The sequence below is a fragment of the Vigna angularis genome, chromosome 10, assembly GCF_016808095.1.
Source record: "Vigna angularis cultivar LongXiaoDou No.4 chromosome 10, ASM1680809v1, whole genome shotgun sequence".
Taxonomy (NCBI): Eukaryota; Viridiplantae; Streptophyta; class Magnoliopsida; order Fabales; family Fabaceae; genus Vigna; species Vigna angularis.
Window position 1 is genome coordinate 18,474,114 of NC_068979.1, and position 72,089 is coordinate 18,546,202.

At 35.7% G+C, this 72,089-nt stretch overlaps 3 protein-coding genes across 4 annotated transcripts; 1 reads left to right on the top strand and 2 right to left on the bottom strand.

Annotated features, from left to right (window-relative positions):
• Positions 1-1,582: 1,582 nt before the first annotated feature.
• On the bottom strand, positions 1,583-3,683 carry LOC108323135 (uncharacterized). The gene is made up of 5 exons (XM_017555497.1): positions 3,248-3,683; positions 2,865-3,202; positions 2,611-2,777; positions 2,207-2,464; positions 1,583-2,123 (listed from the first exon to the last, which is right to left on the bottom strand). Exons 1-5 carry the CDS (start codon positions 3,681-3,683, stop codon positions 1,583-1,585), a joined length of 1,740 nt encoding a protein of 579 aa, XP_017410986.1.
• Positions 3,684-26,335: 22,652 nt separating this feature from the next.
• Positions 26,336-27,330, bottom strand: LOC108323136 (uncharacterized). The gene is made up of 3 exons (XM_017555499.1): positions 27,241-27,330; positions 26,824-27,199; positions 26,336-26,628 (listed from the first exon to the last, which is right to left on the bottom strand). Exons 1-3 carry the CDS (start codon positions 27,328-27,330, stop codon positions 26,336-26,338), a joined length of 759 nt encoding a protein of 252 aa, XP_017410988.1.
• Positions 27,331-43,660: 16,330 nt separating this feature from the next.
• On the top strand, positions 43,661-51,111 carry LOC108323138 (xyloglucan O-acetyltransferase 1). Of its 2 annotated transcripts, XR_008245517.1 has the most exons (3): positions 43,661-44,118; positions 44,295-45,369; positions 49,697-51,111. XR_008245517.1 is itself a non-coding variant. In XM_017555502.2 (2 exons), exons 1-2 carry the CDS (start codon positions 43,890-43,892, stop codon positions 45,176-45,178), a joined length of 1,113 nt encoding a protein of 370 aa, XP_017410991.1. In that variant the 5' UTR covers positions 43,661-43,889; the 3' UTR covers positions 45,179-45,482. The 2 variants fall into 2 exon arrangements, 1 of the variants encoding a protein (XP_017410991.1); XM_017555502.2 differs by lacking the exon at positions 49,697-51,111 and having other exon boundaries at positions 44,295-45,482.
• Positions 51,112-72,089: the final 20,978 nt, after the last annotated feature.

The window sequence follows — 72,089 nt, forward strand, 5'->3', positions numbered from 1 at the left end:
CATGTTTGTTATGGGTTTCCATCCATAACTTTTTCTAAGATTATACTTCTTGTTAGAAAAATGTTATTATCTTCATTTGAGACCAAATACTCGATGAATTGTGTTGTTAGTAATAGGTCATCATTTATTGATTATCATTTAATCATTGGGCTTAAATTAAGTTGTTTTGTTGAATTACACAAGAGATTAGGGCTTATAAAAGGACTTTAGATTCTTTTCATCTAAGAAATTAAGGTTTAGTTTTAAACCCTTTAGTTGTCCCTATTTATGTGAGGTTTTCCCATTTTGATCCCCTTCTTATTAGAATCCCCAATTGAGTCCTTATAAGTGGTAATTTGCATCAAATAAGCCCTTGCCGTTAAATTTCGTTAACGGGGTTAAGTTTTTGCACAAGTGGGATGATTACGTGTTTTTTTCTTGAAACGTGGCATGTTTAGAGTTTAAACATGGCATTTTGGAAGTTATTAAATTGAAATAATGTGATTTGTGAAATATATAGGATTTAGGGTTCTTTACCTTGCGCGAAGTCATTTGGGTTCTTCCTTTTTGAAGATTGGAAGCACTTGAAGTTTCGACAGTGGGGAGTGCGAAAGCAGAAGACGCAACAATGTCGATGGGTCATTCATGTTCCTCTTCCACTTGCAATGAGTGTGGAAGAAAGCATTTGCAGTCTGTGAGCTCTCGTGGAGATGAAGGTTGGAGCAGGAATGATGCTTCGCTGATCTGCCATTGTGGAGAGAAGTCTGTGTTGAGGATTGGGAAAACCAGTAAGAATCGCAGCAAACAATTCTGGGGTTGCCCTAGGTATAAGGTTGGAAGTGAAAATGGTAGATGCAACCACTTCAGGTGGTTTAGTGATTGTGAAATTGAAAAAAGTGTTAGCTGTAAGGTGCTGGAAGCAAATGATGAGAGGTTGGTGAAGAGCTTTGAAAATGAAAGTGATAAGAAGATAGTTGGTGTGCAGAAAGTTGTGATGGGTCTTCAAAGCTGGATGAAATTTTTGGTTGGGGTTGTTAGTGTTCTATGTGTGATGAACATCATTATAATTCCAATGTTGATGGGAAGAGCTTGATAATTTAGGTATGTTTTGGTATTAGTTGTAGGGTTGATAATTTAGTTCTGTTTAATGTAGAGGTTGCAATGTATTTATGTTTTCTGCTATGAAGATGTATCAGTTTCAGATCTTTAATGAAATGATAATTTGGGAAAAATCAGTTGAATTGTTTACCCTTTAGTTTTGGTTTCATTTTGTTGTCAGCAGTTGCCCTATGTATAACATAACATGTGCATACAACCTGTAAAACAGTTCTCAATAAAACATACAAAATACTGTATTTCTCTTGGGGCCTAAGTAAACAGAACTTTAAGAGGAATTCAACTAAGGGCAAAATGATGATAAATAATAAGAGTAGCAATTGTATATTAATACCATTGAATAGTCATCCATTGTTCACACAAGTAGCAATATGTAGGATATTTTAGGCTATTACATCAAACTTTCCCTATTACATGCATGTAAGATGATAAACACATGTCTGTAAGATGATAAACATCAAACTTTGCCCTATTACATTTGCTACTACTAAAACAGAGAATAATCTTCAACTCTGAAGTGGTTCTTCTCCATCTGCTTCACCCTCCGGTAATGAACTAGGTTATTGTCCCTCTTCCTGCACCTGGTTTCTCTTCGGTAGTTTTTTCTGTTGTGCCCCACTTCTCTACAAATGCCACATCTCTTCAGTAATCCCCCTTTTGACATTTTGGTGCTACTTTTCTTCAACTTCCATTGCTCTAACCTCCTTTTCTTCTTAGGACGACCAGACATCTGTCTTGTTGATGGAGGCATGACATTTGAACTTTGGGTTACCTTCCAGAGGTTGTTTCCATTAATGGGATATATAATGGAGGAATAAATTTCTTCATAGGTTGACTTTTGATAGCATACAGGTATGTAGTCCTCTGGATGTATGCTGAGAAACCTCATTGCTGCCAGTGCATGTACACAAGGTATTCCACTAATGCTCCATTTCCTGCACGAGCATGAATATTGATCTATATCCACCACAAACTTTTCCCCACTTTGGGACACATGTCTGACTTCAAATAGCCTTTGTGCAGACCAGCTGTCAATCAATAGGTAACATTAGTTTTTTACTATATAGGATAACATAAGCAAAGATATACATATGTCATAAATGTTAGATACCTGGGAATCCAATTCATTGTTTGTAGTCCTTCCTTTTGTAGTCTACTCAGTATTTTTGGACAAATTGATGACTTAAATGACATTGCCCTTGACCTATTAGTGGCCCATCTCTTCATCATGTATAGTCTGATTTCCTCCAACATTGTAAAAATTGGTTTTGTCCTCGTATTTACCAGCACACTATTAAAGGCTTCTAACATGTTATTAGTTAAAGTATCACATTGAGTTGCGGTTGTGAACCTTGATCTGGACCAAAACCTTCAATAAAGATGTATGTCACACAAGAAATATGTTCAGTAATCAGAAAGTAAAAGTTAAGTAAAACTTATGTAAATCGAGAGTGTCAAACCTTGGAGGAATAGATAACAAGTGTCGAAAAACATCTTGGTTGACCTCTTTGATACATCTCATCTCGCTCTCCCATTTTTGTGGGTGGGTTGCTATAGCTGCCCTCCACATAAGCTTTTTCAGGTTCTTTCCAAGGAATTTCTTCTTGAAGTTGGCATATAAATGCCTTACACAAAATCTTTACAACTCCAAGAATAACATCTTGTACAGCTTGTAACAAACCCTGTGAATGAGTCATAAAAATGGTTAGATGGTATTGATTTCAATACATTTGTATAAGATAAAAGTCAATAATTATAATGGAAGATACCTTCTGTTGATCTGATATGATTGTAAGTGAAGAACACACCTCAGGTCCACCTAGGTATTCAATTAATAGCTCCATAAACCAAGTCCAAGTCTCTTTGTTCTCAACTTCTATGATCGCATACGCCAGTGGCAACATTTGGTCGTTTGCATCACGAGCCACAACAGTTAATAGCTCACCACGATGTCTGCCTTTCAAAAAGGCTCCATCAAGGCCAATGATTGGCCTGCATGAGACAAAGCTATCTTTGCATGCCTTTAGGCATGCGTAAAACCTCTTGAAGATTGATTTCCCATCATATGACTCAACTTTCACCTTGATTGTGGACCCAGGATTTCTTCCTAATAGCTCATGAGCATAATCATAAATTCTACTATACTACTTACTGAAGGACCCAGCCACTTCGTCTGATGCATAGGCTTTGGCCCCGTAAGCCATGTTCTTAGATATTGCTATGTTCCATTTCCTAGTAATTTTATCTCTAATATCAACTCCCTTTACATTAGGATTCTCTCTCAATGTTTTTTCCAATTTTCTATTACACCATTTTGCATTGAATAGTCGCAACTTGTGTTCCCTACTACATGTATGCCTGTCAACCACAGTCCTTAGTTTCCATGACTTTACTACATCCATGAAACCAAAATATGCCCTCCACGGACATTCTCCTTTTGATCCCAAACATTTAACCCTAATTCTTTTTTTATCATTTTCAACAAGTTTCAAAATTTTCCCATTCTCTATTACATAACTTTTGATGGCATCAAGGATGTCTTGTTTATCCACGAAATATGTTCCCACTTCCCACTTGAAATCAATCATTTTTTTGGCATAGTAAACGTACAAAAATGCCCATACCCTTCTTCATCCTCACTGTCCTCATCACTTATATTAGAAGAAGTTAAGTCCTCAGATTGTCATTCGTCATTGAACCAACTAGAATCATTAATATCATCTTCTTCCATATCTGACTCAAACCCAAGTAAAACAGGTTCAACCTCAACCTCCAAATTACCAGAACTGTAACTTACATCACACTGCACATTTATGTCTACTAACCCATCCTCACTATTCATCTAACCATCATCATCATCACGTGAGTACTCCAATCACAGACTTCTACTTCTATATCCTCCAAGTCCTGTACTTCTATTCTGTAAGCCTCACCATCTAACATATGACCCTCACCATGTTATGCTTCTATCCTCTCAGCCTCAACATCAGCTTCCTCAACCTCTATCATTTCTTCATGCACTTCATATGTTGTTGTCCTCTCAGCATCACCTTCCTGTGCTTCTATCCTCTCAACCTCAACATTAGCTTCCTCAACCTCTATCATTTCTTCATGCACTTCATCTGTTGTTGTCCTATCAGCATCACCTTCCTCAACTTCTATCCTCTCAGCCTCAACTTCTACTTCATCTGCTTCTGTCCTCTCAGCCTCAACATCAGCTTGTTGTCCCTCTATCCTCTCTTCCTGCACTTCATCTGTTGTTGTCCTCTCACCATCATCTTCCTCAATTTATGTCCTCTCACCTTCAACATAAGTTTCCTCAACCTCTATCCTTTCTTCCTACACTACATCTGCTTTTGTCCTCTCAACATCTCCTTGATCAACCTCTATCCTCTCACCCTCATCTTCAGCTACTTGTGTCATCTCACCCTGACCAACATCTTCTGCTTCTATCGTCTCACCATCACCACTTACCCCCTCATCCAACTGTTGCCTCAAACCATCATCTATACCCTCAACAAATTGTGCCCCTCACCACCCTCATTCACCTGAGCTGCAACTTCCTCACCTCCCTCATCAATGTTGTATTCAATCATGTCAATCACATCAGGTTGAGAGATAGTGTGCACAACATATAAATGAACGTGTCCATTTAAGTGAGCTAAATTGACCATATGCATGGCACCTACGTCATCACACAATGCTTCTAGCCTATTATCTAATACAGGACCACATCCAACAGAAAACCACATATCCTTAAAACCATCGTACCCAAGACTTTTCACTACACTAACTACAACAAAATAACTCCATAAGTCAGGATCAAAATACATTGTCTCACTTTTTCCTTCATACTTTAGGCACCTGTCATTCATGAACTTCCCCCATTGTGAATAACAACCTCTATATCGCCCATCACACACAACACAATCAACAATATTCTAGACCTACAAATAAGCCTAAAACGACAAAAAATACCGCTTGTTAAAGTGATAATGACAGAACAAACAAAGGGTTTAAAGATGGGGGACATGGGGGACCACAACCGCAATATGTAAACACCACATTTTCAAACAACCCCAACCTCACATTCGAAAAAACATCCCCAGATAACAACATAAACAATCGAATATTAAATTCATATCTATGTAAAGTACACATACTAACCTTCTAGTAAATTCCACTCCAACCACTTCACGCACACCTACAACGACTTCGCCTTTGACGTCCAAACTCCAATCACGAACCTCCAAAGCCCTAATGAAGTATGTATCCTCTCCACTAAAGACTTCGCTTAAGCTTCCGATGCACTCTCCTCTCAGATTTGTAATCCCAATTTCAATTTGTTTGAACCCTAAATCCCATTTCAGATTTTCCTAATTTTATATTATTACGTTCTACATAATTCCACGCATAATGACACGTTTAAACTCTAAACATGCCACGTTTCAAGAAAAAAACACGTAATTATCCCACTTGTGCAAAAACTTAACCCCGTTAACGAAATTTAACGGTAGGGGCTTATTTGATGCAAATTACCACTCTTAAGGACTCAATTGGGGATTCTAATAAGAAGGGGATCAAAATGGGAAAACCTCACATAAATAGGGACAACTAAAGGGTTTAAACCTAAGGTTTAAGATAAATTTGATTATTGATATTAATGTTTAAAGTAAAAATATTTGTTTGAGTATAACATTAGAAGAGAGAGGTGCTTAATTAAGTTTAACCTTAATATCTTTATTCTTTTGTACATATTCAATTAACTAGTTCATAATTTTGTGAGCCTTCAAATATTCATAATTATTTTTAGGCTTAATACCCCTAATGGTCTCTATTTTCGTCAAGTGTGTTCGATGTGGTCTCGGTTTTTTTTTCTATTCAATGTTGTCCTAAAGAATGTAATTTTTGTTCAATTTAGTCCTTTTTGCAAACGGTGTTTAAATCGTTAACGGCCATTGCTCCTATTGTGCAATCTTGTTCTAAGATGGCATTTAACTTCTGCCACGTTACCATCTTCTTCAACCTTCGGCCCAGAAACCAAAACCCTACTTTCTCTCTAACCTTAGCGCCGCCACCGAACCCTAACGCCACCGCCGTCGCAGAAATTAATTATTAGCTGCTCTTAATTTTGAATTTATAGTAGACATATTTTGTTACTTTTCGTTCCAATGATTGCTGAAACCCGACGAAGAAGAATCATCGATTCAATCACAACTTTGATGATTCTGACACGTCTTCGGCGACTTGCTCCGTCTCACTAGGTCAGTGTCACCTCCTTTGTCCTTGATTTGGATTATCGAAAATCCAAAACGACTGAGCCAACCAATGGAATCACCCAACGCTAGTGACGATAATAGGTTTTCAAATCCAAAAGCTAACGCGACGACCTCAACCTCAGGTTTCACATTCAGTAGCACCTCTTTCGTTTCAGGCCTGTCCCGAAACAGATTCGTTATGTTTCGGAAGCCCAACCACGCCTCTACTTTCAATCCATTTCGCTACGGTGCTGCCGCCAATCGGCGATCGATTCCGGAATCTCAGGTGAAGGTTTAGACGCCGTACTCCACGGTGAGTTCGTGTTCGCTACTAATACTTCTTCGCGTGTTGACGAAAACTCGGTCTCTGAACATATGAACAAGTTGAAGATTATAAATGAAGGTGGAACAGGTTTTAGCAAATCGGACCTACAGAATGACCTAAGGAAGAAATTGAACATTAAGAAAGGAAGAGGTAATAATGCTGCTACTAAGAACTCAACTCATGAAGTTTTATGTCAGTTAAAGAATCTGAATGTTAATGAATCTGTTGGTAGTAATATTTGCAAGAGTAAAGTTGATGCTAAACCTAGTTTCGAGAATGTGACTACATTTGGAAAATGTGAAATGAGAGTGGATTTGATGGAGAAATTGGAGAAGTTAAACCTAGTTAAGAAGAAGGAGGGATTTGTGTTTACTGGTAAGCAAGATAGTTCGGGCTTGTCTTTTGTTGAGTTTGAAACACCTGTACCAAAAGTTGGCAAAGAGGGAAAACTTAAGCAAAAGAGTAGCAAAATAAGGATGAGTTCAAGCAGAGAAAATCTAAAGCATTATAGCACAACCCAGCGATGGCATGGAGAGGGTTTTGTTTCGAAGGAAAGTGTTTCCCAAGACCAACTACAGGGTTCACCGATGGATGTGTCACAGAAGGTTGAAGAAGATTGCATGTTCAACTACAATGAAGGTTGAAGAAGATGGTGACGTGGCAGAAGTTAAATGTCATCTCAGAAGAAGATTGAACAGCTGAAGCAATGGCCATTAACGATTTAAACGTCGTTTGCAAAAAGGACTAAATTGAACAAAAATTACATTCTTTAAGACAACATTGAACAGAAAAAAAAAACTAGGACCAAATCGAACACACTCAACGAAAATAGGGACCATCAGGGGTATTAAGCCTTATTTTTACAACAAAATTTCATAAGCTAATATATGTAGCTACTACCACCTTTGTCATTGTTATTATCACCACTATTTTCATCATCGTTGTTGTTGTCGTTTTCCCATCTTATATGTATAACCTCTATCATCATCTTTTGATAGACTTCTTAAGTCAAGAAGTCAATCAACCCTCTCTTTCTCTCAAGAACACACAAAACATAACTGAATAATATGTATTTTATTAATGTATGAATGAATTCAGTGTACAAAGAATCACCCTCTCAAGGAAGCCTCTCTTCCTCCACTGGAACAATTATCCAGTCTATACCAAAATGTACAAATGACTAACTCCTCCCTTTATAATACAGCTCCTATTTATAGTATTTACCCCAATTCACACTAACTAACTACTGACAACAGCCTTTCCCACTCTCTACTCTCCTTACCTTGCACTCATTTCTTCTTCTTTCTCTCATATACTTTTAATACTTTAACATTACTCTTCTCCCCGAGATCAACCTTGTCCTCAAGGTTGAATTTAGGGAATTTTTGTCTGATATTAATCTCATCTTCCCATGTAGCTCCCTTCAGTCCTCCTTCTTGCCATTAAACCAACACCTAAGGTATCACCTCTCCTTTTTGCTGCTTGTTTCTTCTTTGCAACACCTTCAATGGTCTAAGAAGGGCCTCTCTACCTGTAATTCCACATGTAATTCTCCCTCAACCTCTGATGTGCTCCAATAACTATCTTCAATTGAGAAACATGGAATACTAGATATATTCTAGCCATTTTTGGCAGCTGAAATCAGAAAGCTACCGGTCCCACTTGTTTTTCCACCAAAAAGGGTTTGTAATGTCGTGCAGAGAGCTTAGGATGTAGCCTTATAGGCATAGAAACTTTCCTATGCGGTCTGATTTTGAGGAAAACCCAATCCCCCTCCTTGATCTTAGATGGTTTTCTCTTTTTGTTAGCATAGTGGGTCATCTGAACTTAGGCCCCAGCTAAATGATACTTCAACTGTTTCAAAGCTTCATCTTTCGTTTACAGATCCAGAGCCACTACCTCAACCATTGTTTCCCTAGGTATGAACCTTGTTAAGGTAGGTGGTAATCTCGCATAGACTATCTCGAAAGGGGTACATTTGGAAGCTCCCTATTAGCTGGTATTATACCAGTATTCTGCCCATGGCAACACCATACTCCCCACCTTCAGTTGTTTTAAGTTGAAGCAACACAAATAGGTCTCAACACCCTATTTAATAGTTTCGTTTGTCCATCTGTTTTTGGGTGGTAGGCTGTGCTCATTCGAAGCTGAGTTCCCTACATTATGAATACCTCTTTCCAAAAATTTGGATATGCTTTCACTTCTTCCATAATCTTCTTCAAGCCTGCATCACGCTCCACCTCCTCCACTACTTCTTGAAACTCTGGCCAATAAGGTTTGGTAATCATCTGCAAGACCTTGTCTTCTTCCTCGAATTCCTCTCCTTTTCTCGATAGACCATCAGCTACATGATTGGACACCCTTTTCCTATAAACAATGTCAAACTCATACTCTAGTAGCTTGGCCAACCAATTTTGCTACTTTTGAGTTGTGATACGTTGCTCTAACAGATAGTTCAGACTCCTCTAGTCAGTATAGACTACAAATCTTTGGCCTAAGAGATAAGGGCTCCAATGTTGGATGGCTAACACAAGAGACATCAACTCTTTCTCATAGACTGATTTGGTGAGTATGCTTCTGAGAATGCCTTGCTATAGTAGGCAATCGACCTCTTGTTCTAAGATAGAGCAACTCCTATACCATTTCTTGATGCGTCATATTTCACATGAAATGTTTGAAAGAAGTCTGGTAATGTCAGAATTAGGGTTGTGGTTATTGCCTTCTTGAGAGCCTACATTGCTTCAACCCTTGTTTGAGACCATTCAAACTTCCCTTTCTTCAATAGATCTGTAAGGGGTCTCACAATCTTCCCATAGTCCTTGATGAATCGCTGATAGTATCCTGTGAGCCCTAGGAAACCCCTCAATTCCTTAATTCTACTAGGCTCAGGCCACCCCATCACGGCAGAGACCTTTTCCCCATCCATTTCAACCCTTGTCTCAGATACAATGTGTCTGAGATATCTAATTTGCCTTCTTCTGAACTCACATTTCTTTTTATTTGCAAACAACTTATGTTAAGCTAACACCTCCAATACCAGCCTGAGATGTTGTTCATGTTCTCCCCATGTCTTTCTATACATCAATATATCATCAAAGAATACTAGCACGAAACTTCTCAAGAGAGGTCTTAGGATTGAATTCATCATATCTTGGGAGGTAGCAGGGGCATTAGTCAGCCCGAAGGGCATCACTAGGAACTCATAGTGTCCCTGATGAGTCCTAAAGGCAGTCTTTTGGAATGTCTTCTTCCTTCATTCTGATCTGATGATACCTAGCTTTCAGATCAACCTTAGAGAAATACGATGCCCTTGTAACTCGTCCAACAGTTCCTCAATAACAGAATTAGGTATTTATAAAGAATGGTGACCCGATTTAGTGCCCTGTAATCCACACAAAACCTCCAACTTCCATCTTTCTTCTTCACTAGGATCATTGGGAATGAATAGGGGTTGTTGTTGGGTCCAATGATACTCAAGCCTAACATCTCCTCTACTTGTTTCTTTATTTCTGTTTTCATCAAGTGTGGGTAGTGATACAAAATTTGATCGAAGTCGTACCCGAATCAAATTAATATGCAATTAAAGTGCAGTATATATTAGGAAGTGACTCCTAGGTCGTCTCTCAAGGACCAACATTTGGTTCAGTCATTATATCAAACTTGTGGTGGGGGTGGTTTTTGGACAGAATTGCAAATTGCAATAAACTAATTTAAGCATAAATTCAAACACTAGTTAAAGACGGTTGGTCACTTTTTCGATTGCAATGTTTCAATCACAGATTAACAACGATTAAACGCTACTCTCACACCTAATCCAACATGAATTAACCAACTAAACAAAGGCTAATATGGTCTCCAAAAACGTGAATTAAGCAAACACATTGCACGTGATCGATCAATTTTGCACACACAGTTTAATTAACTAAGTGAAAATTAAACACCAATTAGATCACTAAGTGTGTACCTAATTGAAACACATAACAGATTAAACATAATGCAAGACAAGAGCAACAAAATAGCAGTTCATAGTGCAAGAATCTCATGGAAACAATGTAATCTCCATAGTGCCCAACCCAAATAGTTTCAAACTCCCATTAAAATGAAATTGAAGTAGTAAAACAAAATTGAAAACATTGGAGTAGAGGCAATGCAGAATTGGAAATGAATTTGCAGAGCTAGAACGAACTTGCAAAGTTGGAACGAAATGCAAATTGAAAATCTAGAACGAAATGCAATGCTAATGCAAAAATGAAATTGTTAAACGAGATATAAACAGCAACAAGAACAATAAACAAAAATTCAATTAAAAACAAAATTGATTCATTACAAGGAAAGGGAAAACAAAAGCACACCTAAACCCCCAAAAAGGGAGATGAAAAACGCACCAAAACCTAAAACGAAAATCAAGAGAAGAGAGTTTTTCCCAAATCTGATTTCGGTATATATAAACCCTAGGATGAAAATGTTCTCCAAATGGGCTTCTCCTAATTTACCAAAAATGGGCCCAAAGTCATAAAGTTTGACCCAATTATATTGAAAACGAATTTAAAATGAAATTCAAATATAATGTTGACGTGGATAATGGAAAATGATGTGACAACACTCTTATTGTCCGAAAATATGATTCCAAAACTGTCCTGGGTAAATAATAGTTGGAATAATTAGGCTTAAATAATTCAAATTAATTAAAATAAGAATTACTAGTCAAATTAAGTTCAAATAGTGAAAATGAGACAATAATGGAGAATTAAACACAATTCACTAATTAAATTCGGTGCGAAAAGCTAAGTGAACAGTACAAAATACCAATTCATCAGGCCTCGCATTGACTAGTTTGGTGCCTTCTTTGATTGGTATTTGGTGATCTATCCTCCTAGTAGGCGGAAGCCCCTAAGGTTCTTGAAACACCCCTTCAAAGTCCACCAAAGTCTGCTCGAACCCTACCTCTTGTCTAGGTGTTAACCTTATCTCCCCCAGATCCTCCTCTATCACCTTTGCTTGGCTTAGACTCCAAACCAGTGTCATGGTCTCAATCTCTGTTTCTTTTAGAAGCGCCTCTTGAGTAACCATCATGCGCGTTAGTGTAGTATCTCCCTTGATCATTACATCTTTCTTCTGTAGCCCGAACCTCATAGTCAGTTTCCTTCAACCCACCTTGATTTCTCCCAAAGTCGCCAACAATGCCACCCCTAAGATGATGTCCACCCCTCCTAATTTGAAGAGATAGGATTTCTCCCTTATTTCAGCTTCTTCCAGTGTCAAAGGAATTCGTGCACAACATCCCCGGGTTGCCTTTTTTATCCTTCCCTCAAACACACCTTGTAAGGTGGTGTTGATAACAGTTGAAAAATTGTTATTTTTATACTTAAAATTGACCTTAAAGACAACCTTTATGACTTAGAAACTAGCTTGGAATCATGCTTTTGTTTATGTTTTTGAAATAAGAGAGTTGAATGGGTTTTATGCTTGGTTTTCCTTGTTTTTGGAGGTTTTAAGATGAATTGGATGAAAGAAGTGAAGTAGGAAGAAGTTGGAATCAGAAAAGGAAGTGAAAAGTGCACAAAAAGAGAAGACACGAGTACTGCTCAGCAGAAATTATCGCTGAGTGGTGTTCTTGAGGTCCCGTAGTCACCGCTGAGGGGCAGAAATGCAGCTGAGCGTTAAATAGAAGAACGCGCACTTACCGCTGAGCACCATTTTTATGGGCCTTGGGCCACTTTTCTTAAATTTTTAGAATATTATATAAGGTTTTAGTCGACCTAGGTCAATCATCTTTGGCTGGAACGAAGCAGAATACACTTTCTTCACCCCTTGGAGGAGGATTTTGGATGATCAAGCTCCACTCTTCAAATTCTAGGGTTCTATCTTTCATTGTTTTTCATCTAGTTCCACCATGATTATGGTGAACTAAACCTTCATTGTTGTTGGGGAACCATTGTAATCCTTTGAAGCTCTCATGTATTGAATTGATTCTTTATAATATATGCTTTCTTTCATTAATTGTTACGGTTTTTCTTCTATACTCTATGCATGCTTTGTTTAACTCATCCAATTGCATGATCATTGATGTTATTTGTATGGACACGTATAGATATATCTAGACATGAAGAAAATCTCCCAATAGTAGTATAAACCTAGACATAGGAATATGATGGTTGGTTGCCTTTAAGCTTTTGTGCAAATGTAATGCATGAATAATTGCTAGGGAGACAAGACATTGTAAACTAGTGATTAGGAGTAGGCTTTCTTCACCAAGACATTGGGTTTAAGGTAATTTAGAAAGTGGCATTAACATTAATGAAGAAAGATGAATTCTTGAATACATGAGAGTGGATAGGATGAATTGGTAAACCCCAACAACATAATCATTCATATTATTCATCAACCGTTTTTGCATTGTTCAAGTCTATTGACAAAACCTTGCATTCATGTTTATTTTTCATAGTTCAACAACAATATTTTCAGTTACAAGTCTAAGATAATCAACAAATCACATAATTGTTTAGGCCGTGAGTCCTTTTGGGAAACAATACTTGGTCTTACCATTTATTATTACTTGATACGATTCGGCTACACTTGCCGAGGGTTAACAGGTATCTCCTTTTTTTTCTAAACCTAGTTCCTCCACCAACCAGGATGAGATGAAATTATGGCTCGTCTCGCTGTCAATCAACACTAGTATCATTCTTCCCTGCACCCAGCCTTGAAGCTTAATGGTATTAGATTGAGTAAACCATCCTCCAGAAAACACCAACAACTTCATGCACCTGTGTTCCACCTCCTTCTTTCTCTCTGCCTCCTCTTCTTCATCTCCTTTTGCCATGATCATCACTCTCATACTCCTTTCCACACACTTGTGCCCTAGGCTATAAGGCCCTCCGCAATGAAAACAACGCCCTTCCTCCCTCCTTTTTATGTACTCTAGTTAAGGTAATGTCCTTAACCTCTACCTTATGTGTCAACGCTCGTGTTATTTCCCACATTGGAACGCATGGTGCTAGAAACTTTTTCCTTCTTCATCTATTTCCTCCACTGGTGTTTCTTGATCCCTCTTTTGTCCCCTTGTATGTTTCGATCCTCGCGATCGTACCCAAACTGGCCTAGTACCTTCCCTATGTTTGTCCCCACTTACTCATCGTTCCGTCATTCACCCATGGAAGAATTCCCACCTGCTCCACATCGTACACCCTCTTCATCGCTATCAGTAGGTCTCGCGGATCATGAGGCTTAATTAGGTTTCGAAGCTCCTCTCCTTTTCCGACACGATTTGGAGATAAATGAACTTCTTGGCATTCGCGATCCAACCTATGGGATTTGTGCCTTCGAAAGTCGGTAATTCCACTCGTTTCATCCAACTTCCCCATGATCGTCCTTCATTTTGTCCTCCGAACTGTCTTTTCATCTCTCTCGACCTTCGTTAATCAAGTCTCGGCTTCCCTCCGAACTCCTTTCCTAGTTCCTCGTTCTCCTCCCATGAACACACCCAAGTTCTTGGGTTATCCCCCTCATTTCCGCCTTGAACTCCTCTATCGTCATCTCTATCGCATCAAATCTTCCCTCTACTTTCCCCTCTAGCACGTTTAATTTTCCCTCCGTTCATCTCCTCTCCCTTGATGATCCGACAAGTCGGACCAAACTTGATAGACTTCTTTAGTCAAGAAGTCGATCAACCCTCTCTTTCTCTCAAGAACACACAAAACAGAATTGAATAGTATATATTTTATTGATGTATGAATGGATTCAGTGTACAAAGAGTTACCCCATCACTACAGGAAATGCGCGTTTTTTCGGTGGCCTTTTACCGACGGCTTATAAGCCCTCGGTAATGCAATGGTGAATTCATTTACAGACGGTTTAGAGGTCTATCATTCGTCGTATTCTTCGTCGCCCAAAACCCTTCCCTCCAACCCTTCCCATTTGCTCCTTCAACGATACGAAAGCCATAATCTTCCTCTCCTCTGCCTAAATTTCAGAAATTCCCCCTCTCCTCTGCCAAATTTTAGAAATTCCTCCAGCGATACCAAAGCCCTAGTCCGTTTTTGGTCACCCTAAGGCGTTCTCCCGCGGAGCTGTGGTCGTTGGTGGTCTGATGTTTCCGGTAGGGTGGTGGGTCGTGCTAGTCGGCGTATTGCGGTAGTGGTGGTGGGTCATCGAGGTTGGCTTGACGGCAGCGAGGTGATGTGGGCTTATTAAGTTCGTGGTCGTGGTCTGTAGAGGCTGGCATCTTCGTTCATTTTGCTTTCGAGGTAAGTTTTTTTTCAAAATTGAATTTTTGTCGAGAAGAAATTGTACTTGAATGATGCTTGCTTTCTTTCTTTTTTTTTGTTTTCATGTTGTTTTGTCTCTGTCATTGTGTGTGTGGTAGAAATTGTGTTCTTTTTGTGTGGCCTTAGAGTTTTTGAAGGTGCCAACATTCTTTAGATATTGGTCGTTGAGGATATTTGAATGAATAGATTCTTGGATGCTTAACTGGAAACTGTGATTAAATTAAACTGCTTCCTTCTTTAGGCACCACTAGTGTGAGTAACTAACTAGTATATTCATTGTTTACTGTAGTGCTAAGAGCTTTTATTGCTCTGTGTATAATGTTAGTATTGACTTTCAATAACTGGAAAATTGCAATTATTAATTATAAGTCTTCCCATTGTTAGCTTGGTAATTGGATCATTGAAACTGGAGCCTTTTAGCCCCTATGTTGGACATGAGCTATTTGCTCTCTGTATGAAACACACTAAGTTTTCTTATAGCTTTTCCATAATGACGTAGATGATCTAGCTATTGTGTTGTGTTCTTACCTTATTATTTAACTAAATTTCCTTGTAGGAAAGTATAATATGTGAACATTGATCTTCTATCCACTAGTGAACCTGTATAGCCTGCATTGGTGTGTTAATAATCATGGGAGAACCACACCATAAAAAGTTAGTTGTTGTAGTTGGAAAGCTCAACAAGGTCTAGCTAACCCAGCTTTAAAATCCTTTACGTTTGTGGGACTCAAGTCCTATACCAACTGGGTTCTAACATCCCATCACACTCCATTATAATCATGTTGGTTTGTTATGCACTTTTCCTTTGACTACCCTGGTGAGTAGTGTAATACCTATTTAGCTTGTTTGTTGTTGACAAACATTTTTTACACTCTTGTACTAATTAATAAGAACCTTTGGTGAATCATACCACAAAATCTAGCTACTGTAGTTGAAGAGCCATTGAACCTGACAGTCCATACTAGAGTCCTTACTTGAAATATGGGACGGAACTCCCATACTTTGCAATTGGATCCTAACATCACTTTTTCACTATTCTTGAATAAGACTATTTTTGGGGTTCCCTTATGAAGTGCTTAAAACTCTATCTTCCTCTACTAAACAATTATCTAGTTTGTACCAAAATGTACAAAATGACTAACTCCTCCCTTTACAATACACCTCCTATTTATAGTATTTACCCCCTTCACACTAACTAACTAATGACAACAGTCTTTCCCACTCTCTACTCACTTCTTCTTTCTCTCATATACCTTTAGGAAAATGTTCTTTTAACAATTTTTTTTGACAACTTTTTTACAACAGCTTAGGTGGTAGCTTGTGATTGGTCCGTTTCAAATATATGGACTAATAAAATAGTGACACATAGCCTATTGTCAAAAAATTGTTAAAAAAAGTTGTTAACATATCATGATCCATACCTTTAATACTCTAACATCTTCGTTATTATCCGAACAATAACCATTGCATTATCAGGACCATGCCTTCAAGATTATCATGACAACCACCACCATTTCTATCACTCTTATCAATATTTTTGTTCATATTTTCACTTTTGTCAGGATCACTGTTGTTGTTTAATAAAACCACATTACCATTATTTTGTAATTATTATTGTCATGTTATTATTTCTTCCTCTACTAAGTATACTTAATTTTAATTTTGCATATAATAATTTAATTACTAGACCAAAAAATCCTTTTCAATCATTTCAAACTGGTACCCCTTATTTTCACCTTTTATTTTGTTTATTTATTTAGAAAACCCCATTGGCTAGTCTATGTTAAAAGGTTGAGTTTGATCCTACTTTTGTAAAAAAAATCAATGATGTACTTTTCGTCTAAATCAACCTGCTGACAAAAAGAATATGCTGAAATTATGTTGGAATCAAACGTACGTTTTTATGCTGGAATCAGCTTGATTTGGACAGAGGAACTAACGTTGGTTTATTAAGACATTAGGCACTAAATTAAATCTTTTAAAAATAAGGAGATAAAAATAACTTTTTAATGTAATAAAATATGATTTCCTAGGCTTTCCCTTGAACATAGGGGCACCAAGATGGTTAAAAGAACCTTGCTGAAAACCAAGCATTCTACTTATAATGTCAATGCTGCTTCTGCTGAATTTTGTACTGATATAGAACTTTGATTTTGAACTACTCAAAAATTTATTAGAAATACTAACATAACTCTGCAAAAGATCATTATGTAAGCTACATATAAAGTGTGACGGAAATTAAAAGCCTTGAAACGATAAATTTGTCTTTTTTTATATACTGTTTGTCAAATTCATTCTTATTAAATCCTAACACCAACATCGTTCCATGATCTGCAAGTTTGGTTATACTTCTACTAAGAACTTCTGCAACAGGACAGAAGGGGGCAAAGTTCTCTCTGTCTCACTCCTCTTGAACAAGTGAAAAAAACATTTGGCCTACCATTAATCAACACAGAAAGTTTTTACCAGATTTCAACATTGCATAAAGGATTATTTTATCAGGATATTGAGACTGATGTATTTGACAAAGTTTGAAGTTTCAAAAATGCATGTTTAAATTGTTTTCAATGAAAGGTTCAACTACCAAATGTTTAGTTTGATTCCTAAATAATGTGAAATTACTGAGCGTAGGTAATAGAGCATGAAATTTTCTATGATTTTATTTTTAAAAGACTTTCACAAAATAAAAAAAGAAAGAGTATTTAAATCGTTTTAAATTTCGATTTTTAGATGATGTATAACTAATGAATGTGGTGGGAAGAAGAAATAAAAATGATTTTTAATATATAGGTAAATATTACAAGTTGGTTTATAATATTAAATTAGATTTAAGGTTTAATGATTTCGTAGGTCTTTTTTTGGGTCAGATTCTCAAATTGAATCCCTACTTATTCATTTTCTCAATAGAGTTCTTAATTTTGAAAAATTGAAACAAATAGAGTTATGTCGTTAAATTGAACTAACGAACGTTAGAATTATGTTCACGTGGATGTTGATGTTAATTTTTTAAATGATGTGGAAAATTGTTAGATAATTTTATCTGACGTGGATTTTTGTTTTTCTAAAATTAAAAAGAATTAAGAAAAGTTAATTGAACGGAATTGTTTTTGAAAATTAGGGTTTTCACCAACCACCATCCTCCTCCCTTAATCCTTTTGTGCACCAGTCACCATTAACATCGTTCAACGACCATCTTCATCACTCTCACAACGATAGCTGCATTGTTTCTAAAAATTGGGGATTTTGTTAGAGAGTTTAGGATTCACTAAACATTCATCAATGATGAAAGAGGAAGTTGATGGTCGTCGTGCCTCAAACATGAGTTGTCGTGGGGACACCACCACTGCGTCTCAACTTACACGCGCCACCACAACCACCAGCCATGGCCACCATGCGCAAACTACAAAGACGCGATAGACTCCTAATTGTGAAAGCAAGTTCGAGAATCATCATCTTCTTCGATCACCATTGCTCCGACCCTAAATCCAAATCACGAGCCACCCAAAGTCAGCAACCATGGCGAGCCTAAGTTTCGCGCATCCTCCATTGACGCATCAACCCTACCACTTTTGCGAAACCTAAAGTGTCCCACTTCAATCGTGCAACCTCCATGGTTGTCGCGACAAAGATAGTGATCCAACCTACAAAGAGAGATTAGAATCACGGAACCAGAAACAGTAGCAACCTATTCGAACAACGTCGTTCAATCCTTGAAGACATATGTACAATGTTGATTTATGGCATAGTTACCAATATTCACCATGTATACCAAAAACTATTCTTTTCTCGTGTGATTCATTATCAACCAAGAGAAGAATTGCCATCTTCAATTGACCATTTAACAAATCTAAAGTACTTGTATCTTTCTTCGGTGAAATCAAAATTCTTGTAGAATCCTTATGTAAATTATGGAATTTACATATATTCAAGTTAGACGGGTGTTTTCAACTCCAAAAGTAGCCTACAGCTTGAGTTTGATAAACTTTAAAATAATATAGGTTTATAGGTTGTTTTTTCTAAAGTATTTAACTTTCTCTTTCCTTATAACAGAAAATATTCAACAATTATCAAAATCCTTTCTAATGTTAAAAGATAATATTCCAAAACAGGTAGGTTAAAGAGACAAAACACTAATCTTGCAGTTCACTTAGTAAGGAATTTAAAAGAAGAAAAAATGAGCAATTTCAATAACAAGAATCTATAACTCATTTCTACAATCATCCTTGTAAATGGATCTTTCTAATCTCCTTTGCTCTTTGAATAAAAGACATTCATCACTAATTTATACTAAGTTAGTTAATTTAGTCATCTATTATCATTACTTTTGTGTTTAACGATCATATATTTTTAAAGGGTTAATAATTCCATAGGTCCTTTTTTTTTGTCAGACTCTCAAATATTACCCCTACTTATTGGTTTTGTCAATTGAATCATTGATTTTGAAATTTGGAAACAAATAAAGTTATATTGTTAAATAATGTAACATCCATAAATATAGCCATAAACCATATTATAGTAGTCACAAAATAATACGATTGAACAATTATAGACTGGTAAATAAAGTATTATCTTTACAGTCATCCAAAATAATCATCAAATTTAAAACTTTATAGACAAGGAGTTATCAAAACTATACATAAAGCTAATATAAAATCCAACTATGTTGTAGCGTCCTCGTCATCCAGAGCCTGCTCCAAAGACACCTTATCTCCCTCTGCTCACACCTACAAGATGATCATTGGAAAAGAAGAACACCAAACATACAAAACACAATCACAAACAGAAGGGTAAGCTAGATATAAAAGAATTCATACAATTATATCACACATAACATACACATTGTTATTCAAGCAAAATAAACTATTTCAAACATCATATCATGTTATGACCTAGACTTGATTGTCCAGACTTATAATGATTACCGAGCTATGACGAGTTGTGCACTTGTGGTGGCCTCTACTGCTTTGCAAAGCCATTGCCAACGGGTTTCAACCTACCACACTCACAAGGTTAGTTTGTTCCGGGCCCTGAGGCATACTGGAAGACCCCAAGACTAAGACCTCCTACTACTCCTCACGACATGGATCAATCATCTCTGTATGAGAATGAAAGACCATTGGAGTTTCAGGATAACCCCCAAGACTGAGCTTTTGCATTCATTCTAAACAAACTTGAATCTCACCAAAAGACTCCACATTGAAACTTACTTTCACAACTTAGAATTCCTATACCTTAACTTGGAAACATACTCATGACAATAATAAATTATATACTGTAACACACACTCAAACAAACTTCATAATACACTCAACAATTCATTTAGATCAACTTAAGACAAAGAAGAAAAGAATGAACTAAAACCCGGACCATTCGCTCAGCGCACACTCTCGCATAGCGAATCCAGAGGTTTCTCGCACAGCGACCTAATCTCACTATGCGAATAAACTTCCAGAAGTACCAGACCTCAACTCTTCGCATAGCGCCCCAATTCGCTATGCAAAAGCCTATACAGTGGTCCAGACCCCTCAAACACTCGCAGAGCGCACCCCCTCGCTATTCTAATAAATCTGGCAGTGACCCCAGACCACAACTAGGCGCTCAGCGTACTGATTCGCTGCACGAATCATCAAACAGAGAGCAAACCCCATAACCATTCGCACAACGCATCTTCTCGCTGTGCGAATTGCTCAAACAGAGAGCAACTTGCCATGACCACTCGCTGTGCGAATTTGTTCGCTCAGCGAGTCTGCATAATTCTGCAGCACGAATTCTACAGAATTATGCCACTCAATCAAATTTTACCAATTCTAACTATTTTTCCCAACTTCTAACCATCCTAATTTGTGTTATATACCTAATTGGACTTGATCAAATGTTTCTAAACCTTCTTACCATCAATCTAAAGTGTTTGTGGACCAATTCCTACTTCAAAACTTCTAAAATCACAACCTATAGACCCAAAATCCAATCTACCACTTTTAACACATTTTTGACCAATTTAAGGGCTCAAGCAAGCCGCATTTGACTTACCAAAGCTGCTCCAACAGACCTATTGAGCATCTAACCTCTATTTCTCATTTTCGCTACCCCACTTCCTTAAATTACCTTAAAACTTGACATTTTAGACTTTCTTCACAACCTATCAACCTATAATCTATTTCTAACTTTCCATACATCTCATAACATAATTCATTCACAAAACCTAATTTAGTTCAAACATTTTCAATAAACATAGAATTCATCACACTTACATGTCAACCAACTAATTAAAACAGTAATCTAACTTCCCTTACCTCAATCAATTAGCACGGCTCATAAAAACCCCAAATGAAGCTTGCGTCGCAAGGAAACTCTACAAAAACCTACAACTCATCAATCGGTGATAGGAAACGACTCTTAGAACCTAAATTGAGCTAGGAATTGAAGAAAAAATCTACTAAATACATGCAAATAGAAATTGGTCGCATGATCATGGTTCAAGAGCGTACGAAAAAAGAGGGGAAAGAACTTACTGGTTCAAAACAGGAAATTGATCGGTATGAATTGTAGCCCTCAATGCCAGGATCGTCTAGGCACTCCCTGATCGTCGAACAGATATCCCAAACGTGAAAAAATGTAGAGAGAAGTCAGAGAAATGGAAGAGAATAATGTTTTAGAGAGATAGAAGGTATTTAGATAATGAGACGAGTTTTATAAATTTCTATTTATATTATATGATTATTTTAAAATAAAATACTTTGTCTCATTATTTTAATACACCTATCTACTCTAATACTTTATTTTCTAGGTTCTTACAAATTGAACAAAGGAATGTTAGAATTATGTTGACGTGGATGCTAATTTTATTTTTTAAATGATGTGACAAATTGTTAGATAATTTTAGCTGAGTCTAACGTGGATTTTTGTTTTCTTAAAATTAAAAAAAATTAAGAAAAGTTAATTGAACTGAATTGTTTTTGAAAATTAGGGTTTTCACTAGCCATCATACTCCTCCCTCGATCCTTTTGTGCACTAGCCACCATTAACACCATTCAACCACCATCTTCATCACTCTCACAACCATAACTACATTGTTTCTGAAAATTAGGGATTTTGTTCGAGAGTTTAGGGTTCACTAAACGTCCATCAATGGTGAAAGAGGAAGTTGATGGTCGTCGCACCTCAACTGTGAGCCGTCGTGAGGACATCACCATTGTGTCTCAACTTACACGCGCCACCACAACCACCAACCATGGCCACCATGCGCAAACCACAAAGATGCGAGAGACTCCTAATTGTGAAACCTAGTTCGAGAATCATCATCTTCTTCGTTCATCACCATATTTCCACCATGAATCCAAATCACGAGTCATCCAAAGTCAGCAACCATGGTGAACCAAAGTTTCATGCATCCTCTATTGACACATCAACACTAGCACCTTCACAAAACCTAAATCACATCCCAATTCAATCGTGCAACCTCCGTGGCCGCCGCGACAAAGATAGCGATCCAACCTGCAAAGAGAAATCAGACTCACAAAACCAGAAACAGCAACAACCCATTCGAACAACGTCGTTCAATCTCCTTCGTGAGGGGATCCTTCGAACCTCCATCTACCGCGAGAGAGCCATGAGTCGAAGAACCTAACATCTTCGTCCCAAATCTCTTCAAACATCAACCCTACGGAGGAACCCTAATTTGAAGAAGAACCCAATCTTCCCCAATTTTTTTCACAAATCTTAATTCGAACAAAGGTTCTTTGTGTAATTAAAATTTCCTCAATTTTTTAATTAAAAAATATGAATTTATATGTCACAATCACCTTATTACCATATAAACTATGTCATATCTTTAACAAAAAAAAATCACCATGTCACGTACACCCAACTCAAAAGACGTTAGTCCAATTTAGCGGCAGACTCCATTTGTTTCAATTTTTAAAAATTAAGAACCCAAATGAAAAAATTAGTAAGTAGGGATCCTATTTGAGAGTCTCGCAAAAAGTAGGACCTATTGAATCATTAAACCTATTTTTAAATTACCCTTAAATAGTTAATGTATATAAAATGAATAGCTATATAATTTTTTCTTTTTAAAACAAAAATCTTTACTTCTTCCATCTTTATGAAAAAATTACAATTAAGGATACTTTAGTAAAAAAAATTAATTCAAAATCTTGCAAAAAGCATAAAGAAATTTAAAACAATGAGTAATTATTTAGGGATAAATAGCCTTCACATAAATGAATTTATCATTTTTGTAAGAACCTAGAAAATAGAGTGTTATAGAGCAGATAGGTGTATTAAAATAATGAGACATATTATTTTAAAGTAAAATAATATGTCTCATTATTTTAATACACCTATATGCTCTATAACACTCTATTTTCCAGGTCCTTACATTCTCCCCAACAACAAAAATTTTCGCCCTCGAAAATTAAACTTACCAGAGAACAGGTGAGGATAGGATTCTCTCATAACTCCCTCTAACTCCCAAGTGGAATCACCTGTTCTACTATCCTAGACAACTTTGACTAGACTGATGGTCTTTCCTCTAAGTTGCTTGGTCTGGCTCTCCACAATCCTGAAGGGATGCACTTCCACAGACAGATCTTCTCTGACTTGCACGTTTTCAGCTTCTAACACGTGGGAAGGATCAGGCACAAACTTCCTAAGTTGTGATATGTGAAACACTGAATGAAGATTCGCTAGTTGAGGTGGCATGGCTATCTTATACGCCACTGGCCCTACACGCCTCAGGATCTGATAAGGACCCAATGAACCTAGGAGATAACTTCCTTGCACGAATGACTCTTCCTATACCAGTAGGAGGAGGCACTCTGAGGAATACATGATCCCCAACAGCAAATTCCGATGGTCTCTGTCTCTGATCAGCATAGGACTTTTGTCTACTCTAAGACGCCCGCATCCATTCCTGAATCAACTTCACCTTATCGGTTGTTTGCTGAATCAACTCCGGCCCAATCAATATTGATTCTCCATCCTAAAACCAACAAAGAGGTGTTCTACATCTTCTCCCATACAATGCCTCAAACGGTGCCATACCAATGTTGGCCTGATAATTATTGTTGTAGGTGAACTCCATCAACGACAACACCTCATCCCAGACTCCCAAATGATCCAAGACACACGTCCTCAACAAATCCTCAAGTGACTAGATCGTCCTCTCTGACTGGCCATCAGTCTGTGGATGATAAGCTGAACTCATCTGAAGTCTGCTGCCCAACTCACTCTGAAGAGTCTGCCAAAAACGAGAGGTAAACCTTAGATCTCTATCTGATACTATGCTGGAAAGCACTCCATGCAGTCTCACCACTTCTCTGATATACAACTGAGCAACTTAGCCATAGACATTCTCAAATTGATTGCCAGGAAATGAGCGTTCTTGGTCAACTTGTCTACAATCACCCAGATAGCATCATGACCTTTTACCGTTCGTGGCAAATGGGTAACAAATTCCATAGCTATGCTATCCCATTTCCACTCAGGAATCTTCAACTGCTGCAACAAATCCCCAGATCGTTGATGCTCCACTTTAACCTTCTGACAGGTCAAACAAGAAGCCACAAACCGTGCAACGTCACCCTTCATTCCAGACCACCAGAAAGAGTCCTTGAGGTCTTGATACATTTTAGTCATGCCAGGATGCATGCTAAAATGACTTTGGTGACCCTCCTCAAGTATCAATCTCCTTAGGTCATAATCCTTAGGAACACAAACCCGGCCTCTAAATCGTAGAATACCATCAGTCCCCATAATGAAGTCTTTACCCTGCTCGGTACCAATCAACCCTTCTCATCTCTAAAGCTCGGCGTCTGACAACTGTTTATCTCTGATTCGATCCAACAACCCACTAGATACCACAAGACTGCTGCATCTGATAAAATCTGACTCTAACTCCACCTGCAATCTCAAGTCCCTGAAACTCTCCACCAACTCCAATTCTTTACCCATCAAAGCTGATACATGAACCGTCTTCCTACTCAACGCATCAGCAACCACATTTGCTTTCCCCAGATGGTAGAGAAGATCAAACTCAAAATCTTTCAAAAACTTCATCCATCTCCTCTGCCTCATGTTCAGCTCCTTCTTATCAAAGAGATACTTCAAACTCTTATGATCACTGAAAACCTCAAACTGTGCACCATACAAATAGTACCTCCAGATCTTCAAGGCAAACACAACTGCTGCCAACTCCAAGTCATGAGTGGGATAATTCTTCTCATGAACCTTAAGTTACCTTGAAGCATAGGCAACCACCTTCCTCTCTTGCATCAACACACAACCCAGTCCTTGATAAGAAGCATCACAGAAAACCTCAAAAGGTTTACCTGTGTCAGGGATTACCAAAATCGGAGCACTGGTCAACCTCTGCTTTAACTCTTGAAAACTAGACTCATACAGGTCCGTCCAAGCAAAAGGTTGATCTTTCCTCGCTAACTGAGTCAATGTCGCTACCATTCTAGAAAAACCTTCTATGAAATGACGATAGTAGCCCGCTAAACCAACAAAACTCCTGATCTCAGTGGCAGACTTTGGTCTATCCCACTAAAGCACTGCTTGAACCTTAGCTGGATCCACAGCAATTCCACCCGCTGAGATAACATGCCCCAGAAATTGCACCTCTTCTAACCAGAACTAACACTTAGACAGTTTAGCGTATAACTTCTTCTTTCTCAAAATCCCAAGCACTGTCCTAAGGTGATGATCATGCTCCTCCCGAGTCTTAGAATAAATAAGTATGTCATCTATAAAGACAACAACAAACTTATCTAAGAACAGCCTGAAGATTTTGTTCATATAGTCCATGAATATGGCTGGAGCATTAGTCACACCAAAAGGCATAACTACATACTCGTAGTGACCATATCTAGACCTAAAGGCGGTCTTCTGCACATCACCTGCCTTGACCAGAATCTGATGATAACTTGACCTTAGGTCTATCTTGGAGAAAACAATAGCTCCATGTAGCTGATCCATCAAGTCATCAATCCTGGGCAACGAGTACTTGTTCTTGATGGTAACTTGTTCAACTACCTGTAATCAATACACAACCTGGAGCTATCATCCTTCTTCTTCACAAGCAACACAGGCGCACCCCACGGAGAAACACTCGGTCTTATGAACTGTTTCTCAAGCAAATCTTCAATTTGCTTCTTCAGCTCAGCTAACTCAGTTGGAGCCATTCTATACGGCGATATTGATATTGGTCCTGCTCCAGGCACCAAATCAATAGAGAACTCGACTTCCCTCTAAGGAGGCAACCCCGACACTTCCTCAGGAAACACATCCAAGAAATCACTCACAACTGAGTGATCTAAACCATGCCCACTCTGCTCAACCGCCAGATGCGACAACACAAGAAAGCAATAAGCTCCTTCCACCAACTCTTACTTCAGTTGTCCCGAAGACAACAACACTGCCACTTCTTCTTCAGGAAATACTAACTTCTTCTCACCACAGTCTATGAGAATGCGATTAGCAGATATCCAATCCATCCCCAAGATCACATCTAAACCTTGCAAAGGTAAACAAATGAGGTTTACCTTGAACCGACTCCCTTCTACAACCACAGAACATCTAGCACACAAAGTAGATGTCTTGACCAACCCCGAAGTGGGAGTAGCTACAGCCAAATCATATTGTAACTCTCTCACAACTAATCCCAAATCAGCAACACAATCTTCAGACACAAAGGAGTGTGTCACTCCAGAATCAAATAACACACAGCACTCTCTACCATTCAACACACAACGCCCAACAATAAGAGTACCTGAGCTGGTTGCCTTTGACCCCGATAAAGCATACACCTTGCCTGAAGCCTACGATCTGGCACCGTCCCTCAGATGAGCTCTCCTAGCCTTATGAGTCTGCTGACCTGTCCTCCTGACAATAGGACAATCCTTGGCATAATGCCCATCAACACGGCATATATTACACCTCTTGAAACCCTCCATCTGAGGACAGACTGACTGAAGATGGGGACCTCCACAAGAATAGCATCTCACTCCCACAGAATTGCTGGAAGGTCTAGACGACACAAAAGCCTGAGAAGAAGACCCTATAGGCACATGAGAAGGAGACCTAGAATAGGGAGTCCTCCTAGAACTAGAACCACCTCTGGACATCACTGGACCTCCCACTCTCAACGGCTGGCTCTTTTGGCTATCAACTTCCAACTTAGTCTTCTCTAAGACTCTTGCCATCTCCACTAAAGCAGGGAATTCCTTGATAGAATTCCTTGATAGAAAGCCCTATCAAATTTTCGACATTGCCACTCTTCACTCATAGTCACCGACATCGCACTAATCACTGATTCCATCATTCTCATCATATCAAGTGCATCAGGATTTGTGGGTGGAGGAGCAGGAGGCTTAGGTGCCATCTTCTACTTACACGGAGAGAAAGAACATCAGTCCAACTCAAAGACACAAGGATTACTACTAAACATGACTAAGAGTACACAAGCACAAGCAAGGCACACTCAAAACCTACAGGATTCCTAAGGAAAGAACTGCTCTAATATTATTAATATAACATCCCAAAATATATAGTATAAACTATATTAATGAGAAGCCACATGCATAATAAAATAATACAGTTATCCATCTAAAGTATAAAGTGATATCTTTACAATCATCCAAAAACAACTATAAATTTAAACTTTATACACATATTATAGGAGACTCAAAACTATACACAAGGTCCCTACTAACTAAGCCAACTACTCAGCAGCATCACCCCCATCCAATGCTTGCTCCAGAGACACCTCTTCTTCCGCTGCTCACATCCAAAGGATGATCATTGTAGAAGAAGAACATCAGAACATACAAAATACAAGCACACAACAGGGTAAGCTAGTTTAAACAAAGATTAATCATACATAAATTTATTTAACTTCATACAATCATATTATTCAGTCACATTACATAAACTCTTCACATATAACACCACACTGACTTTGACTGTCCGGACTTAGAATGATTGCCGAGTTATGACGGGTCGTGCACTCGTGGTGGCTTATACTGCTTTGCAAAGCCGTTGCCAATGGGTTTCACCCTACCACAGTCACGAGGTTAGTCCGTTATCACTCACCTTGGGCCATACTGGAAGCACCCAAGACTAGGACCTCCTGCTACTCCTCACGACATGGATCAATCCTCTCTACTTGAGAATGAAAGACCATTAGAGTTTCAGGATAACCCCCAAGACTAAGATCCTGCATCCATTCTAAACTTACTTGAATCTCAACTAGAGATTTCACTTTAAATCACAACATAGGGCACCACCATGTCTCCTCTCCTTGAGGATCATGGAATTACGTCCATTAATCATACTTGAACTTTACACTTTGAAATACAACATACAACAATAACCACAGATATTACATGATACAACTTTAACTTACTTCATACAACACTCAATGTTTCATTTAAAACAACTTAAGATCACAAGAGAATTGAACTAGAACTGAACCCTTCGCACAGCGCACACCTTCGCATAGCGAAACCATAAGCTTCTCGCACAGCGACCTAACTCGTCTTGCGAAATCCTTAGACAGAGACCAACTCCTCTTAACCACTCGCATAACGACTAAACTCGCTATGCGAATAAACTGTGAAATGTATCAGACCCCAAACCCCTCGCATGGCGTTCCAACTCACTATGCGAGAACCTCAGACAGAGACTTAGACTTCCTGACTACTCGCAGAGCGAGACCCACTCGCTGCTCGAATAAAATGAATAATAGTTCCAGACCCCAACCAGTTGCATAGCGATTTGATTCGCTATGCGGATTGACAAACAAAGAGCAACCCTCTCAATCCACTCGCACAACACATCCATCGCTATGCGAATGCCTTGGCAGAGAGCACCTCGCCAAGGTGACTCGCTATGCGAATCTATTCGCACAACGAGTCTGCATAATCTGCAGAACGAAATTCTGTAGAATTATGCAACTCAACCACTCCTTACCAATTCCACTCAACTTTCCCAACTCCTAACACTCCTAATTCGTTGTATATGCTTAATTAGACTTAACTAAGTGATTCTAGACCTTCCTAACCTTAACTTAAAGTGTTTATGCATCACATCCTACTCTAAAACCTAAACTTCATCAACTTAGATACCCAAATTCTAATTTACCACTTTGAACCTGATTTTAACCAATTTGATGACTCAAACAAGTCACATATGACTTATCTAAACTACCCCAGCAAACCATAACAGCATTGACCCCTAATGCTCAATTCACTACCTCACTTCCTCTAAATTACACTAAACAAGCTCAATTCACTTCACATTTTACTTGATCACCACTATAACAGATTTCTCACATGGATATATTCAATTACAGCAGCACACAACATCCAATTCAGTTCATAATCATCATTCCACAGTTTTCACAATTTAACATTCAAAGAACATACACTCACAATCTGAATTTTTAACCAAACAACACTATAACACAGAATTTATCACTCAAAGAATAAACTAATAACTGAAGTACAACCTAGCTTCCCTTACCTTAGAGATAATAGTCCAACTCATAGATTCGCTCCGACCGTACCTTGCACTGCAAGGGAACTCAACAGAAACCTACAACTCACCAATTGGTGATAAAGAACAACTCTTAGAGCTTGAATTTAACTAGAAAATGAAGGAGGAAACTGCTAACCACATGCAAAGCGAAAACGATGCATGTTCACAGTCCATAGAAAACGTATAACGGTGGAAACCACTTACCAGTTGAAGAACACGAAATTGATCAGTCCAAAACGAAGCCCTCAACGCTAGGATCGCCTAGGCACCTCCTGGTCGTCGAACAGAAAACTCAGCAGAGAGAGATTGTAGAGAGAAGTCAGAGAACTCTGAGGAATAGAGTTCTAGAGAGATGAAGTGTTCTTAGAATAATGAGAAGTGTTTATAACATTCTATTTATATTATAAGATTATTTTAAAGTAAAATAATTTGTCTCATTATTTTAATACACCTATGTGACACTTGGGCACTGACAAGGGCGGGGAGTGATCGCCGGTGCAAAAGGCACGAAGTGCAAGAGGCACAAACAAAGAGCGGCTCCTAGCAGGCTTCTAGTGGGAGGGATACATGGAAGAATTGAACATACACCGAAACGAGAGGGATCTAGAGACTGTATAGGTATGGGACAATATAGTTGAAGGATAGCTTAAAGGAATTGATTTGGCTATTCATATCACCAAAATGAATTTGTTTTCGGTAGCCTAACCCATAAGAACTCCATGGTTAAGCGTGTTTAGCCTGGAGTAATTTAGGGATAGGTGACCTTTTGGAAAGTTTTCTCGGAAAGTGTACTAGTGAAAAGCCTCGTTTTGATGTATATACATATTTTTTTATGATTTATAAAACCTTAAAATAAAAAAAATAACGGCTAAATTTAAAAAAAAAACTTAAAAAGTAAAATTGATAAAAAAGAATATTTATTTAAAAAATAAAATTAAAAAAGGAATGTGACACCAAAATGAGAAATTCCCTTTATATAGGTAATAATCATAAAATTAAAATAATTTTTATAAAAATGTAGTTTTTACTTATTTTATTTTGTAAGTAACTTTATTTGTAGTAATCATAAAGTAAGATAATTTTAAAACATTATTACTTAAAAGTTAAATTAATAAAATAAGTATTTTAATTTAAAAAAATAATTTAATGAATAAAATCGGAAAACAAATGTGAATAAATAAACGAAATCTCATATAAAGTATAAATATATATATATATATATATATATATATATATATATATATATATATATATATATATATATATATATATATATATATATATATATATATATATATATAATATTTATGTAGTTATTCGATTCTAAAATTCATGATCTTTTCAATTTTCTATTTTCTAAGAACTCTTTCTAGTAGCTTCATAAAATTTTCTTTTTCAATTTGAAATTGTATGTTAATAATTGATGTGAATTTTAACTATCTTTCAAGTATATGATAATGCTATATTTTATTTAAAACTTTAAAACAATATATTTATGATTTTTTTTATTTTGTTCATTTTTCATATTTTTATTGATTTTTATTTAATGTAATATTGTAAATGTATCGAGACCGAGTATTTTATTATAAAATAATCTTATAATATAAATATAATTTATTAAAACCCGTATGATTATCTAAAATATTATTTATCTCTCAAAACTATTTTCTCTTCCCTTCCTTTCACTTCTCTCTAACCTTTCTCACTCTTGGATCATTTGTTCGACGATTAGGAGGTGTCTAGGCGATCCTGGCGTCAAGGGCTACCTTTCTAACCGATCAATTTCTTTATTAGAGTCAGTAAGTTTTTTTCCCCTTTTCTTAGTGATTTCTTGACTCTTGATCATGCAATGGATTCTTCCGTATGTGTCAAGTAGTATTTCCTTTCAATTCTTGACTCGATTTAAGTTCTAAAGTTTGTCTCTAATCACCAATCGGTGATTTGTAGGTTTTTCTAGAGTTCCTTGCGGTGTAAGTCACGGTCGGGTTTATAGAGTTATGCTGATTTTATTGAGGTAAGGGAAGCTAGAAAATTCTTTAATTTTAGTAATTATTGGTGTATGGTTGTTGATGGACATGATTCTTGAATTGTGTGACCTCAAGTAATCTTTTAGAGTAGATGGATGTGGTGTAATGTGATTGTTTTGAGTGAAAATTGATGAACTGTTATTATGAAATGTATGGAATGATGTTTGAACTATATTTGGATGTGTAAAATGTTAGAAATTTGTGTGAGCATGGGTTGGTTATGAGTATATGTAAATTGTCTTGGTTTAGAGCTAGTCTAGAGGAAGTGAGGTAGTGAAAACTTGATTTAGGGGTTAGGTTGTAAGTATGAATATAGGAAGCTTAGTCTTGGAGTTCATCTTGACATTTTAATGGTCACCTATTCTCAAGTAGAAAGGGCTGAGGCATGTCATGGGAATAGTAGGAGGTCCTAGCCTAAGGGCTTTACCTTAGCCTAAGGTGAGTGATAACAGACTAACCTTGTGTGGTAGCTTGGGGTGGGCCGACTGTTTCACCACAACAAGTGCACGAACTGCCATAGCTACATATTCATACTAATCCGGATGGTCAAGTCAAGGGGTCATACATAAAGTTTATTTTTATTTCATATGTTGTGTGTGGATTTTTACATAAATGTTTAATATGTATTCATATATCATTATTTGTTTTCTTCTAGCCTATCCTTCTATTTGTGTTTTGTTGTATGTTTGTTTTGTTTTCTCTCTTCGCTATGATCTTCATGTGGGTGTGAACAGAGGGAGATGAGGTGTCTCTAGAGCAGGTTCTTGATGGAGGCAATGTTGTAGTGTAGTTTCTACATATCATAATTTGTAAATAGTTTTGGTTTAGGATGTTTGTATATAAAGTCTAAAGTTCATAGTTATTTTGGATGACTGTAAGTATTTACTATATATGTTAGTTAATAATTGTTCTACCATATCATATATGTGATGACTCTTTTATATAGTATTATACTATATTTTTGGGATGTTATAAAATTTATATTAAATTCATGTCAATCACATTAAATTCAATATGAGATCATCTTAATTGATCTAATGTAGAATCAATCCAATTCAGTTTAATATAATCCTAAATAAATATAAACTTAAAATATTGACAGAACAACTTGACTTTACTCAATTTAAGTTTAGATTAACTTAACTCGACTTAGGATTGGACTTACTTGGTTTACTTGGATTTGTTTTCTTTAGGATATGCTCGACCTTGTCTTGATTGGATGAGCTCAAACTTTGTCTTAATTGGGTAATGGCAACCCTGGTCTTAATGGGGACAAAGATCAAGTGGGATCTAAGTTCAAACCAAATGAATTTGGATTCGTTCGATTCAAGTGAATGTAGAATTATCCAAATTAACTCAATGTGAATCCAAATTAAATTAACTTACTTGAATCTAGCTTTATTTAAATATAGATTGATTAACTCTACTTGATTCCAAGTTAACTTTATTCAACATAGACTCAAATTGACTTATTTGACTTTGATCTAAATAAATTTGTTTTGATCTTACATGAACTTAACATGATTCTACCTACTCGAGTTTGATCTCACCTAATATTTTATAATTTAAAATGACATAATTACGTCTTAATTTTAGATTTTCAAAATCTAAAAACTATACTCAATCTACGTAGAATCCAAATCTAATTAAATAAATTAAATTCAAAATTTAAAAATATAAATTTGTTTTAAATTAATTTATAATTATGAATTAGATTTAATAATTTATTTTGTTTTTCTCGCACTAGAAAGTATATACAAGTGTTTCGTGTGATAGATTGAATAAAAGGAAATGCAAATATTTTTTATTTTTTAGTGATTCCAAAATTGTACACTTCAACCACCATGTGTTTCACTGTATGTTGGAAGTTTCTAGGTTTTAAATTGGTTAGAGATTTGGATTTTGATTAGGGATTTAAAAAGTCTGGATTTTGATTAGGGATTCCAAAATTGTACACTTCAACCACCGGTAAGGTAACACCTTTTGAATTTCATCCTTTTGTAATCACTGTTTTTCATTCACTCCTTTTCTTTACCAATTATTCCTACTGAAATTGTAGTATCATTGCTAGTTCAAAATGTGGAATACATTCATTGAAATTGTATCAAATTTTCCATAGGCTGTGTAAAAGTTTTGAACTCTTTGCCAGCTTAGTTATTCACTTTTGCAATTACATAGAACTTATCATTGTTTATAATAAATGGAATTTGGAGAATAATTATACCTCATTACTTGACATAATCTATAACTACTTTTGGGTATTCTATTTTGTTTTTCCAATTTTATCTTTTTAATTATTATTTTGTTAATTTAAATAATTATTCATAATAAAACATTATTTTTCAGTCTTATCATTTTAGTAACTTTTATTTTAATTAAAATAATGATTCATTATGAAAAAATTATTTATTTTTTTATCATTTTAATAACTATCTCTTAAAATTTAAATAATTACTCTTAATATTACTTATAATATTTTTTTATTTCAATAATTATATTTTATTAGCTATATATCTACAATTATATATACTTTTTTAATTTTATTATTTTAATTTTATCATTTTAATTACTATTTTAAAAATATATATAATTTATAGATATTTAAAAAATACATACACATACGTTATCGCAGCTTGTATTTATTCAATGACGATTATAAATTATTTTTAGAAAAATAATTATGTTTAGCGTAACTCAAAAAAATATAGGCAAAAATTCATAAAAATCATATATATAGTTTACCTTCAGATTTTAGCTTCTAATTAATTTATGTTAACGGGTAAGTAAAATTTAAGGCTAACTGTAAAATATATTCTTTTAAGAATATATTTACTTTAAAATTGTAGAAAAATTAAAGTAGAAAGAATCAAAATAAAAACGTCATTTAACTCTAAGTTTTATTTTTAATTATTTTATCGTCATTTGTTTCTTTTATTTTGTTATTTTTAAAGTTAAACGTATTTTTAATTCTCAAATTTTAAGAAAAAAATGAAATTTTTTGAAACAATACAATTTGATTTTTAAATTTAAAATATATTTAATAAATAGAAAAAGTTGTTGTGTTCAGAGAAATTCAGAAGAAGAAAAGAGAGAAAGAAAAAGTTAACGTCGTTTGTTTGTATTTAACGAAAGAACGAGGTTCACGCAAAATTTACTAAATGAGTATCAATTTCACATACCTTTAAAACCATGGATTGAATTGACATTGTAAAACTACAAAATAGATTATTAAACCTAAAATTTACAACAGATACAACATGATTTATAATATATTTTATAGTGTAATTTTATTTTAAATTCGAATTTATATTTTAAATAAGCATGTATTATCTTTTCTGAGTCGTGTCTTTACTCTACTGGAATATATTAAACAAATATGCAGTTACATAATTAGACAATAATGTTCTGTTGCAAGTTAGGAACTTTTGAGAAGCAGTGGAGCACATGAAAAGGGTTACCTAAAATCCTAGCAACTGGCCCACGAATTCAAACTCTGGGACACTGTGCGCTATACTAGGGTACCAATTTTGATTTAGAAGGGACAGTGTCCTTCAAACTCATAAAGTCTGGGCAACCAGAGAATGATCTCTTAAGACTCTCGTCCCTAATCCCAACCGACAGCCAAAGAACCAACTTAAGAGACAACCAATATGCCAAATACTAATATTTCCTCCCTAATTTATACTTCATCTTTTAGTTTTCTAAAACTCTTTTAAATTATGCTTCTTTGCAGAGGAGAAAGAAAATATGAAAGTGACAATATGGATGAAAAATAAATTTGTATAGTGGACATTGGTCAATTTTTTTTTTAATGTCGATAAAAAATGTTTCGATTAATCGGTCATTAATATCAATATTTTACTTTTTTAAAAAAATTATGGGCATGGATGAATATATGTATATGAATATTTGTGATTCTTTATTTTTAATTGCTTCTACTTTATTTGATATGATTTTAAAAAATTATTTAATTATATTTTTTATTTTTTTTATTATATGAAAAATAATATATGAACTTAAATGCTAATAATATACAATTTTTAAAATTTTTAATAAATATTTAAGGGAGAGAAATTTGATATATGTTTAATGTTATAGAAGAAAACAACAACATACAAAATCAAATAAAGAATAAAATGGATGAGAATTCAGTTTGTAAAATGGATGAGAATTCAGTTTGTAAAGATGTAGAAAATGGTTTAAGAACAGTAATGATTTTCAAAATGATATTTCTTTATTTTATTCCTAAAAGTTTAATTATAAATACATTGTATTTCATTTTATATAAAAAAAATATCTCTCTATAAACTTCTTTTTAATGTTTTCTTTATCTTTTATTTAATTTTGGGAGCCTATTCTCATCTCTTTGTGATCATATGTCACTTAGTGGACTCATAATGGAAAGGTCTATATTTTTTATTTAAAATATAGTAAGTTTACTTTTTTTTATTTTTGAATTAGTTTAGTATTTTGAGGGACAAGTAGGTTTTAGAGTCACGTATATGACTCAACATAATTCAAATTGAATCTTCGATTAATCGTAATCATTTGATATGTTATCTTATGTTTGTGTAAGTAGTTAAAGTATCATATGAGAACTAGAGCTTAGGAGAAACCTTGAGTTACGAGTTTTTTCTACATTAGGTAAGGAAAGCTAGTTTAAATTTAAATATTATTGATGTGTGATGCGATTCAGCTGAGCAATTATGAAATAAGATGTTTCTTTGTGATGAAATCTTATTTAAGTTGATTGATTAAGTTGTATAAGTATGTGTTTTAAAATACTTTAGCACTTATGGTAATTTTGATTGGTTATGTGTCCTAACATTCATTTCAAGCATTGGTAGATTCATAATTTGTGTGTTTTCATCTAAAAATTGAGTGGAATGCCTAAAGAGATTAGTTAGAAGCACGACTTATCAGATTATGGTTAGTTGAGCAAGAATGCAAAATCTGCATTCTAGATAGCTCTAGACCCTTTACTTGTTGGACTACCTACAACTCGTTGGGCGAGCTCATTAAGAGCGATATTAGGCGATTTCCTTGTTGGGCGAAGTAAGGGAATGACTGGGTGAAAATAAAAATGGAAAAAATCCAAGAGTGATAAGTTATTTTTGATGCGATTAAATTAATACAATCAAACTATAGCAATCTCAATATTGCTAAGATAGTAGCCATTAAAATAGAAAGGTAAAGTCAACCCTAAATCGTCTCCCAATGGACACGAAATTAATTCTTAACAAATTAGTTCTTATAATAATTATACAAAAAAATTAGTCTGACAAAATAAATATAATAACCAAAATAAAAAAAAATAAAAGAGTAAATAATAAAATAATAATAATAGAAAGAAATCAATTGAAAAAGAGAAGAGATAAAAATAATAATAATTAAAATAGGTTGATTCTATTACTTTTTCAAAATAAGATTATTCATTGGCTATATAAGGATTGTTGTTCAATTAATTATTGTCTTAGATTTTTAAATTAATTAAAGTAAATTCGCAATTAATTTGTTGAAGTTCTAATTATTAACTAAAGTACATTCTCAATTAAAAAGCAAAACTTTCTAGATTAATCATATTAAATTTAACCAAAGTATATTCTTAATTAAATATTACTATGCTTAACCATTTGTATTCTTTTACCTCTTATACCAAGTAAAAAACTAATTAACCAAAATACATTCTTAATTAATTTTTGTTAAATTTTTTACCTTTAATTAAAAAAGTACATTTTTAATTATTGACAAAAACTCATTAAATCACATCAAAGTTTCTAGTTTTGATTAAAGTAAATTCTCAATTAAAATTAAAAAATCATTAGACTTTATAATTGATATATTATGTAGATTTAACATCATGCTACCAGAAAACAATACAAGATAATACATAATAACGCACCCACACATATGATTCAAATTATCAAAACAATCCATTACAAACCATGAATCTCAACCACAATAATGAAAACACAAAGTCGTATTATCGTCACTCTTGTAATCCTAAAACAGTTATGTCATTCTCTTGTAACCTACCATCACACAACATGTTTACCAAAATAGGGAGGTACGAGTTATCTTGTTATCTTAGTAAGGGCTTGTCTTCCCTACTCTTTAAGGACTTAAAAGTAAAAATTTTGATGCATCACACACTGAGCATTATACTCAACAAGTTGGAAACCTACGGGAAAAACATCATTTCCTTACCCATTACCTCACATAGGCGAGAAGGTGCATCACTCAAACCTCTCATTTTCCCCGGCTTACGAAATCCTTAGGCGAAAAGCAACAAAATCGAGCTTTAAAAGTTAAAAAAAAAACATAGCAACCAAACTCGTCTGCCAATATCAATTAAGAAGAACGAGACAACAAACATACTTGTATCTGAATACCAATTGAGACTAACAAAACAACACACAAACTCATCTCTCAATACCAATTGAGACGGACGAGCCACATCACACCAACCAACACAACCAATTAGTTCACAACACAACATGTCCAAACAGATCATCAACAATCATCCACACAGTTCGGCCCATCAAAAAATAAGCATGACAACACACCCAAACAACATAGTAACAATCTAGAAACACACCCGAACAACATAACATCAGTTTGGAAACACACCCAAACAATATAGCAAGAGTTCATAAACACGCCCAAACAACATAGCAATAATCTGAAAACACATAAACAACATAGCAACAATGTGACAAACCCAAACAATGTAGGAATGGATAGGCCTTATTTCCCAACCAAGAAGGGGGTGAATTGGTTTGTTTTAAAAAATATGTTATTGTTAAAACCTTTGAAAATCTTTTGCACTTTCTTAAAACATGAGCAAATAAAGATTGTAATGCAATAAAAGAGATAAGGGATAGAAAGACAAACACCAAGATTTTTATACTGGTTCGGCCTCAATGCCTACACAAGTCCCTTTCAATCAACTTGAGATTGAAAGTCACTTCACTATAAAGATTGAGTTATACAGCAAGACTTACAGAGACCCTCTCTCAATGTAATCTCCTCTCCAACTCAAAATCTAATATAGAAGAATACAACACATAAAGAACAATCCTCTTTCTGTAGAAACCCTTTGACACACCTCTCAAAGAAACCAGAACCTCACGTTCACTTCCTGGCCACCAGCTACAGGGAAACCACAATCCTAAGATTGCAAAAACAACAATATTGATCTTGGTTCGAACACCTCAGAGTGCGGATGATGATCAACCAATGAATCACACAGTAATTCCTTCAAAAGTCCTTTGAATATGCCAAACTAACGCTTCTTTATTCTTGGAGAATGAGCACACTTGCAATTTCTTTTCTCAACCCACTTTTGTCAAATATTAAAGTTCAAATGTTCAAAAGTTATCAATGTAAACCGTTATGCATTAATATATAGTTTTTCTCAAGTCTGATGCATATTAATCGATTATAATATTAATGTAATCGGTTAAGCAATTAACACTGCTATACCAGAATTACATTAAAACAAATTTAACAGATTACACATTTAATGTAATCGATTGCACACAATTATCATAAGTCAAAACAATTCAAAATATGACCATTATGTTAGTTAAGACTTATCATGAAAATAGTTTTCAGTGTGCACGAGATTTAATTGATTAAGAAAATCGTGTAATCGGTTAAGTATATCACTTAAGCAATTTTGAAAACATTTTCATTTGAAAACTCATCACAACACTCAACAACTAGGTGTAAGTAAATGCACGAGTTTTAATCGATTAAACATATAATATAATCGGTTAAAACTTGCAGTTTTTCACAGTTAAGCATTTGCTTATATCTGATGAATCTAACTGATTACATAAACACTATAATCGATTACTTCATACATATATGTTTTATGCAAATAGTTTTGTCATTCAAAACCATGAATATGCATACCAATAATATAGACTACTGTATAACCATAATAAGTATGAAACACAAGCAGTTCAAGCACAAACAAGCATATAATCACAGTTAAACATTTCAGTTGTTGTGCAAGGAACTATTAAAACATTTATGTTGTTATCATCATAAAACACACACAAGAGTTTGAGTTTAGTTTTCACATAGCTCACCTATCAACAAACAACATAACAACAATCCTAAAACACTCTTGAACAATATGGTCTCATATAAAATAACACGACAATAAATAGAACACCACAACTTCATATAAAAACACCACGATAACATGCATCACCACCACAACTTCATATGAAAATAACTCAGTAACATGCATCAACACCACAACTTTATATAATAACAACGCAACAACATACCTCTACACTACAACTTCATATAAAAATAACACGACAAGAATAATAACAATATGTAAAATACTACAATTCCACAAATATAAATGTTAAAATATTTATATAAATGTTAAAATATTTACTACAACGTTATATATATATATATATATATATATATATATATATATATATATATATACTAATTTCATATTGTAATAATTACTTTATTTTAATACCTCTACATTTTCTCTCAAGATTTAGCACAATAAAATTATAAATTTAAATATTATATTATTTTTAATATATAAAATTATACTACCAAAATTTCCTCAAAACTATAAATATTTATTATATTAATATGCATATGCATAAAGTCCACAAAACTTTTGATAACTGCTATTGTGATTTCATAGAAAAGAAATTAACATACAAATTAACAAACTAAACCAATATATACTATAATAACACCAAGATGTAACCTTTTATAAAAAACAAAACCACAAATTTTTTTTAAAACCAAAATATAATGATAAAATCCAAATTCAACTATGATGATAAAACCAATGTCACAGTTTTGATAATACACCCAAAACAATTCATTATAGTTAAAAAATCACCAAAAACTTAAACCATATTTATATATTTTATATATTGTTACTATTGCATACCAATTATGAATCCATACAAAATAATAATTTTTCATAACATAATATCAATATGCTATTGAGAGAAATTTTTACTTAAAGTGTAATATTTTAATCAAAATTTCAATTCAAAAAAGCTAAACTATGAAAAAAAAAGTAATGTAGCTTTTTTATTTTAAAGGATAAAAGTATATACATTTTTTAAAGAGAACAAATTAAATAATAAAGTGATTTTTCGACTACCTTTAGTTACAAATTGTTTATGTAAAGTAAATTTGTTAACATTTATAGTAGTTTTGCAATTGAATAATAACGTGTTTTAGAAAATTATTGTAGGAATCATATAATATAATTTACATTTATATATCATTGAAAAGAATTATAACTTCATCATCTAATCAATTCAGTTATAACCATACATTAACTTAATCATCTGTATTTGATTTTATAAATATCTTATCTTTGTATGCTATTTTTTGTTAAAATATGTGAGAGTCTATTATATTTTGTTTGAAGACAAAGTTAAAACAAATGAAAGAAAAACTAAATGATTTTATATATTTTATTGCATCCAAGAATATATATATATATATATATATATATATATATATATATATATATAGAGAGAGAGAGAGAGAGAGAGAGAGAGAGAGAGAGAGAGAGAGACATTATAATTGTTTATTTATTTAGAAAAGAAAAATAGTTAAAAGTTTAATTATATATTACAAGAATTGTTTTTTAAATTTATTTATTGATTTTTATGTTATTTTAGTGTTACTTTTTAATAATGAAATTTTATTATTATTTTTTAAATTTATGATATATATTATTACATATTTTTATATCTTAATTAGGTTGACACTTTAAATTATAATATCATTTATCACTATGAAATGTTAAAAAAAAAATACAAAAACATATTTCTAACAAAAAGAAGTTAACTTTAAGCACTCTTACTATAAAAAAAATTAAATAATTAATTAATTTTAGAAAAAAAATCGATCCCCATAATAACCAATTTATATATCAATTTATAAATTATAAATTATTAGTATCTAAAATAGTTTCCATTATGGATAAAAAATTATAATTTGTTAATTACTAAGATTTTAGCTACTAAAACAATTAATGTTTAAATTGTGTACTAATTAATTAAAGACTATTAGTATCTAAATTTGTTAGTACAGTGATTAATTATTTTTTGTCTTTATAGTTAATTACTATTTAGGTATTTTCATGTAGTTGTTATTGTGACATTTTCATGTAGTGTGTAAATTTAATCATAGAAAGTTAATAATACTTATTATAAAAGAAATTCAAACTAATAATAAAAAGACATATATTTAAAGTTTTTCTTATTCTCAATACTTAAATCAATTAGTTTATTAGTCCAATGATTTCTTATAAAAAATATAAGAAATCTTAAATTTTTTTTTCTTAAAATCTTCTAACATTTTCGCTAATTTTTCTCTAAAAGTCCAAGAAACCACGAGTGAAAAAAAAAATCAAACCGTTTCATTAGTTTAGTGTCAATATTCTTGTAAAATATATGTTTAGGACATATCCTTCCCCATTGCATGATGATATAAAAGAAAATAACTGTGGCAGAGCCTATGCTTTTGTAACAAGTGTTGCTTTGTAAATGGTGGTTCGAAACGCTGAACTGTCACCATAAAGACACTGCGTAGCCAATACTATTAATATCTTTGGTATATATAATATATAATATATAATATATAATATATAATATATAATATATAAACTATGATTCTTTAATGTTTCTGCTCTGCAAGTTGTCCCCATACCGACCAGGCTCGTCATAAAAAACAAGCCATGTTTTGAATTTTTACCTTGAATATGTTACCATGTTTATCCTGCTCAGTTTATTATAAGTTTTTGTATATTATAAAACACAATTTAAATAACATTCGTACATTGTAAAAATAATAATAATAAACATTTTTACATTTGATACATAATACAAAAATAAAATAATTATAAAAAAATAATTTTTTGTATTTTTTAATAAAAAATTAATATTAAATAAATATAAAAAATTTGAATATGTCGAAATATTATTTCTGGTCACATAATCCAAATAGTTTTAAGAACGTTTCCAATTAACATTGATTTGTTGGGAGAAACTTTCAGTCACATCTATTTACACAAAACATGACTTATTTCTGGAAGTGGATTTGCTAATCTCGATAATATCCTGGTTCAAGACGCCAGATATTTCGTAAAATAATAAAAAAATATTTTTTTCTGTTGATGTTTGACCTATTTCAGGGTGGTTAAATTTTGAAGACAAAATTAAAGACTTATCAATAACATAAGAAGGTTTTACCTATCCACGACCAGAGTAAACATTTAAAAAAACAGCAAAGTTGAAGAAAAGAAGTGCTTTTCAAAAATTAAACATTGAAACAAAAAGTACTTTTGAGATTGAATAAAGGACTTATGAATTTGTCCTTTACGACTTGTCTTCAAACAGGAAAGCGTGATCCAAGTTCATGTCCTATTTACGAACTAGATCTTTCTTTATTTTCACTACCACCATGTGTAAAAAAGATGAAGGTTAACATGAGATAAGATATGCAGGAAAATAAGTTTATTGTTATACTTCAATTACACTGAGATATAATGAAATATGATCGAAAACTTAATTGGTTTTGTCTTTTCTTAATAATTATATAAAAATTTATTCATAAGTTTTATTTGACACTACTTTTTAGATACTATTTGTAAGCATGGTTGTCATTGTCAATTTTGAATATATATTATTAGTCCAATTTTACATATTAAAATAATTTAATTCAGCTTTCTTTTCTTATATTTTTACTGTTCAAATTGAACTTCATTTTATAACTCATTGTATATAATTAAAATTTTAAATTAATGTATTTCAATATTCTATTACATTACATAAGTAAATCACTTCAAAAATATATATTAGTCAAATTTATTTTATACTCATTCTGAATAAAACAATTTCTAAAACAAATTAGTAATCACCACGGTAGTTCAGGCTTTCCAAAACCGACAGAATGATGAACCGATTCCACAAAAGTTTACAAAAGTAAAAAGAAAAAAAAAACAGAGCAGGACCACACAATGAAGAGAAAAGAAAAACAGAAACTGAAGAAATCGTAAAAAGAAAATGAACAGCAATTTTATAATATTGTTCACAAAAACATTAATCTATTTAACATCGTTGATTGCATGTCCTGACCTCTCTATCTTCTCTGCATTAAATAAGGCCGGGACAATGATTGAAGCATTCTGATGTGTGTAAATGCCAAAACCGAAATTTTCAGACACAGGAAATTAGAAGATCATGCAGATCTAACAGTACGAAGTTGAAAAAGTTATCCTTAGCAGTGTGAAGTTGTTTGTTTCTCTTCATTCTTCTCAACCGACAACACCAGAAAACAGTGATGAGGAGCTGAAGGAAGAATGGAAGAAAGAAAAATGAGAAGCGCTCTGTTGTTCAAAGACAAATCGGTTTCTTTCATAAAAAGATTTGCTTTCTCCATTTCCTATGTTCTGCTTCCTGCAACTCTGCTTTGTACATTCTTCTACCTTCTCTCCATAACTCAATATTCCACAACCACCACCACTTACCGTCCTTCTTTTTCTTCTCCTCATCCTTCTCTGCCTTCAACATCTCCTTCTTTTTCTTCAGGTATGTGCATCACCTTCATTCTGTTCAAACTACAGAATTGCTTGTGGTTTTCTTTTCTTTTGTCTTTCATCCTCTAAATTGCACCAACATTATTGTCATTTTAATTTCCTGGTAAGTGTAATTAGTGAGATGGTAGTTTACTAGACTTTATTTCGTTTGATGTTTGGTTTTGGCAGAAAGGGACAAAGTTTACCATGACTCATGTGACTACTCTGATGGTGAATGGGTTGATGACAGAAGTGGTCCTTTATACAATGTAACTACATGTGGCACAATCAAAGAGAGTGAGAAATGCATCTCCAATGGAAGACCTGACTTGGGCTATCTGTATTGGAGATGGCAGCCCAAAGAATGCAATCTTCCAAGGTTTGAACCTCTCACGTTTCTCCAAGTAGTTGAGAACAAACACGTAGCATTTGTTGGGGACTCTTTGGCCAGGAACCAACTCGAGTCTCTTCTTTGCATGCTAGCCACAGTTTCAACCCCAAAGCTTGTCTACAAAAGTCCCAATGACAACAAATTTCGTCGTTGGCACTTCCCTTCTCACAATGCAAACTTGTCCTTGTATTGGTCACCTTTTCTTGTGGAAGGGGTTGAAAGATCAAACGAAGGGCCTTATTACAACACCATGTATTTGGATCATGTTAATGAGAGATGGGCAAGGGACTTAGAGTGGTTTGACATGATTGTAGTGTCATTTGGGCATTGGTTTTTGCTTCCTTCTGTTTACTACGAGGGTGGTTTGGTTATTGGCAGCTTGAACTGTCCTGATCTGAATCATACTGAGATGGATTTCTATGTCCCATTGAGGAAGGTTTTGAGGACTACTCTGAGTAGCATAATTGAGAGAAAGAGGAGTGAAGTTGATGTGATTGTGAAAACATTTTCACCTGCTCATTTTGAAGGTGATTGGGATAAGGCTGGAACTTGTTTGAAGACTGAGCCTTACAAGAAGGAGGAGAAGGAAGTTGAAGGCATGGATGCTGAGATCAGAAAGATTGAGATAGAAGAAGTGGAGAATGCAAAGGCAAAAGCTACTGAATTTGGAGGCTTCAGATAAGATATTCTTGATGTAACAAGATTGGCATTGTTGAGACCAGATGGTCACCCTGGTCCTTATATGAACCCTTTCCCATTTGCTAAAGGTGTTCCAGAACGTGTGCAAAATGATTGTGTTCATTGGTGCTTGCCAGGACCTATAGACACATGGAATCAGATTTTTCTACAGATCATCAAAAAGCGGGAGAAAAGGTGATTCAATCAGCTATTAATATTCTTCAAAATATGTATATTTGATTCGTCATACTTCTAATGATTTCACCATGCGGGTGTTTATTGATCTCATTTTTTTTTCTAGAAAATAAATTTACAAGTGTTATTATGTACAAATAATATACATGGATAAAATTTGTGAATAATTTCTTAAGAAATTAAAATTATTTACAACTTATCAAAAGTTAAAAAATTATTGATAATATTTAAAATTTTTTAACAATTATTACCTATCAAAACTTATTAATAATTATTCGTTAGTGATTATCAATAATACAAAATCAAATCAGTCCTTAAATATTTATTAATAGTTACCAATGAATTTTGTAAATACTGTTGATTGACCTCTTTTCTTTCTCTTGTGTTTTCGTTTTTTGTTCTTCTTTTCTTTTGTCATCGTCCGTCACTCTCTCCTCTTCATTTTTCTTTCTTTTTTTGCCCTTGTCGATATCACCTCATCATCTTCTTCCTTCTCTTTTTCTTACTCTTTCTTTTACTTTTACTTTTTTATTTTATTTTCTTCTCACTCATCTTCAACAGATTTTATCATTAAATAATTTTGTCAATAAAAAATTCTAATTTTCTAAATTTTTTTTTATAAATAATTAAAATTTTAAAATTTGTCAATAATTTTATTTTATGAACAATTTTTTCATAAACAAAATTTCATCGATAATTTAATATTAAACCATTTATGTCTTCAACCGATTAAATTTGGGAGATTATGTAATATTCTATTTTTAATAGTAAAATACTACTAAAATGAAATATTACATATATGAAAATTGAACCTCCAAAAGAAAATAAATCTATGAAGGATAAGATTTATACTTGTATAATCATGTGACTTCCAAACTACTTTGCCCTCACCTCTTACAAAAACAACTGAAAATGTTGTTTCCCTAAGCTCACACCATAATCTCAAAGAGAAAAAAAAAACACACAACAGATAACACAAAAACAAGGATAACCTAGAATATAAACAATTAAAGATATATTAATACATGTTAAACATTCTCATAAGATACACACAACACATCAAACCAAGCAAACACTTTATGTATGACCACACTTTGACTTGACCATCCGGATTAGTATGAATATTAATATTGAACTATGGTAGTTCATGCACTTGTTATGGTGAAACAGTTGATCCACCTCAAGCTATCACATAAGGTTAGTCCATTATCACCCGCCTTAGACCAAGGTAAAGCCCCTAGACTAGGACCTCCTGTTATTCTCACGACATGCCTCACCCTTCTATACTTGAGAATGAGTGACCATTAGAATGTCAGGATGAACTCCAAGATTAAGTTTCTTATATTCATACTTACAATACTTGAAACCACCACTCAAAAGTTCCTTCTTAGAACTCTCTTCCATACCTTTGAAACCATTGAGATCACTTCACATTCACATAGTACACCAATACATGAGACTACCGATCATACATTAAAGAAATAGAAACACTCATACAAGTCATTAGAAATCACAATATAACACAATTTCTTCATGGCATCTTGGTACTCAGATTCAAGTAAGGAGAACAACTTTGAAACCATCACCAACAGCTCCAAAAAGATCCAAAACCCCTAAAACAACATAAAGAACGTCAAAAATCGATAATCAAAACCCTGAATTTGAGATCTTAAAAACTAAAAAAAAAAACAAAAAACAAAAGCTACTGAGTGACGCTTAGCGCCCCAAAAGGGGCGCTTGACCCCTAGAATAGGGGTACTTAGGGGGCACCTAGGGGGCGCTCCGAAGGGGTGCTCAGGCGAGTTCTTCTCGCAAAAAATGATGCTCAGGGGCCCCTTGGAGGGCGCCCAACGCTGCATCAGGTTCGAAAATTCACCTATTTTGAATTTGGTGACCCTCTACACAAGTTTAAATGATTCCTAAACACTCTTAGGCGCTGAGAAAAATCTAAAAACAGATTTCTAACTTGAGTTGACCACTCCAAACCCAAATTGACCTATGAAAACCCAAATTCACTCCTATAAGGTATTCAAACTCAAATCTACACTTTCTAACCCCATATCAGTTTTCCAACTGCATAACCAGGTACAAATACACTTGCTAGTACACCCAAACTCCTCAGATTGCTCACAATCACTCTGTTTCAAGATCACACCATTCAAAACCTTAAATTGGGCAAAAACCTCTAAGAACTTACCCTAAGATGACACCAACTGTCCTATACCGGATTTTTCTCATTTAACAGCCTAGACAAGTCCTAGGTCTTATAACACACTCCCAATTGTCCAAAACCGTCAACACCTCTTACTTCCAATTCTCACTACTCAAAATCCTCTCATTTCCCACTAAAAACTTCCAAACTTCAACAATGAACCCCAATCTTTGCTCCATATCATTTTTCAACCATCTAGCTCTTATGACAAGTCCCAATTAACCATAAAATAGTGTTAGACCAATTGTCATCTCACTCCAATACCAAATTCTCAATTTCATTAGCCAAAACCTCTCTTTTAAGCTTGAAACTCAAGTAATTCACTCTCAATTACTGCAACTACTTTAGGATCACCATTTAAACCACAATACAACCTCCAAACACATAATTATAACAGTAAAACAATCTAAACATATTACACCAAGCATTCAAACATCAAACCACCTTGGATCATATTTAAACTTAAACATCACTAGAACAACCAATACAAATACATGTAATTCATTTTATACTACATAAATATATTAAATTAAGATCAACACAATAATCTAAAACAAATTCTAGCTTCCCTTATGATAGACGGGGCCCAAGCCTAATTAGTTTAGTGTAGTATTTCTTTTACTTTTATTAAAGCATGTGTAAAAGGTGTTAGGCATGTGCTAGATAGGAGGGACTTTTAGTCCTATATATAGCCATGTCACCACCTCTTGTAAGATACTTTTGAGAATAATGAATTAAACTTTCTGTAGAGAGAACTCCAGAATTTAATTCCCTTGAAAGTCAAGCTAGAGAATCCCAAAGGATCTCTTCTAGCCACCTTCCATTCACGCTTCATCTTTCATTTTCCATTCACACTTCAGATATCTCTTACATCCATGTAATCATTTTTATTCCACTCTGCCTCAGCCGCGTGGATTGCTTACACCATCGCCGCCACGCGAGCTTATTCCCTCGCGAGCTTCCCTTAGCACCACATCACATCTTCATTTCGCTAAGTCTCCATCTACTTCACTCTCGAGAGAGAGCTCCTCCACCCCGAGCCACATTGTCATCACAGAACTTCACATCTCTCACCGATTAAAATCACTTCTCCACCGTTCAAATCCGCTTCCGTTTCAAACCTTAGGTTTTCAACCGAACAAACCTCGAATTTATGGTTTGTTCATCGCTGTTCATCTTTGACTCCAAATCCTAAGGTTCTCGAATAAATCTGTTTCTTCCGCTGCTTCCCGGATCTTCAGTTCGATCAAGTCCAGATTTCACGTCATCCTCCGCTCAAGCCTTCAGTCATCAAGTGGTAATCAGAGCTCAGGTTCTTCCGCGCTTCGCAAGCTAAGTATCTCTCTCCATTGATTCGCGTCTCTGATCTGAGTTTAAGTTTCTTGCGTTGTTATGAAATTCACGAGTTGTTTCGATTCTTTCTTGATCTTATTCATTCTTGTTGAATCTCTTCAATATTCGTGTTTTTCATTATGATTCCTTCTCTGTCTTGTGTTGATTCATGTGTTTTGGTGTTGATCTGTTCATTAGGTTCTGGTTGAGTCAATTTGTGTTTTCTTTACTTTGAGTATTGTTCATCATTTTCATCGGTCTAAATTTTTGTTTGAGTCATTTTATTTGAGCATCATATTCTGTCTTGTCTATAGTCATGTGCATTGGTTGAAACTAGTGCAATTTTTGATCTGTCCTAAAACTGATTTCAATTGTACATTTGATCGTCAAACTGTGTTTGAGCCTTGGTATAAACTCTATCAAACCACAAAAGCAATGACACATTCAAACGAATGAGCTGGTTGATAGATATCCATTGGTTAGTCCAATTAATTTTTAAAATTGAAACTGTTTTAATCCAGATTCTTTTGCTACATTCATTTCTGGATTTTGAGCTGCTGTTAAAAAGTAGTGCATACTGCAAAGATCAATGAAAGGCATAGCCTAGTGATGAGTCAATATTTTCTTGATTTCACTTAGCTTATTGTGCTAGATTTAATCAGGGAATTGTGCTTAAATGTCTGGTATTTTTCTGTTTTTAATAATTGTGCTTAATTTGACAAAAAATTCTTATTTTAATTAATTTGAATTATTTGAGCTAATTATTTGCATTATTTATTGTAGGGAAATTGTTGGATAATATTTGGGACATTTGGAGGTGAAAAGAAAATGCCACATCAGTTATAATTTAAGTTAAAATGATTGAGGAGGTGTGAATTTCAATTAAGGGGGTGCAAACGGATGAGCTGGAACGTTGGGATGAAGACGTGGTGCTTGGGAGAGACCGTGGGGTGCATCCAGCAAAAGCCCCACACTTGGCATGATGATGCCACGTACTCGGAGCTCCAGAGGTTTTGATTCATGAGAGAGCAGCACACGTGGAGATTCATTTCTTCATCCAGTCTTCACTTCATCACGCATCCAGCAAAAGAAGGGGCAGCAGGCCCACCTATCTTCATTCATGTGTCCAGCAGGGCTTCACCACGTTCCAGTAGCTTGAGGAAAGGAGTGACATCCAGCTGTCTTCACGTACCCACCATCAGCACACGTATTCGGCCCATACCGAGAGAACCACGCGTCCGAGAGGTGTGATGGAAGGCCTGCTTTCACGCGGAGAATGGGAAGAAAACTTGAGGTGCGACAAGCAAAAATCAACACGCGGTCCAGCAGCTTAGATTCATGAAAGCAGTAGCAGACATCCAAAGCTCTCGGTCCAACACGCAATGGAGGGTGTCTCGGCTTGGAGCTGGAGGTGACGTCTAGCAATAGGAAGCCCTCGGTCAGATTCTAGCTTGGAAACACTGCACGCACAAGGTCCAGCAGGTTTTGATGATGGAGGACAAGGAGCAAGGGGGGGTCTCGGCCTGGAGCTGTAGCCGCCAACCTCAGTTTCTCTTTGAATGTTTTTTTTTGAATTGAAAGAAGTGTGCAATGCTGATACGGAGATGAATGAAAAAGCTTCACCTTAATTTCATTTGGTTGATTTATTCATTGCCCTTTTCATTTGGTTCATGCATTTTTTTTTATTGAAGTGTTGGTGTGCACGTGAATGTGACCTGCAAGCTGCTGGAACGGTGATGGAGTTTGAAAGGAGGTGTCATGGTTTGGTTGGGAGAAGCACATTTCATTCTTATGTGATATGCTGATTTATTTTGTTTGTGGCCCACATTGGTGATGCATTTTAATGTGGAGCAAGGCAGGAAGAGTGGTGTCACGGCCTGAATCATTTGTGTCATTAAATGCTCATCTTTTGCATTGAATATTTGATTTCTAAGCTGCAACTTTCGTTTGTTTATTAGTTAGCGTGGTTCCATTTTAATTTAGGTAGATGAGTTTTAGATTTCTTTTATTGCATTTCAATTCGGTTATGAGTTGTCTTAAATATTTAGTGCATTTAATTTGGTTTATATGTGCATTTTATTTTTAACCAAGTGTCTCTTATTATCTGCTGAATTTTAATTAGTTCACACGTTTTGTTTTAGGACCGTTCAGTTTATTGTTTTCATTCACTATGTTGTCTATCGTGTTCTGCTTCTTTATCTTCCTGTATTTCAAATTTCCTCGCTTGCTCTAGAGACCGTTCGGTCTCAATGTAGAACCGTTCGGTCATTTGTAGGACCATTCGGTCTTTATGTTTTGTTAGTTTATTTCAATGCTTTCAATTATGTTCGGTCGTGTTTAATTTCCAATTTTAATTTAGTTCGTTTCTAATCACAAAAATACTTTCAAAACCCCCCCACTGCGTGTTTGACCTAAGACTCGAACCACATTTGGTCCTTGAGAGACGACCTAGGAGTCAATTCCTAGCTATACTGCATTCCTTATATGCAATCAACTTTTGTGTGAGGTGCGACCCTCTCAACACCTAGATCAGTAGCACGTTGTGAACACAGCTTAACACTGTTGCAGTAGTTGGCCGATCTGCACATGCTTTGCTTGAGTTCTTTTTATGTTTTTAAATTTGTTTGGCATTTAGATCATTGCTGAACATCTTGCATTAATTTTCTAGTGTTTTGTTCAAGATTGAATAGATAATCCTGTGTCCAGGAAATTGTGAGAAAGCTTTTTGAATCATTGAGTCAAATTTTGGTGGGTTGATTTGCTTGTTTTGAATGAATGTGGGGAGGCTGGAACATCAAAATTATGAAGTAATTTGTTTCTGCATCATTAAGCTGTTTAAACCAGTTTGAATTATGCATTAAACTTGCTGATGCAAAAATAGTACGAGTTCTAGCTGCCATACATATTTTCATGCTTTAAACCACCAAATTTTTGACATGTTTCATTCACAAGTTGCTGCAGCAGATGTATAATTCTGATTCTGGTTTTAAGTATTGTAATTGGATTGTAGCAAAAGGAATGGTCACATTATCTATAGCCTAAAAATATTCTTCAAAAGATCAAGAAAAAGTTCTGAAAAGCCAAATAGGCCTGTGCAATCCATATTTTAAAAACTAAAACACAGAATCAGACTTTGGAAATTGGACCTAGGTTTATCTTTGACAGTCCAGCAGCTTCTTGTTTGTCTTTTCTTGCTTTAAAAATCTGTTCTAGCTCTATTCATTAAGTTCCATTTGAGTGCTCACTTTTATCAAAAGCTTTGTTTCTTGCTTGTCATTTGTTGGTTATCTAGTTTTGTCTCTCACATGTTAATCATGTTCTGCTGAATCATAATTGGATCTTTTCTTTGCTTTATTAATCTGATCTCAAGTCACTTGCTCTGCTGTTTTTGTCATTCCATTACCTTGTTTATCCTAGCCATTTTTCCTGATTTGAGAAATCTGATTCCATTCTGGTTTTTGGGATTTGAAAGAAGGTAAGTGTGAATGGTAGCATATTAGGTGGTGGTGATCCACAGGATTCTCTGGCCTAGACTGAAAATTTCTCTTTTAAACTTTTCATTTGAGTGTTTTAAATTTTTAAAGAGAAACCTCAGTGTTGTGAGCTTAGTAAGGCTAATTTAGCCTAAATTCCTTGGCATTTGCAAGAGAGTTAGTTTCATTTAACCATTTGTTGATTGTGTTCATTGTGCAGGAAAAGAAATTGGAGTAATTAGATTGGAGCAGCTGTGATTTGTTGCAACTGCAACTGCAATCAGTGTTGTTTTAATTGATTATTGATTTCCTGGAGATGCTATTTGTGCTTGTGAATCTTTAAACTGTCATTGCATTCATTTTAGTTCCAACATTGCTTGCTGAATTCATTGTTGTAATCACTGTTTTGAAAATGAATTGTTGATTTCATGGTTTAATTGGGCATGTTGAATGTTGTTTCTGATTTGATAAGATCTATGGGAACTTGATAAGATACATAGGGTTTGCAAATAATGTGCTGATTGTTTTATGAGCATTTCTGGAAGTACAACAACACTTTTTTAAAACTGCCAATTTCTGATTTGCCTCACATTACTCTTTGTCCATTGACTTGATTAGCATGGTCCACTGATTTCTGAATTAGTTTAGGACATTGTTCTTGACTGGTTTGGTCCATTGTTTCTGCCGAGTGTAATTCATTGATTTGTTGAAAGGGCTGCTCTTGTCATAATCAGTTGTGCATCAAATTGTTTTTAATTGCCAATGCATCCTCCAGTTTTAAGAAGTGATTAAAGCACCTAAATTCCAGTTCTGACTTGGCGGTTGAGTTAATTAGGTGGTTAGTTTCTGCATTGAATTACATCCAATCTGAATTTAATTCACTGTCCATCTGCACTTGCTGGATTTTGTTGAGATTTATGTGTGCAGAGCTGATGTTTGAGAATTTAGTTGCAGCAGATGTTTACTGAGAAAACAACAACCTAAGCATTTCATGTGGAAGCTTTGAACTGAAGGGAGTTTCTTTGACCTTAAATGGCTTCTGCTTTGATTAAACTGTTCTTGTTATGGTTTGTAATTACTTGTAATGTGTGAATTGTTGATGTTGGTCTGAATATCTGTGCAACACATTGTAATGGACAGTCAATAGGAACCTTTCTCTGCATCAAGTGTACAAGCCCAAGAAAGAGTTGAACCCAAGAGCTAGGAGACTCCAAAGTTGTCCAGAAACACCTCAGTGTGGAGTTTGGAACAGGCTAGAAACAAACATTCAAATAGGGAAGTTGTCTAACTTACCCTTTGTTGTGAATTGATATTCTGTTTTAGCTTGTAAGTGATGTAAGTGATAATATTGAATGAATATCCTGCTGATTTTGGTTGAAAATTAACTGTGCAGAATACTTGGAACAGTTTGAGAGCAAATAGGAATTATTCAATGTCTCATTTGCAAAAGACCGAGTGAAAGGGAAGAGTAGACAAAAGCTAAGAGATCCAAGGCTGGTTAACAACAACAAGAGTGTATTCGTTGAGCACAAGAAGTGGACCAGGACCGTAGCAGCTGTCTTTATTTGTAATTGATTTAAGTTCATCTGGTTTTGTAATAGGCTCTATTGTTAGTTTTCTTAATTTCATTGTAAAAGGCCATTCAAAGTCCAAGTGTCTTGGAAGAGTCCTTGGTGCTCTTTCAACTCTTGGCAAAACTTTTCTTGTTTGTGTTTAATTTTTGTGTCTTACGTTTAGGGGTAATTTAGGCTAAAAGGGATTAAACTCTAAGCCTTGTCACATTAGAGTCCGAAGAGTCGTGTTTTAGTGTTTAATTGTTGTGATTGTTTGTGAGTTGTGTCCTTTGATTTTAAAAGTGATTTTAGTTTAAAGGGTAACTAGTAGTAACCTAAGACATTTCTGGCAAGGCAAGACTTGGTACTTAAGCAGTCTTTACGACTCACCTCTCTTACCTGGGACTTGTCTAAGTGTGAATCTTGTAAATCTTTTACACTAGAAAAACTTTTAGAAACAAAGATGTCTTGTTATCCATATAGGTCTTCTAGGAATTTTAATGTTGATAAGCAACTTAGTTACAAAGGCATCAAAAGAGAACATGATAAAGCTAGAAGGAAGTCTTGTTCATCTTATGAATTTGATAGGATTGAAGATGATTTGTATAAACAAGCTAGTGAAAATATTCCATTCTTTGGTGATGATATTGGTGCATTAACATACCTAGCTTGGGAAAAGGAAATTAATGACATGCATTCATTCATGGTGAGAAAAAGTAAATATGAATCCTTCTATTCTAGAGATAATGAATCTTATATTCTTAGTCTTTACACTTCTAGTTTTAAAAAGCATGCAAGAGAGTGGTGGGATGATAGGCAATATCATGTTGAGATAGGTAGACAATATCCCATTCATGATTGGAATGAATTGAAAGCTTGTATGAGAAGAAAGTTTGTGCCTCGAGAAATTGAAAGAAACTTAGAACTTATGAGAGAGCTTATTAGAGAAGGTGAGTCATTCATTCAAAATTGAAGTGGGTTCTCTCGTAGGGAAAGTGAGTTTCTAGAAAAACTTAGGAGGCTATGGGAAGAGACAAGCAAATATAGAATTGAGAGATTAAAAAGAGAAAAACAAAAGCAAGAAGTAAGAGAGAAAAGAGAAAAAGAAAGAAGAGAAGAGGAAGAACGAAATAGAAGAGAAGAGGAAGAAAAAGAGAGAAGAGAGAGAAGAGAAGAAGAGAAAAGAAGAGAGCAAGAGAGAAGAGAAGAAGAAGAAAACAAGAGAAGAAAAGAGGAAGAAAGAGAGAGAAGAGACGAGGAAGAAAGAGAAAGAAGAGAAAGAAGAGAAGAAGAGAAAAGAAGAGAGAAAGAGAGAAAAGAAGCACAAAGAAGAGAAAAGGAAGAAGTTGAAAGAATAGAAATGGAAGAAAAGAAAAAGCAACTAAGGGCCACATCTCCTCCTACCCTAGAAGCTAGATTCTTAAGGGGAGGTTTTCTATCCTCTCACTTTTCTCCATTTATATTTGAATTTTCCAAATTTCACTTTTCTTTCAAAGACTTTGCCACTCCATCTTTAAAAATGTTATCACTTTCAACACATGCAAAGTCACAACTTGGGTTATGGTTACCTTTATGGTTACCAATAACTCAAGATACAAATAAAATTTCAAATGAAAAAAGGTTTCTTTGTTATATTAACATTAAAAATTTCAAAATTAGGAAACCTTCTTCTACACACAGTCTTTTATATATATTATTGGGTCAAAGAAAACTAATTAGAGATATGTTTGATGTTTATTACAGATGGATATTTGACCCAGGAGGAACCCTTGTGAAGCCAACAAAAATAAGTCTTCAGAAGCACCATCAGATTTGAGGACAAATCCTTTCCAAGGGGGAGGGGATGATAGACGGGGCCCAAGCCTAATTAGTTTAGTGTAGTATTTCTTTTACTTTTATTAAAGCATGTGTAAAAGGTGTTAGGCATGTGCTAGATAGGAGGGACTTTTAGTCCTATATATAGCCATGTCACCACCTCTTGTAAGATACTTTGAGAATAATGAATTAAACTTTCTGTAGAGAGAACTCCAGAATTTAATTCCCTTGAAAGTCAAGCTAGAGAATCCCAAAGGATCTCTTCTAGCCACCTTCCATTCACGCTTCATCTTTCATTTTCCATTCACACTTCAGATATCTCTTACATCCATGTAACCATTTTTATTCCACTCTGCCTCAGCCGCGTGGATTGCTTACACCATCGCTGCCACGCGAGCTTATTCCCTCGCGAGCTTCCCTCAGCACCACATCACATCTTCATTTCGCTAAGTCTCCATCTACTTCACTCTCGAGAGAGAGCTCCTCCACCCCGAGCCACATTGTCATCACAGAACTTCACATCTCTCGCCGATTAAAATCACTTCTCCACCGTTCAAATCCGCTTCCGTTACCTCGAATTTATGGTTTGTTCATCGCTGTTCATCTTTGAATCCAAATCCTAAGGTTCTCGAATAAATCTGTTTCTTCCGCTGCTTCCCGGATCTTCAGTTCGATCAAGTCCAGATTTCACGTCATCCTCCGATTCCGCTCAAGCCTTCAGTCATCACCTTACCTCACAAGAAACAACCTAACTCAAATAACGTTCCGCCGATTACTTGAACCGCAAGGAATACCTACACGATCTTACGAAACACCAAATTGCAAACGGACAGAGTTCTTAGAATTCTAGATGAACCAATAACGACTAGCAGAGGCATGATTACACATGCAACAATACTAGATTCTTCTAAAACAGATTTTGAACGGAAGGGAAAAAAACGTCGAAACTTACTTGCTCTACTCTTGAAACTAATCAGATAGGAATGTAGACTTCGTCGTCGTGGCCGATTAGGCACCTCCTGATCGTCAAAGAGATAACTCAATAGTTAGAACTCTTAAAGAGAATGTAGATAACTCTAGAAAATTGGTTTCTAGAGAGATGATAAGTTTTAAAATAATGAAACTCATTTATAACAAAACTATTTATAATAAAACTCTTTAATATTAAAATAACTGAGTCTCACTATTTTTAGACTATCACCATTTCTAAAATTCCATTTTTTTGGGTTTTACATTCTCTCCAACAACAACAAAAAATCGTCATCGAAAATTCACTCATGAGATAGACAGAAGATATTTTCTCCTCATTCTCTCTCACAACCACCTATTTGACAAAATATACTACTCCCCAACAACTTTACTGAGATAAGAACCTTGTCTCTCTATTAAATGCTCTAGTGTTCAATAGTGTAGACTGGTCTAGCCACTACCCTCAACACCAATTCTCCACCTTTAACTTCAACTCTTACGAATATTTCTTTCACATAACCAATCATATTGTGACTGCCACACTGTCAACCCCTCATCTAACTTTTATTAACCTCTTCTAAAACTTTCGCTATCCTTGACTTCAGATCAACCCCTGACTGATCTCTCTTGACTTTCTATTGGTCCCTTTAAGAAACATCATACCACTTACTTGATCCTTATAACTTTTGATCTATTGCCAACTTTTAATCTCTTTTAAACACACTCATTTTGAAGACTTGACATTGCTTCACTGATCTATTTTCTTGAATAACATAATTTCCAACTATGTTCTCCAACTACCAAAGGAGAACTCTCGTATCTGTTAAAGCGATAAAGCCAAATTAAACTCTCCATCTTCACTTCTTTAATTTACCAACCTGAATCAATTGCCTTTTTCGACCTACTAGCTCGTGAAATTTTTATTTGTAGTTAAACCATAAGTTTGTTCAACTAAGATAGCATGGGATTTTTGTTATTGCAATTATGTTGGACGACGGATGCATGAATTTGAAACCAAAATATATAATACAACACAATTACATATATAAATATAAATAAAATACTAATTATTTAATATTTTGTATTATAAAAATTCTTGGGTCTATGAATGATATTTTTCTTAGCAATTATACTAACTTTGTTTATATATGTGTGTTAACAGCTGTAATTAACTTATAAAAATTATGATTAAGTTACTATATAAATAAAAATATAATCCAACTTCATTAAATTTAATTGAATCAAATATCAAAATTAGTCTAGATTTAATCAAATTGAATAGCTTACATTGAACACTTGACAGAATGGGCATTTTAAAAGTCTTTCAACACAAAAGAACATGAAATTTATTAATGTTATACAATGAAAAATCCAATCTATTTTTATGGATATCGATTTACTAGGTCAGATTTGATATACTAAATTAACAATATAAAAATAAACAAAAGATCAGAAATTTTTTCTCTCCAAACATAATGTGTTTATTCTATTTCTTAATGCATTTAATTACTTTATTTAAAGTTGTCTTAGTCTATTCCAATGCTTGTTTTAATAAAAAAATGTGCATTCTTATATAATTGCAAACAACACTGGTTAAGAAAGATCGAATTCAATTATAACAATATTCTAGCAGACCATATTAATCATATACATAATATACGTTCTTACACAATATGAATCAATATCCTTTTTTTTTCTGAATTATAAAGAAACCAAAGGTTATCCCTTGTTTCCGGAGCTAGAACATATTGAAAATGTTTAAATAATGTCAACAATATATATTAAAATGATGGCAGGATATGTTTGATGACAAACTTAAATTCCACTGTTTTTCTGATTGAGAGGTATGTTAAAAATATTTCATAGGAATCTACGTATTTAATTAGAGGTTTGCACAGTTAAAAAAATTATTAAAGTGTAATGCAAATTCTAGAAGAATGTAGAAGTTCCTTAGATAGAAGAATTGAAATGTAATACAAGTTCTAAAATATTGTAGAAAAGCCTAAGATAGGAAGAAAAATAAAAAATATTCTACATAGGTAAAAATTTAGACCATTCCACATAAGTTGTGGCTAATATGTTCTAGAATAATCTATGGGTCTATAAATACCCATGAACTCTACCATTTAATAGATGATGTAGACAACATCTACCATTTGTATGAAGCCAACATCTATTACAACAAAGACAACTACAACACTTCTTTCAACTACTACTTCTACATTCTACTATCTCTACATTTTCTTTACCACATCAGCTACTCCTTTCACAACCTTAAAATACTAAAAGTGGTACCAGAGCTACGTTCGGTCATCTATTGGACGTAGATAAAATTTTCAACTACCTCAAACAAAACTATAACTCATTCTACTACTCCCAAATATATTCTCAACACATGGCTACTACTAATCAAACATCATCAATTCCAGTTCCTATTTTCAAAAGAGAAAATGTAGAGATAGTAGAATGTAGAAGTAGTAGTTGAAAGAAGTGTTGTAGTTGTCTTTGTTGTAATAGATGTTGGCTTCATACAAATGGTAGATGTTGTCTACATCTTCTATTAAATGGTAGAGTTCATGGGTATTTATAGACCCATAGATTATTCTAGAACATACTAGCCACAACTTATGTGGAATGTTCTAGATTTTTACCTATGTAGAATATTCTTAATTTTTCTTCCTATCTTAGGCTTTTCTACAATATTCTAGAACTTGTATTACATTTCAATTCTTCTATCTAAGGAGCTTCTACATTCTTCTACAATGTGCATTACACTTTAATACTCATCCTTAATGCAAATTCGATAACTCCAAGCATTGTGCGCAGTAGTTCAAATCTTGGTCTTGGTAATGCCTTCGTAAATATATCTGCAATTTGGTCTTCTGTTGGACAGTACTCGAGTCGAATTTGTTTAGTTGTCTCTTCATCTCGAATGAAGTGATAATTAATGGCTATGTGTTTTGTTCTTTGATGATGGACTCGATTTTTTGCTATTGCTATTGTCGATTTGTTGTCGCAATAGATAATAGTTGGTCCAGCTTGTGGTTCACCCACTACAAAAAAGAAGGGCATTACCGAAGGCCAAAAGCCCTCAGAAACAACCCAAAACCGTCGGTAGAAGACATTTACAGACGGCTTATCGACGGCCAAAAAGCCCTCGGTAATTCGCTTGTCGCTAACATTTACCGAGGGCTTTCGCCCTTCGGTAATTTACCGAAGGCTTTCGCCCTTCGGTAATTTCCGAAGGGCAGAAGCCTTCGCTAATTACCGAATGGCAGAAGCCTTCGCTAATTACCGAAGGGCGAAAGCCTTCGGTAATTTCCGAAGGGCAGAAGCCTTCGCTAATTACCGAAGGGCGAAAACCCTCGGTAATCAGCGAACGTGGGTATTTACCGAAGGGCAAAAGCCTTCGGTAATCAGCAAGCGTTGGTATTTACCGAAGGGCGAAAGCCTTCGGTAAGACCGAGTGAGATGTCAAAGACATTTGTATTTATTATGAAACCAACAACAAACCTGCATAGCAATTTTCATACACAAACAGACCTGCATAACAATTTTCAAGCACATACGGACCTGCATAATGTGCATCTCAAAGATGCAATCATTGATCAATAATATCCATAGAACATCGATTAATGCATAGAACATATATTTATATTAAGGGTTAAATATGTTTTTAGTCCCTGAACTATCAAGCGATTTTGGTTTTAGTCCCTACTCAGAACTTTGATGGTTTTTAGACCTTATTGTTTTGAAACTCTGAGTAATAGTCCTTAAAATTGGACGGTGTTAAGTTTCAGTGGATGTGGCAAACGGCAAGGCCACGTCTTATGCTAGCTTATATCTTCACTCTCTGCCATGTTGCTTATGCCGTTCGTCTTCTCCGACAGAGCAGAACCCCCATCGGATCAGCCGCCGTGCCGGACCTTCCGCTTAGTCCAAGGCGTTGCCGGCGACACCAATCGCCACCGGAACCATTGTCGGCCACGGCGTCGATTTCTCCCTCCTTACATTTTCTCCTCGCGCTTTCTCGTTCCTTCGAAGTCTGTTCCATTATACAACTGAGTGGGAGATGAAACATCAGGCTGTTGAGAGTTTTTCAAAAATCGATGTTCTAGTAAAACTGCAGCTGCTGGCCGCTGTGCTGGATTCCTTATAAAGCAACACCTCAATAAATCTTTACCCTCGGGGCGACAATGTTTCAGGAATAGGAGGGGTTTCCTTCATAACCTTAAACAAAGCTGCGGAGAAAAGGTAAGGAGGGAGAAATCGACGCCGCGGCCGACAATGGTTCCGGTGGCGATTGGTGTCGCCGACAACGCCTTGGACTGAGCGGAAGGTCCGGCACGGCGGCTGGTCCGATGGGAGTTCTACTCTGTCGAAGAAGACGAACGGCATAAGCAACGTGGCAGAGAGTGAAGATATAAGCTGGCATAAGACGTGGCCTTGCCGTTTGCCACATCCACTAAAACTTAACACCGTCCAATTTTAAGGACTATTACTCAGAGTTTCAAAACAATAAGGACTAAAACCATCAAAGTTCTGAGTAGGGACTAAAACCAAAATCGCTTGATAGTTCAGGGACTAAAAACATATTTAACCCTTATATTAATAACATATAAGAATGTAACATAATGATATTCTAACATCCAAATCATTCAACTGATCTAACATCCAAATGATGTAAACTCCAAATGTGATAATATCCAATTGTTTCTATAACTTGATTATAACAAAATGAATTCAATACTGTACATAGTTATCATCAGAATGATCTTCATCATCCTGCTCCGGTATAGATGGTTGGACTACTGTGGGTTGGACTGATGAGGGTTGGACTGATGAGGGCTGCTGAGGGACAGCGGGTGACGAGGAGGGTTGTGGCTGGGTCGGAGGGATAACTAATTCATCCTGTGAAGTAGCAGGCAACACTCTCATGACCAGGGCCTTGAAGTTTGTAAACTCTGCTCTCAAATCAGTTATTTCCTGGTCACGTTGTTGTAGTGCCTGCGTGAGGCGGAGAACGACCTCGTCAGGAGTAGTGGTGGAAGAAGAAGGTTGGTGCTTCAGAGTACCTCCTCTCGATGTTGTATAGTTTGCAGCAAGTTGTCCTGCACCGTACACTCGTCCCTTTTTCTTCCCACCAACGATGTCGATCCAGCACTGTGTCCTACGGATGTCATCTTCTGCATTATTGGCATCATCCGGTGTAGGAGCTAACTCATGTTCAGATCTAACCTGTGAAAGTCTCGTAGAAAATTCTTCCTGTTGAAACATTAAAAGCAATGTTAGGGAATGATAGAATAACTTAAATGAAAAATTAGTAATAGTAATAGTAATAGTAATAGTGTTATTTGCTTACATGAGTCTTCCGAGATCTTTCATCAATGAATTGATTAGTGCCCTTCCTTACATGAGTTTGTGCAAAGACCTCATCAACATGGACCGCCCGTCCCAGAGCTTGTGCCTGTAACATAATTTAGAATTAGAAGTGTACGTATGAAATAAATACATAACTTATATATGAAAGAAAAAGTTATGTAATGAAATTATACCATACGAATGACATGCTCATGAATGGTGATCGACCCACCAGTATGCAGGGTGTCACCCCTTTCAGACGCTCTGTTCCTCTAGGCTTTGGCACATTTATTGCGAAACTCTACTGTATTCCAATGAGCCAGTAAAGAGTTCCAAATTATTTCACCCAGCCAGTAAGGGCGTTGTTCTGCATTGCGGGCATCCCTAAACATCTCTGACAGTCGATGAGATGCTTTCATGTGGAAATTTCTGTGTATCTGACTTTCATGTTCAGGTTTCCACTGCACCTTCATCTGTAACATTAAAGAGAACAAACATTGATTACAGAACATACTAAAATAAGAGGGACAATTAATTAAATAGATTGTTCACCTGAAAGCGCTGCCAGAATGGCTTTTTGTCGTCATCAGGAATTGCTCCCCAAGTAGGCCATGGACTTAGAAACTGTTGCTTAATTGAACGTGTGATGGCCTGGGAAGCAACCCTAGATGGAATAAACCTGCAGGATAAAAGTCATTTGAATTACAGTAGGGTTTAAACATCAAATTATATCAAGAGATTAAAAACTTACCCTTTACCATACGGCTCAATCCATGGTCGATCATGGAGGGGCGGGTCAAGACCTTCACCATCACCACTTGAATCTTGATCAGCAGATGGTGTGACAGTGTCAGAAGGCGGTATAACAGATGAGGAAGGTATAGAAGTAGGGTCAAGGACAGGAGTGGGGGTTATAACCACAGGGGGAGGAGTGGGGGTTATAATTACAGAGGAGGAAGAGGGTCTGTTGTAGGGGTAGTAGAAGGGTGTACTGCAGGGGTAGGAGTAGGGTCTACTGCAGGTGTAGGAGTAGGGTCTACTGCAGGTGTAGGAGGCTGTATTGTAGGGGTAGGAGGAGGCCCCACAGATGATGTACTGCCGGCAGCAGTGGTAGGTAGTCTAGCAGGCACCCTAAGTACATACTTTGGTGCCTGCCGTTGCCTCTTTCTAGGCCTTGCTACCCCCTTTCCTTTATCAGGACGTTCTAAACCTTGTCCTGTCATTACTGCATTGAAATGGTTACAAATAAAGCGAAAAAATAGAAATGATTAACGAAGGATCAATGGTTTTTAAAGTAAATGTATAAATAATTGCATACAACTGTTAAGATGGTATTCTAGATAACTCTATTGAAATGACAGTTCAATTTGCTACAATGGATGTCCAACATTCAATCGTCGTCATCATGATCTTCATCTTCATCTTCTTCTTCATCATTGTCTTTATCATCATCATCTTCGTCTTCTTCTTCGCCGTCCTCATCATCATCATCATCTTCTTCTTCTTCTTCTTCTTCTTCCTCTTCTTCTTGTTCTTCATCACCTTGTTTTGTTGCTTGTAACTCATCTCCATCACCATCAGGGTCGACCAATGCGGTTATACGTTCAAGTTCAATAACTTCTTGTGGTTGTGACATTTGGTCAAGTTAGTAGGCAACTTTCTTCCTCAACCTCATTTGAGTCAATGCGACCTCTAGGCTTGGTTTGTATTGCTACGGCCCAACCACGCTTGTCAATATTGCGGAATGGTGGATATGACACATAATAAACCTGTCTGACATTAGTTGGTAGAATGAAAGGATCAAACGGTCCATATCTTAATCTCTGGTTGAGTTCGACAATATTAAAGCGTGGATCGACTCTAGTACCAACTCTAGAAGGATCAAACCATTCACAATAAAAAAGTACTACTCTGTTTGGAGAAGTAGTGCTGTTGTACTCTAACTCATATATTTTATGAATGATGCCATAGAAATCATCATAACAACCCTCTGTTAGGCCCTTCACATACACACCACAATTTGATGTTTTCTTTCCTTTAGACCATTCATGTGTATGGAATTTGTAACCATTGGTGAAGTAAGTGTGCCATTCTTTGACACATCTCATTGGCCAATTCGACAGATGTCTTAACTCTTGAACCGTGGGAGTTAATGCCTGATTAAAAACCTACAAAGGTACTAACAAAATTATAAAAGAAAGAGTCAAATTAACCTTGCTCTAAATCAAGGAAAAAGTACGGACCTGATTTCTAAACTAATGGGGAAACTCTGAGTGTATTCTAGCAGAAGTATTTCCTTCTGCGACTTGCTCAGCCACAACAAATGAGCTGGTACAAATGAAATTCATTAGTGTATAATAATTCAACCGTTTGAAAGATAAGAGATGGATGATGACATACTCAAGGTACAGCTTTACTTCACTGCAATTGATTAAGACATGGACATGAGCAGAGTTGAATTCAGCATCAGTTAACCAATGAGTGAATTCTTTCCCTGCTTGACGGCCTGATTGTCGGAACACTGATAATGCACCTTCATGTGGTTCAACTTGCCATTGCATTTCATTTCTGACATGAGTGGGGGACAACATGAAGTTTTTGAAATAATGTGAACAAAAATACGTTGTCTCTCTATGCAAGTAAGCTGCACAAATTGAGCCTTCTACTCTAACTTTATTTTTAACTGAACGTTTGGATTCTCCCATAAACCTTTCAAATGGATACATCCACCTGTATTGCACAGGTCCCCCAAGCCAAGCTTCATATGCAAGATGAATTGGAATATGCTCCATTGAATCAAAGAATGCAGGAGGGAATATTCTTTCTAATTTGCAGAGAATAATTGGGATATTTTCATCCATCTTTTTAAGGGAATTCTCCTTTAGTGTCGTGCAACACAAATCTTTAAAGAAGTTACTGATCTCTATCAGTGGATTTAACACGTGCATTAGCAAACAACTGAACGCAAGAGGGATTAAAGTCTCCATGAATACATGAAATCATGACTCTTCAACCCTTGAATAGTACCATTCTGAACATTGGCACATCTGGACAAGTTAGAAGCATATCCATCTGGCATTCTAAGCTCCTTGATCCATCCACACACTATTCTTGCCTCGTCTTTTGAAATCGTGTAATTTGCTTTTGGTTTAAATAATTGGTCGTTACCTTGCGCCTTCAACTCTAAGTCTTTTCGTCCACAATACAAAGGTAAATCTTTTCTTTCTTTCTCATTATCTTTTGTCTTACCTATAACATTCATAACTGTGTTGAAGACGTTGTCAAAGAAATTTTTTTCGGTGTCCATGACATCGAGGTTGTGTCTTAGCAAGTTGTCTTTCCAATAGGGAAGTTCCCAGAATATGCTTCTTTTAGTCCAATTATGCCATTCTCCAAACCCTTCTATCCTATTCTGACCAGATTCGGTGACTTTTGGATAGTCTTTCACTCTTCTCGAAACGTGTGATCCAGTCAACTTCGGCGGGGGCATATCCGTTTCAACTTGCCCTTTGCGAAATGCCTTTTTGTTTCTTCTAAAGGGGTGATCAATGGGCAAGAACCGTCGATGGCAGTCAAACCAACTACTTTTCCGACCATAACTCAATTGGAATGACTTTGTATGTTCCATGCAATGTGGACAAGCTAATCGACCATGCGTGCTCCAACCAGATAACATGTCGTACGCTGGGAAGTCATTAATAGTCCACATCAAGGCTGCCCTCATAAGGAAATTTTGATTCCTTGAAACGTCATACGTCCAAACACCATTCCATAACTTCTTCAAATCATCAATCAAAGGCTCCAAATAAACATCAATCAATGATTTGGGATTAGATGGACCTAGTATTATACACGATAAAAACATGTAAGGCTTTGTCATACACATCTCAGGTGGTAGATTGTATGGGGTAACTATCACGGGCCAACATGAATATGGTGATGCAGACGCCTGAATGTACGGGGTAAACCCATCAGAGCATAGACCAAGTCTGACGTTACGTGGTTCACTAGCAAAGGATGGATGTTTACGATTGAAGTGCTTCCAAGCTTCACCATCAGAAGGATGACGCAAAAATCCCGGACTTTTGTTACCATCATGCCATGTCATGTGTTCTGATGTTTGCATTGAAGTAAACAATCTTTGTAATCTTGGAATTATAGGCAAGTAGAACATGGACTTTAAGGGAATTGGTTTTTTTTGCCTCCGTCCAGCATGCATTGTATGATATCAAGGTGAGCCACAAAACTTGCATTCAACCAACAATGCATCATTTTTGCCACTGTCATTGTCATAGAATAACATACATCCATTAACACAACAATCAATCTTCTTGACATCCAATCCCAACTTTGAAACACATTTTTTGGCTTGGTAATAATTCTTCGGCATGAAATTGTTTGGTGGTGTCAAATCTAACATCAATTTTGTATAGAAGTCCACTACTTGAATGGGAACGTTCCAATTAGATTTCCCAGCCATGAGTCTAATGCACACTGACAATTTTGACTCAGATGAACCTTCAAATACAGGTAGATTTGCCTCTGTCAGTAAATTGTAAAACCTCTGTGTCGTTTCATTTGGAGGCTCTTCATCATGACTATCGTCTGCTTCTTCAGCATGGTGACGAAGAGCATTGTCGACCATCTCTTGCATATAGGCAAATTGATCTATCTCAGATGTATGTACAATAGTATTCGAACCTGATGCAAGCCGTTTTTCAGCTGTAGTGGAGGTCGAAGGAATTTCTTCACCATGAAATGTCCAAACCGTGTAATTAGGCATGAACCCTTTTTGGTAAAGGTGAACTTTGACGACTTCATCTTTCAAAATCCTTGTACATTCGCACTTGATGCATGGACATCGAATCCCTCCATCAAGGGCATAATATTGATATCGTCGGGCCGTCTCCACGAACTCTTCAACTCCGATGACAAAAGATTCCTTCAAACCTCTCCTTCCACTATAACAACGGTCGTACATCCATCCACGATGGTTGGGAAAATGGGCCATGTTCTGTGACAAGCCAAACAAATAAAAACTTAGCCAAAACAGCAACACTCCATGTGACATAAGTAATAAACCTATTACTACTCAAGTTGAACATGGAAGGCAATTTCAACACTATTGTCATAGGCATTCAATAAGGGCATGCAAAGACAAGTCCTCAGTATTGAACCGTCTTTGACATCCTAAGTGGTAGTGTATTAAATTTGGGGGAGTCAATTTTCTGACATTACTGAAGTTCTCTTTTATAGAGTACTTCCACATATTTTGTACATTGTAAGTGTTTAAGGTACTTTCACCCTTCTCATTCCATTGAGAATGTGTGTAGTACGATAGGACTTTAAAAGACTACTTAACTTAATCAAGTTATAACCTAATAAATGACCATACAATATAGAGGAACAAACAATATATACATCAACATAAAACATATACATGAACATTCACTCATGGTCTAAATGTAGGTTTGATAACAAATTTCTGCAAGGAAATAAAATTCTCACCTACTTTGGTCTATTTATAGGTGTTTGATAAGGCTAAATTATACCATATTTTAAGCATCATTTCAATGGCAAAATCAACTCCTTTCTTACTTATAACTTGCTTAATCCTCTTCTCTTGCCTTGTTTTATAAATATTTGTGTTTTTGGCTACTTTGATGTACTTTCATCAATAATCCCTTATTTTGTAGCTAAAAATGAGCTTGGAAGACTCTCCAACAAACGATAGAACTGGACCAAGAAATTAGCACGAAGAAATGCCATCAGCAGTGCAAGAACGCTCGTCCCAGGAGAGCGGACGCTCGCCCAGAAGGCAGAAGAGTGGACGCTCGTCCAGAGTGGAAGCACGAGCGGACGCTCGTCCAGGAGCTGGAGGACGTTCGTCCCACATTGAGGACGCTCGTCCAGTCAGGTGGCCGCTCGTCCAAGAGAGCGGACGTTCGTCCAGGAGGACGCTCGTCCAGGAGGACGCTCGTCCATGCAGAAGAGGACGTTCGTCCATGCAGAAGGAGGACGTTCGTCCAGGAGAGGTCGTTCGTCCCAGGCAGAGAACGCTCGTCCAGCCAGGCAGAAGTGGACGCTCGTCCAGCCAGGCAGAGGACACTCGTCCAGGACGCTCGTCCAGGAAAGAGGACGCTCGGCCAGATTGAAGGACATTCGTCCAAATGCGAGAGGCTCGCGCTCGGGCGCGAAAACAGAGGGGCGCCCGGGCGCGACTTTTCGCCAGATTTGAATTTTTGCGAGAGCTTCGCGCTCGGGCGCGACTGACAGAGGGCGCCCGGGCGCGACTTTTACTGATGTGGCAGACAGCTTATTTAACCCTAAAACGCGAAGGGGAAAGGGTCTTTGGTCATTTGGAGGCGCGATTTCACGGCTGGAGCTCATGGAGGGCGTGAGGAGCTTGTGGGAACATCTCCTCCTCTTCCTTTGGGTCTCCTTCTTCTTCCATCTTCCATGTTTGTAAGCTTAGGGTTCTCCATGGAAATGGAGAACCAAACCCATCTTTGTTGGGATTAGTTGTAGCCTTTGAATTCTTGTGTAATTGTTGAATGATTTGATTATATATATGCCTTTTCTATCAATTGCTAGTATTCTTGTTTCCAATCTTAAAGCTTGCATGTAATGGGAACGTTCATGACATGATTTTGGGGTTTTATGGATTATGGGAACGTAAGATGAAATCTTGAACTGAAATAAGAGTCCTTGTGGGTCATTGATTCTAGGAATGGAAGATGATTCACATGTTGTCTTAGATCCCAGCTCTTTAATGTGGGTTTTGCTTGTTAGATTGCCAAGGAATTGGGGTTTGATAAGGAAAACCTAGGCTCTTTCACCTAAGGAATTAGGGCTAGAGTGTTTTAGTGGATTGACTTTAGTAAATTGATAGAGAGGAGATAAAATTGGTCATACACAAGAGTGCATTGGTGAAAACTAACCTTAGCAATGTCATTTCATACCATTTCTTGTCTTTTCCATTTCCAAGTGCCTTCAATACCAAAGTCCAACCTTGTAATTATGTATGAATTTACATTTCTGCACTTGTTTTGTATATTGATGTTATGTTCTTGAGTCTATATGAGTTGTTAATCGCACAATTCTCTAGTATTACGAGTCTCTTGGGAAAACGATACCCGGTCTTACCGGTTTATTACTTGAACGATTCGGTGCACTTGCCGAAATCGAGCCCAACAAGTATTTTTTGAGCTAACAAGTTTTTAGTGTCGTTGCCAAGGGTTTGGGGATTGAACCCGAGTCCTAGCAACAGCTAACAAGTTAAATTGGGCCTCATCAAGTTTTTGGCGCCGCTGCCGGGGACTCGTGTCAATACTAGACTTTTGTGAGGTTTCTAACTTATGTAGACTTGATTTTGTATATAGAACTAACTCTTTTGTTGTAAATAGATTTTCCAGTTTTGTTTGGGCTAATTTGTGGCTTTAGCCTAGTTGTGTCTAAGTGTATGCAGGGAGATGTTCATACGAGGACTGCAGCCTCAAAAGCATCATGAAGACCCTGAGTTTGAAGGAAATTATAGGACACAAGGAGACAACTAGGTTGAGCATCACAAGCTGCCCCAAATTCTTCCTCCCTTGAAGATGCTCCAAATACTAAGTGAAAGATGAAGAAAGGGAGAAGGAAAAGAGAAAGACTAGTCACCACCACCCTTTGATGAGAGACAAGGAACTTAAGCCTAGCAAGCAAAATTTGATCAAGAGGATTGAGTATTTGAAGATGTCAAGGTAGTGGAAGGGCTAAATAGAAGAAATCAAGCTTTGAGAGTTGATTTGGTGGCTAGAAATTGGTTCAAGAAGAGTTGGTGGAAGGAGCACACCAACATCAAAATCTGCGCTTCATTGAGTAATCCGTCAAGCTAATGACGTTAAACAAGCGCTTTTGGGAGGCAACCCAATTTTCTTATCCTATTTTACTTGTGTTTGTGTGATTTTTGTGTTATTTGCATTCTTGGCTTATGTTTTGCATGTTTGTGTAGTTTTGAATTGTTGTGATTTTTGAGTTTTGATGTTGTTTTTGTGGTTTGTATAAGTGTATTAGGTTAGTTTTAGCTTGTTTGGTGTGTGAGTGCATTGAATGAAGGTCTAGAACCAAAAATCACATGGTGAGTGGCCAATTTCGCAGAAATCTGCATTATGCAGAAAACTGATATGGCGCCCAAGCGCCCCCTGCTGAGGGGCGCCCGAGCGCGAGCTGCACGAGGGCCATCCTGCACCAACTTGACCGAGTGGCGCCCAAGCGCCCCCTGCTGAGGGGCGCCCGAGCGCGACCTGCACCAGGGGCGTCCAGCACCAAAAATTCTGGTTCTGCACTTTTGCACTCTTTCACACACTCCTTTTGTTGTGTTTTTTTACCCTTTTTGTGTTGTTGTACCTTTGGGAAGCTTAATTTTAAGACTTCCCTCTTTGTTCTTGTACTTTTATCTTTGTTTGTTTTGGCTTTCATTGTTTTGTTTCTTTGCTTTCTTTTGCATTTTTCTTTTAGTTTATTTTATGGATTCTTCTCTTCAATTGTTGATTATGGGATACTAATTTTGCTTTGAGCTTTCTTGTTACAGGATAAGATCTTCCTTAGGAATTAAAGAGTTTAAAACCACCAGTGGCCAACCTTTTAGGCATGTGTGAGTTGAGCACCTTATGAAATGAAGATTTGCTGCTCGTGTAGCATGGCCTGGGGGCCAGGCCCCTACTGATGGGGGAGGTGGAGCAGTTGCGGAGTATAAGCTACTGTTGGAGGAAGATGTTGCAGATGAAAGTGAAGCTAGTCTCCTACACTGCTGGAGCTGCAAAGAGTCCATTTTAATCGGTTTTTCAGTTTTAATTTCCAGTTCTTTTGCTTTCAGTTTTTGAATTTGGATTTCTTTTTTACTTGCCTTGTGGATAGTTCTTGTGCAATTGGTCTGGTGATTTGAGTGAATCATTTTCTATGCTTGAATTGAATACAAATCTGTTGTGCTTGCTCTTTATCCATGAGAATTGTTTTGAAAATCTAATTGAGATTATGTGGTTGAGCCTGTTGAACAGAGATTGTGGTTGCTTGTATATGTTTAGATAGATGCTTAGTTTTAATTGTGATCAATATTCTTGGCATGATGTTTATCAAATTTTGGAACCTTGAGTGAACCTGTGAGATGTTGTGCCTCAGAGTTTATTGATGAATGTTATTACTTTGGAATCACAGTTGATTTTGCCTGAGTTTCTCTATTTGAACTAGTTACTTGCATGTTACAAATGATCAAGGCCATCTTGTTCTTCCACCTCTTCTACATTTTGAGCCTAAAAGCCAATGTATAACCTTTGAACCTTAAAGAAAACTTTCTCATTCCCGAAACCTTAAGCCTATTGAAAAATCATTAACCTCCTTACTTTGAGTAGAGATGAACATATATGTTAGAGTGAGGAGAATGGTCTAAGTTTGGGGGAGTTCTTGTCAAAAGGAGAGCATTGAGAAAAACAATAAGTTGAGTTAAAAAGAAAGAAAAAGAAAAAGAAAGGAGAAGAAGAAAAATCAAACATGAATTCAATGAAAAAGAGTTGGGAAATAAGTTGAGAGTGGTTTATTCAATTTTGGAGAAAAAGAGATACTTTGCTATATCATGAACTAAATTGTTTGGTCTCTTATCTCAAGGTGCTTTGTTGTCCAGAAAAACCAATTTTTCTTCTTAGCCCAGCCACAATACAAGCTTCAAAAAGTCCTTATGATGTTACTTGCTTGTTAATGTGTTTGAAATTGTTGAAACGAAAGGCAAAGTTGATTTGTGTAACATTGTGATAGTTGAGAGTTAGACACACATCCTTATACACCATTGTGCTTGAGTGAAACACTTTCCTTGGTGAGGATTGGTTCCATGCACTCATTGAAAACAACTTGCCATGTTTGTTGATCTATCATTTGCATCTATCTTGTGATTTTTAATTTGTGAGCACCATGATTGAAGTTTAGCTTGCTAAGACTATATTGTCTCTTGAATGTGATTTATAAGTTGAGCAA

Bases quoted from the DNA above. Each gene is read 5' to 3' on its own strand.
- LOC108323136 (XM_017555499.1), bottom strand. From the start codon at position 27,330: ATGGCACCTAAGCCTCCTGCTCCTCCACCCACAAATCCTGATGCACTT. The intron at 27,200-27,240 runs GTGACTATGAGT...AAAATTTGATAG, and splicing joins CAGTGATTAGTGCGATGTCG to GGCTTTCTATCAAGGAATTC. The intron at 26,629-26,823 runs GTCAGCAGACTC...TTGTGTCTGAAG, and splicing joins TCCTATTGTCAGGAGGACAG to ATTGTGTTGCTGATTTGGGA.
- LOC108323135 (XM_017555497.1), bottom strand. From the start codon at position 3,683: ATGATTGATTTCAAGTGGGAAGTGGGAACATATTTCGTGGATAAACAA. The intron at 3,203-3,247 runs GTAAGTAGTATA...ATGAGCTATTAG, and splicing joins CGAAGTGGCTGGGTCCTTCA to GAAGAAATCCTGGGTCCACA. The intron at 2,465-2,610 runs GTATCAAAGAGG...TCTTTATTGAAG, and splicing joins ATGGGAGAGCGAGATGAGAT to GTTTTGGTCCAGATCAAGGT.
- LOC108323138 (XM_017555502.2), top strand. From the start codon at position 43,890: ATGGAAGAAAGAAAAATGAGAAGCGCTCTGTTGTTCAAAGACAAATCG. The intron at 44,119-44,294 runs GTATGTGCATCA...TGGTTTTGGCAG, and splicing joins ATCTCCTTCTTTTTCTTCAG to AAAGGGACAAAGTTTACCAT.